General features: G+C 35.9%; 2 protein-coding genes across 2 annotated transcripts; both read left to right on the top strand.

The window, feature by feature from the left end:
- The first annotated feature begins 24,174 nt into the window (after nt 1-24,174).
- LOC139716098 (uncharacterized) lies at nt 24,175-32,047 on the top strand. Its single transcript, XM_071627655.1, has 3 exons — nt 24,175-24,516; nt 29,661-29,763; nt 31,034-32,047. Exons 1-3 carry the CDS (start codon nt 24,510-24,512, stop codon nt 31,515-31,517), a joined length of 594 nt encoding a protein of 197 aa, XP_071483756.1. The 5' UTR covers nt 24,175-24,509; the 3' UTR covers nt 31,518-32,047.
- A 5,100-nt stretch (nt 32,048-37,147) lies between these two features.
- On the top strand, nt 37,148-53,092 carry LOC139716099 (peptidyl-prolyl cis-trans isomerase E-like). Its single transcript, XM_071627656.1, has 10 exons — nt 37,148-37,187; nt 42,200-42,342; nt 43,262-43,288; nt 44,068-44,149; nt 45,952-46,079; nt 47,481-47,607; nt 49,329-49,408; nt 51,088-51,193; nt 51,904-51,979; nt 52,617-53,092. The coding sequence occupies exons 1-10, from the start codon at nt 37,148-37,150 to the stop codon at nt 52,750-52,752; spliced, it is 945 nt and encodes a 314-aa protein (XP_071483757.1). The 3' UTR covers nt 52,753-53,092.
- The last annotated feature ends 9,207 nt before the right edge of the window (nt 53,093-62,299 follow it).

Genomic DNA, 62,299 nt, shown 5'->3' on the forward strand with positions numbered 1-62,299 from the left:
GGAGGGAAGGGGCGGAGGTGAATGGCAAATATCCAAAGCACATATATGGATAATCCCCTAACTCTCTTAATCCTGTATTAGCAACATATTATAACGCTATTTCCAGCCATAAGGGGGAAATGCGGAATAAATGATAGTTTGGTGGAATTTTGATAAAAAGCATGAAAATATTCAAAAAATGCTTGAGAAAGATCCCGCTTAATTCATCAAACGCAAAGAGAAGATGGATAACCCGGAGAAGTGGTCCCCCCCCCCCTACTATGGAGTAGTCCTGAGGCTCCAGACCAATGATAATGCTTTGAAAAACATTGTCAAAACCTTAAGGGGAATTACAGAAAAATTCTCTTAATATGTATGTACATAATATATATTTTATATATAATGTCGGTATAGCATATCAAGGCTATGATAGGCCAGCCCCACACTCACCAATCAAACCTTATAGACACACTGTGGAATCTGCGGAAGCTGTGTTGGAGGTCCCCTCTCCCCCCCCCCCCCCAAGTACTCACGACTGGACCAGCTGTTGCAACTGAATATAGACTATCTAGCTATCATGCCAGATGGAAAATGAAGCCAATCATACAATCAAGCAAAAAAGAAACAAACTTACAAACATTAGCAGTGATCCGAGACCACTTTAAATTGACGCCGGCCCACCAAACTTCAGAAAGGTTAGAGTTTTCAAGCTCGATCGGCCAGCTAAGATTCGAAATGGACTTTTATTCCTCCTCTATTCTGATCCGCTGTATTTCTTTCTACTGAAATTTAAAATTCATTCTCTTTAGTGGCCAAATTTGGAGGGAGATCCTGTATCTGTAGTATATATATAATATATATATATATATATATATATATATATACATATATATATATTATATATATGTATATATATATATTATATATATATTATATATATACACACATTCATACATATTTATATTATATATATTTACATAATATATTACTACATCCGACCAGAATCTGCGAGCAGAGCAGGCGATGGGAGACAAGGCTGCGGTCGATTTGTCCGATGACAAGTATTATGACGTTCTTCACAGAGATACTAAGACTGATACTAGTCCCTATTATTCGGTGGTGAAGCCTGACAGTTGTGGCTTTCAAAACAGTGCTCCAATTCGGCATGAACCACTGTGTAGCAGTGAGGTGTACGGAGAACCAGCTTGACTCTTGATTATCATTGCATTGGTGATTTTTATTCTGCGAAGGCCTACTACACATTTTAAATCATACTTTGTTTACTTCCTATTACGATGTATAAGTATAATGTAACTGCATGCTGCATCAAATTTCAAAGAATATTCAAACAAGATTCAAAGAAAGAGAGATAAAACAAGACTGTTTAAATTACGAAAGCACACGGTCATGTTCACACGATATGTTTATAAACTAAAGATAAATGGCCTTGCAAATAATGTTGTTATGGTCTATACGAGCTGCTCCTACATTTTCTTTACTTCTTTCAACATGAAAAACGTGATAACCGGCGTAATAACAATGCCAAAACTACTGCTTATTTGTCAATATCCTAGCGTGAGAGTGTCGTCAAAAACGATTCATGTTTATCAAAAGATCTTGAGGGATGGAATAGTTTACCTTCAATCAAATTGTATAGGTATTGTGAATAGATGTTAATATGTGTAAACAAGTTTAGATATTTTTCTTTTATTTCCGTATCATATACTTTGGAGAATTCAGGGCTTTTTCCAAGTTCTATTATGTATCCGCGCATGTATGTAGGCCTATGTGTTTATAAGTATTTGCGATCTTTAATTCTTGTGTCATAGTTTGCTGCTTTGTATGCTGTACTTTAAAGGTTATGGTGAAAATACTATGAGGGATAAATCTTTCTGTTTGCCAATGGACTCTTCTTTTTCTTCCAGTCACTTATATTCTGTTGGTATATATTTTATATCTTGTCTTTTCCATTTTTTCTATAATGACGACTGCTAAATGAATCTAAATGTGAAATTGACCATTTAAGTTTAAAGGAGCAATAGACTGGATTCTAATTTCCTTGTTATGATAGTCGGAAATATTATCTTATACTAGTGTTACAGGCACACCTGAAATGTATGTCATTAAAGTGTTTGAACTATATGAATCAGTTTCTGTTTTCGTGGATACCCTGAGTATCATTCATAAAGTTATATTTTCTTGTTGAAAATTCGGCTTCAGTCTTGCTGTCTGAAGTCAAATAAATTGCTTTAGTGACTCATATGATTTGCAAATAAAAAACTCCATATATTAACATAAGATCGTGTATCCAACTCGTCACTAAAGATTGGCAAACATATGAGTTCAAGAACACATCAAACCTGGGCTAGCTTAGAATATTGAAGTATTGTATCATAGTGCTGTGACTTTGTGTACATGTTGAAATAATACGTTTGGTCATTGAAATTCATTGGAATACCAACGACGTATATTACAGAAATGATTTTTTTTTTTTAATCATAGTTAAACGTATTTATATACATTTGCACGGCAGGATTTTCCCCTTAAACAAAATAATGCATTCGCATTCATGCCTTACAGTGATACCACCTTTTGTATGACAATTTGCATATTAATCTATATTTTGTTCTATTTATTCTATATCTAAAGTTATTGGCATAAGAGATTCTTAAAATTCCTTAATTCATCTGAGTCTGACAATACAATTAACAGATTTCGGCCAGACATGTGCAAGAACAAGGCTCGAATATAATTATGCTGTATAAAATGTTGCATGCTAGACAACTCCGAATTTGCTATTAAAGTGTGTTAATGATATGCTTATCAAGAAAGATTGTTCTCCAAGTATAATGAGCTAACCCAATTTTCTGACAATATCATGGCGTAGAATAAAAAAATTCATTGTTGGTAAGACGTGTGCAAAAGAAGATTTATAATGACTGAAGGTTTAATTATTGCATGTGGCTGTTAGCCACTATGTTACTGGTACTACTGATATATTACTATCACTACTATTGATATGTTTAATCAGATTTCAACGTTTGCACGCAAGACCACCTTCGGAAGTCGCTTACAATATCACGAGTCCATATTATTAAATGATTATAACTTCCCTAATTTGTATAATCATCGATGTCAGCTGATGCTTAACTTTTCTTTCATCAGATGAATTTCTGTTTCGGTCCCTTGCAGGCATCATGAAAGGCTAACAAAACAACATACTCTAGGGAGGTATAGAGAGAATGAGAAAGAAAACAGAAAGAAAGAGAAAATGGACTTTCAGGAAGTATAAGCTACAGCGGTCAAGCATGCTTGTTGTTTTGCCTAATATAAGAATATTTCAAACCAGCGAATTAAGAGCAAAGAATGTTTTTTTAATGTCTTCTTTCACAAAACAATCGCCCTTTCAGTGACTGTTTTACATAATATGGTTTCCGCAAACCTCTTTTCCACATTTACATCATCATGCAAACTTTATCAACTTTCTCAAATAATAACACATAAAAGTAAATCATATTGTCTGTATATAGGTCCAATTTACACACTGATGTATAGCACATTATGAATATATATATATATATATATATATATATATATATATATAAATATATATTCATGACTCATATTCAGCACGATTTATACAGCCCATGAGCTCGGCTAATAGTCAAATAATTCCCATAAAGTCCGGTACTGGACAAATAAGGCCCATGGGTTCGACACTAATAAAATCTTTGGCTTGATGTACCCTCTGAACTTTTACTTTTGACATTTGATGGTAAGATATTATAGAAATACCGTTTGGATAATATCAGTATGATTATACTAGACATCTGAAGTCCTGAAATGAATAGGCCTAATGTCTCTTTCCTCTGTATCTTTTAAACTTACTTCTTCTTTGATTCTTCCTTCTATACTTTATGGACTTATGGACTTTTGGACAAGGGATATGAGGAAAATTCAGTTAAACTCTCAATTTAGAGACTTTATCTATTACAAAATAAGGATCTCTGTATGATTTGTAACACTGATTTTTATTCACACACCAATCCTTTGTGTCGCGAAGATAAAATTCTTACAATTCAGGTTGTATATGTTTTTTCTTTATTTAGAAAAGCCCATGCACAAATTTAATTACAATGATCTTTCAATGATATTATCTGAAAAAAAAAACAATTAAAAATGTTTATATTCATCGGGTCTAACTGATTCAGTTTACCAAAGCTTCAGAGAATTATTGATTATTAACTTTATAAAAGAGACAATTCAAGAATAAATCACTTCAAAGACATTCTGCTTGGTATTTACCAAGCATCCTCAATATCCTTTCCTCTCTTTATCTCTTTCCTCTCTCATCTCAATTTTTCTCATCTATGTTTCCTATTGTTCTTATTCTCTCCTCCTTTCTCTTTCTCCTTACCGTGCTTTTTAACTCTTTATGTGCCACGTTCGCACGTCCGGCTCAGTCGACGGCGTGCCAACTTCGCATACTCTGCTCAACAAACAAAGCCGCCAAAACCGATCAATGAATCGCTAATCCTGCGGTACAATCAAAACGTTTCTCACGCTTTTGTTCCTCTCACATACGGCTTGCCTTCTATGTGGTGATTGACTGTCAAGCAGTGCTCCCAACTAGATTTGAGTGTACATTCTAAGTTTCTGTCACTATTTTATGTGCGAAAGTCATGCCTTTACAGTAATGTAGCAACTGGTAATTTAAAAGAAAAAAAATAAAATATGATTGTTATACATTGTATATGGAAGCAAAGCTTGGCATTCCTCTTTAGCTTTGCTCATTATCATGTCCAGCTTAACAGAAATTTGTAGAAGTTATACAAATTGGAAAAACAGAATTCTTTCCCAAAGCATGACTACCTTCGTGTCTCAATATAACGTGGCACACAGGGGGTTTCCACCATGGCACATTAAGAGTTAAATTTAAACCATTTTTGGTATTACGTTTTGTAATGTGTTCAATGTTCAGACGTCTTAGTAATACAGGTATGATCTTCACCCCTTACTCTTTGTTTTTTCATAAAACTACTAAGTTTCAGAAGTATTTTTTTTTAAAGTAAACCTTTTTCTACATCATCAACAAAAATCCTAGAATGTTATTGCATTGCAAAAACAATTGTAATTCAGCAATGTTTGTTTCGTAATTGTAAAGACCAAAAAAAAAGTTAATTCAAATTGATAAGTCGATGAGTCTGCTTGAAGATTTTATGTGTATCTCGTGAATGTGCATTTTTCCTTCGTTGTCATTGATTTTGTGTATTCATGCTTATTATTTCAAATACATCAACTTTTTTCACTTGGCGCTAAATCGAATACGCACACACGATTTTGCATTCCCTCATACTTGTTTTTCATTTTCAAAACAAAAAAACAATACAGAACAAAAAGACAACAATAAGAAAATATTCCAAAGTGTACAAGACTTCTGATCAGTTCATTGGCATAGATAGTAAAGACTTGTAAAAGTCAGGCATTGTCTGTGCGGTAAAGTGTGAGGGCGTCTCTGTGTGTTTGCATTTCATTGTTGACTTCTATACATGCTTTCATAGGCCTAGTTTTGTTTCAAAGTGCCTCAACTAGCCAGAAATTTATCTTCTGACTTTTAAAATCAGATGTAAACAAAAGGAATTATGTATCGTCAGACATTAACTAACATTGGTTGGTATCAAATGTGACCATTACAATAGTCACGTGTGATCGAACGATACGCAAACACACATACACACACACACACACACAAAACGAGATCACTAACCTCGGTCCTTTCTAGTTAGGAAAATTAAACGAAACATAATTATCAATATATTTGACATCAAATATTTTTCGGGACTTCAGTGCTCTTCATCCCATTACCGCAAATAGCAAAATACACGGTTATACTGAACGCTGAGAAAAAATCATAACGAGGTGTGTATTTGTTTTTATCAAAACTGGAATCAGAGAATGCAAGCAACCTGTTCCTATTTTCCCCTCTTTTACCTACGTCACCTCTTGTCTGTTGCACAGGGTTTGGATGATATTCTACTCTTCTTGTTGATAATTCGCACCGATTTTTTTTTTTTTTTGCAACGCTGTAGGATAGTAGTAAACAATACACTTTTTGTCTCTGCACTGTTATGAAGCAAAAACACATTTGGTGCAAACTCTTTTTGTTCTAGTTATACAGAATACAGTAAAATATAAAATGCATTTGATATTAGATTTAAAAAATCAAAAAACGTGAATGAAAACACATCATTTAGGCCTGTTTGGGATGGGTGGATAGGGGAAGGGGGATTTGAAGATGACTCAAATTGATTTGGATGCACGTCAGGAGTTCGACAACCACGAGTCGTAAAGTCCACGAGTCATACAGTCCACAAGTCATACAGCCCACGCGTCATATAGCCCATGAGTCACACAGCTCATGAGTCATAAAGCCAATGAGCTCGGACATTAGGCAAATTGAAGGGGCCACGAGTCCGGCACTAGGCAAACAATACCCATGAGTTTGACACCAAGTAAAAAAAGGCCCACGAGACCGACACATCAACCCCCATTAATGTAATGTCTGTCTCGCGTTTTCTCTCTCTCTCTCTCTCTCTCTCTCTCTCTCCCTCTCTCTCTCTCTTGGGCCTTATTTGCCTCGTGGGCCGTATGACCCGTGTTGTCGGTATCGAGCAATGACCTTTATGATTTTACACACCCTATACTAGGTTGTGAACATGTTTTTGATTGTATAGATATAATTCACTGCTTTTGTCCTGAACAATTGTGCCTAAGTTACACCTAAAGCATGATTTCCAGAGAGTTAAATTTCAAAATTTACCCAAATTAAGGGGGGGGGGGAGAGACCCCAGTCAACAACATCCCACCATATTCCTCAATCCCCAAGTAAAATTGAGCTCATATAACCTCTCTAGTGAAACTTTCGTAAATAACGAACCTCCGGTTCAACTAAGCCTACAACAAAGTGACTACGGGATCGTAAATATCAGGCGAACTGCTATTGTTCCATCAACCTACTTCCTCCTTTTCTTTCTTGTGATAGGCTGGCTACTTTCAGCGTTATTGTGTCCACTAAATATATATTCGATGATCAAGGAGGTTAGCTCAGCTCCAGAGTGGACGAAGACCTAGCTGCAGTAAACTACACGCTTGTGCATGTAGACAACCGTTATCTGCATTTAAATTATCTGGATAGAAGGGCATGAGGCTTCTCATTTCGCTGACCCTCTTGTACCTAGCCGCAGCAAATGGTAAGGTTATACGTAGTATCTCTTGTACAGTACTTGTTAGCATGTTGTCTAGCGTATAACGTTTGCTGTACATTAAACAAAGAAGTCACTGTCATGCGGTATGTGGTCAAAGCGTCAATGCTTTACGATTTCAAACTGAATCAGATCTTTGCAAACTATGTTAAATGGTATTGAAATGTATGTGCAGTACTATTCCTCACGGACGTTCGCTGCTCTGGACATGGTAAACTTCCGCGGTGAATAAAAACTTGTTCCTCTGGGAAATTCCTAGTATAATTGGGTTCATATTAAAGCTTGAGTCATACTCTTTCAGGTAAGATACATGATTTGGATAGTTTCCTACTTTTTAAATTTTGCCTTGTTTTGGCTCAATTGTACATCGTTCAAAACTCTGACCCGTTTGTATTGTACTAAGGCGAACCTTTAATTTGTTGCACACTTTCACTGATTTTTGTTCATTGTTTTTCTTCACAAACACACAACCACGCAAACACGATTAAAAATCCTGATCATTCTGTTGGTGGGGGCAACTGATGGGTAACACCCTGACAACTCTTCTTTTTCCATCTCTCATATCTTCCTTATGCCATTATCAGGACACCCTATACAATTTATTGATCTATAGGTGGCGCTGTTCATCCTGTCGGTCTCGTGGGCCTTCTTTGCTTAGTGTCGGTCTCGTGAACCTCTTTTGCGTAATGTCGGTCTCGTGAGCCTTGTATGCATAGCGTCGGTCTCGTGGGCCTTTTAAGTGTAGTGTCGGTCTCGTGGGCTTTGTTTGCTTATTGTCGGTCTCATGAACCTTTTGTGCGTAGTGTCGGTCTCGTGAGCCGTATAACTCATGGGCTTATTTTACTTGATGTCGAACTCGTGGGCTTTATTTACTCAGTGTCGAACTCGTGGGCTGTATATCTGGTGGGCTGTATGACTTGTGAGCTGTATTACTTATGGCCTGTATGACGCTGTATAACTTGTGGGCTGTATGACTCGTGGGTGTCGGTCTCGTGACGTGCACCCAGATTTACGCCCATGATGGTAGATGTACACGGATATACTGAACGCTGGAGAGGGATTATACTATAGTTTGTGCCTATAAAAACAAACAAACAAAAGCCTAATTTGAAACAGAGCCTACAGGCGACTTGTTCCTATTTCCCCCTTTTAAAGGCATTTTTTACCATTTGTGACCGTGCACCACAAAAAGAACAAAAAAGTCGCACACAGTGATTTTGAGTGAGGACTAAAATAAGTGAAACGGCTCAACCTATAATCAATCTTGAGTTTTTCATATTTTCTGAAAGAGCAAGTCTTTTTCTATATTACGTTAAAGTTTGGGATCATAGAGCAAACAGAAACGTGTGTTTTCAGCAGTTTTTCTCGAAAACTTTTTGATGGAATAGTGTGTTTAGTTGTTTCTCATAGAACCTTCTTCCCATTTCTCAAAAACCCTGTCCATACACTTCACGTTCAATTCCAATAACTTTAAAGAGAATGACGTTACTGTGTTGAAAGTTGGTATTAATCACGTATAGAATGTGCTTATGAAGCATGTTTAATTTCAGCTTAATCTGATAATCCCTTTATTGTTGTTGCTTCAATGGTCAACATCCTGTTTTTTTGTTGCAACTGACTGACAAATTGCCCTACATCGACGTAAATAAGCACTGAATTGATCAGTGTGTTAGTAGTAGCCATGATAAAAAATCATAGGCGTACATACTCGAGCAGGATTCGAACCTACGACCTCCTGATCACCGGACAGGCGTCATCTCCACTAGACCACCGAGCTTTCGCCCGACAGCAAGTGTTGGTTCTACGTCGATGTAGGGCAATTTGTCAGTCAGTTGCAATGAAAACATCTCGACGGTAGAACATCATGAATTTGAATAACAAAGCAGTACCCGCTGCATGTTATAAGGATTAGTACCATTAGGAGAGTCCATTTGGATTGAGTTATATATCATTAGCTTAGAGTTTGCTCTTTCAGAATCTACTCTTAACTAAAGATCCATGTCTGGCGACTATTTGGTTGTTTTGTGATGCAGGGTCACATTTACAGATGAAACAAAAAAACCCAGCGTTAGTGCTTAAAACATCCACTGTAAAAATTTGAATCGGTAGAATCGATGTATTGGTAAATATACAAAATGTAAACACTAGTTATAATAAACATGTTTCAAGACTAAACCGTCTACAGTTACAGTTTAGTGAGAGAAATACAGATATCTTCTCATATTTTAGGCTTTATTACGAAAAATTAATATGATAGAATGTTTTGTGGTACAACAGACCTACACATATGCATTAAATGTAATATTTAGATTTTTTTTATCATTGTCTCCACAGGTAGACAAGAACTTCAGTTTCAACTTCCAGTTGCAAATGTTTAATGCAAAGGTTTAGATGATTTTACATTTGCTGATAATTCACACCGGGTAACAGTAAACAATAGTTTAACCTCTCCACAATCTGCATATTATTCAGGCAGGTTTAGAATGAGTGGATGAGGTGGGGTGGGGATGGGGATATGTGAACAATTCACATGACTTCGCACACCTTCATGAGATTGGAAACAGATTTTTGAATGCATAGATAGACTGTTTTTGTCCTCAAAATCGTTTCTAAGGTACAGATAAAACCTGATTTTCAGACGATTAAATACAAAGTTGATTCGATCCCTCAGTAAGATCGAGATCGTTTAATATCTGCTTCTACTCTTTTACTGTATAATGAAACTCTCATAGAGTGAAACTCTGATGTTTGTAGTTCAAGTTCGACAAACTCACTGTCGGAACGTTCGTAAAGTGAACTGCTATTTTTCTATTCACTTACTTCCTGCTTTCTCTTTGGAGAGCTGTTACTTTCAGCGTTATTCAAGCTTTCCACTTGATATTTCCTACTTGTTCGATGATAAAAAGGGGGTTGCATGCATGGCCCAAATCTCGGAGTGAATGAACGCCTAGCTGCAGCAAACTACACACTTGTGCAGACAACAACCGGTGACGGTTGTCTTCATTTAAAACATCTAGGTGGAAATAATGGACGTGATGTTTGTAATGACGCTGGCCCTCTTGCACCAAGTCACAGCAAATGGTAAGGTTACCTATAGTATACCTCTTCACGTGCTGCCGGGGCTAATAGCGTAACATGCTTACTTTAAATTTAACAGAGAGGTATCTGTACTATAGTTAAAGCGCCATTACTGCGATCACTCAAAATGGGAATGGACCAGCAAATGAAATGATGCACAGTGCTTGTAACGAGATTTGGTTACCACCTACAACGCTGGTGAAATAATTATGCCTGTACATGATGTATTCAAATTTTATGCATATTATGTTTGAGAATGGTAAAGTGATGATAACAGTTCTTACAGATATCTTGTAAAGCAGTACTTATAGTTTAGAAAAAGAAGGTTTCACAGTCTGAATATGCTGTCAAAGTTTTTGATGATATGCAAATATGAAGCTTTAAAAGATTGGGTTAAAAATCAATGCAAAATTTATTACAAGACATAAAATTGGCGAGTGAGTGACCGGATTATTACATTTATGTACTTACAATAAAGAGAGTGATGTTAAAGTAAATAATCAAGAAAAGTTTGTGTCATTGCTTAATTTGTTTATATATCTCTTGAAAGTAAAAGCATAATTCTAGAAACTTTTCCATGCTGAAGATTCTTCTTTACTCATTGGAACATAACCCTTATCTCGATCAGCAAAAAAAAAAAAAATATATGTATATATATATTTTTTTTTCTTAAACTGTCCCATAACTATGTACAATAATGTTTTTAATGCATGCCTCTTTTCTTTTTAGCAGAAATTTATATGCAACAAAGCTTTTCTTTCCACGAAGCTTTACTTTAATATACTCCCGTCATTATCTTTTCCATTGATACACCGTTATTTCATATTCATGTCTTTCAAACATCTGCGCATAATATCCGTTGTTAGAATTCAGTCTGAGTCGGACTGACTAACACAAAAATGAAATGTGGTTCCTTATTCCAAGAGTTCGTTATAGTACGCACGCACCTAAGTATCTTTTCATTAAAATTTTTTGATTAACGAATCTTTGGAATAACAAGCCTTTGGATTAGCGAGCCCTCGGACTAACGGACATTGGGAATAACGATCGATGTGTAATCGTTATGATAATGCCTCATATCGACAATTCTAGCTTTCCATCTCAAGTCATGAATATATGTATAAAAAGAAAATGAATGGATTTGAGAATGCAATAAACTCCTACTGCTTGTAATACCACCAATAGTTCTATACAACTAAGAATAATTCTTTTCGTGGATTAAGTTTTGCAGGAATGTTGTCAAAAACATATCTTCATTTCTCTTTCTCCTCTGGATAGGAGAATGGGCCTGCGATTTTCAGTCTTCTGACTGTGACATGAGGGACGACTGGAGAGGAGGATGTTGGAGTCGTGGTCTATGGCTTTCAACTAATGGTACGTTTTAGACCTGTACAAAGCGAATTCAGAGGAACTAAACATCACGCAGAGTTTATGATAAAATCATATGAATAGAAATGGCATTGATATCGTCAATGATAACGGCAATTGTATTGCCCTGCTGCTAAGCATTTAAATAGGATCACACGAGAAAAATCATGACACAAATTGTAATGGCCTGATTTATACAAAGATCACATTACTGTACAGTGTCGTATACTATTATTAGCAGTCATTTTGATTGTGTGTGTGTGTGTGTGTTTTGTGTTGTTTTTTTTTTCATTTCATTTCACACATGCATGTTCACATGCATGTTTTTTTTTCCATTTCCAATCAAACACAAGTAATACACTTTGACATGATTACATATATTGGAACATAATAATACATATTGGTTCTTAAAAGAACTTCATGGAAATGAAAATTGAGGGGATGCTAAAAAGCGAGCTTGTAGATTGCAGTCCCCTCACTTACGTTACATTACTACAATACATTAATTATATATGACTTTTAACACAATACAACGATACATGTACCGTACAAGCAAATCATTGAAAGTATACAGTTTTCATTCAATCAAATCGGATGGTTACATGAAGTGTACGCTTTCACATGTATACACATACACATACACATACACACACACCTACACATACACACACACACACATAGACATAGACATACACATACACATACACACACATACACAAAAGCACACACACATACAAACATACACATACGCACACACACGCACGTACACGCACATGTATGCATCCAAACACATTGTGCACACACAGAAGAGAGTATCGTACAGATGGGGAGGAGAGAGAGAGAGGGAGGGAGAGAGGGGGAGTAGAGAGAGCGAAGGGCAGGTCGCATTCTCGATGCAGGGTGAAGAAAAAAGAACAATTCCAAACAGTCAAACTAATCATGGGGTACATATGAGCTAATCAAATATTTCTTTAAATTACTAGAGAATGATTTCAAACTAATGGAATCTTTTATATTTTTCTCAAGGGAATTCCAAAATTTGGGGCCACTGTAAATAAACGTGGATTTTGTAAATAAAGTTCGGGTAAGGGGCAAATGATACTCATCTGTTTGACGAGTGGGGTATTTATGAATATTTTTATTCTTATTAAACATATTTTCAAAAACTAAAGGAAGTGAATTATTATACAAACTGTACATAAATTGACCAAGGTAATAATAATACAAATCCCTTACTTTCAAAACCTTATCCTCCGCAAATAATCCGTCAGTATGGGAATATTGGGAGGTATTACATAATACTCAAAGTACTCTTTTTTTTGTAACAAAAATAACCTATCCAAATAAGTTGAATGTGTATTTCCCCATACTATAATTCCATACGTTACATAAGGTAAAATTAACATTGAATATAACATTATAAACTTTTTAACAGGAAAACAAAACTTTACTTTATTAATTACACCTATGTTACTGGAAATTGTGCGGCATATACAATCTATATGCTCTTTCCAAGAAAGCTTACTGTCTACAGTTACACCAAGAAATCTGATGGAATAAACCTGTTTTATCACTTCATTTTCAAAAATTATATCATGTGGCAATTTATCAAAGGTACTACCAAACAACATCACATTTGTTTTCTGCAAATTAAGCGATAATCTATTTGCTCTTAGCCATTGCATTATCTTGTTCAATTCTATATTCATGATATCAACTAATGTATGAGGATTTGAATGAGAAAAGAAAAGATTAGAATTATCTGCAAATGATATAAAAGAAAGAACATTTGAAGATTTTGGAAAATCATTGATGTAGATAATAAAAAGTGACGGCCCTAGTATACTACTTTGTGGAACTCCACAATCAACTGAGCGCAAAGAAGATGTTTCATTGTTTATACAAACAAATTGTTTTCTATCTTTCAAATAGCTTCTGAACCACTCCAAGGCCTTCCCACGTATACCATAATGATTAAGTTTATAAAAAAGAATGTCGTGGTTAATCGTGTCGAAGGCCTTGGAGAGGTCCAGGAAGATTCCTGCAGTATGTTGAAACTCATCAATTGCTCGAGATACTTTTCAGTGAAAGATAATATTGCATGTGCCGTGCTATGTTTCTTGCGAAATCCAAATTGATATTTTGACAAAATGTCATTTCTATTTAAGAAATCTATAACTGGAGAATATATGTGACCCTGCACCTCAAAACAAAAAGTCGCCAGACATGAATTTTTTGTTAAGACAATATTCTGAAAGAGCAGACTTTAAGCTTTAAAATGATGTATAACTCAAATCAAATGGACTCTCATAACCTATCTAAATATTGGAAAGAAAACACAAACTCAGGAAAAGTGTGAACTGAGAAAAGAGGCTCTGAAGTACAGTGTCTATTCAAGCGCTTAATCTTTACCAAATCGTGCTGGCTGTGCGATGAATGGGACAAAAAACAGGAAGTAAACCACCTGAGTAACAACAATGAAGGGATTATTAGATTAAACTGAAATTATGCATGCCTCATAAACACATTCTGTACATAATTAATGCCAACTTTCACAGCAGTAGCACTATTCTTTCAAACGTTATTAGAGTTGAAAGTGAAGAGTGTGGGCAAGGTTTTTCAGAAATGAAAAAGGGATTCTAAAGACACACCTAATCACACTACTCTACCAAAAATGTTCGAGATAAACTGCTAAAAAGACACACTTTCCTGCCCGTTTTATGATACCAAATTTCAGCATAATGTAAAAGAAGACCCGCTCTTTCAGAAAATATGAAAAGTCAAGTTCGGCTAGGTTGACCCATTTCACTTATTTTCAGTCCTCACGCAAAATCAGTATGTGCGACTTTATGTTCGTTTTGAGGTGCACGGTCACATATTATCTTTTTAGATATTTTAGATATATTAGGCAAAAGTGAAATAGGTCTGTAATTATTCAATTCGTCCCTATTACCCTTTTTAAAAATTGAAACTATTTTTGATATTTTCATAACATCGTTGGTACCTGCCCTTGTGATATTGATAAATTGAAAATATGAAACAAAGGATCAGCAATATAAGTTATTATATTTTTAACAGTCAATATCATCATAACCAGAACTTCTTTTACAAGGTAAATTATGAACAATAATATCTAAAATATCATATACTGTTACAGGGGGAAAAAAGATTGAATTTTGATTACCTACGTCCAGGTAATCGTAAAATTCTTTAGTAGACAACGGAATATTTGCACAAAGATTCCGGCCAACAGTTGAAAAATGTGAATTAAATATTTCTGCTATCATACGTAAATCTTTTATTTCAAATCCATCATTCTTAATTTCAGAAATAACATTTCTTTCCTTATGCTTATTCAATTTTTCATTCATCAATTTCCAAGTATTACGCATATCATTTTTAAACAAATCTAATTTTCTCATATGATAATTCCTTTTTTCTTTACGCAATACCATAGTGAGAGTATTCTTATATGCAGTATACTTATCACGGGATTGCTGTGTTTTTTAGCCTTACTTACATAATACATGTACAAATTATTTTTACGATTAATTGAACGTAATAATGACTTTGACACCCATGGCAATCTTGGATCACGTTTATAACTACCCAACTTCTTTTTAACTAATGGAATATGTGTATCTAACAAAGTTACAATCTTATTTATAAAAATTTCATAAGCTACATTCGTATCTTGCACCACATATAAGTCAGACCAGTCAATTTCCATCAAAGATTCTTGAAACCGGGCTATATTCTGAGGTGTAAACTTACGCCTTCTTTCATAATTCTGAGCTATTTTAGTCTTTAATTGTAAGGATGTACACATAAATAAAAAGCATAATGATCAGATATATCCGTAAGTGTAATAGCAGAATCAGGAAGAGGGTTTTACATTACAAAAGATATTATCTATCAAAGTGGCAGATTGTTCTGTTTCACGGGTTGGTTTTGAAATCAAAGGTGAGAAATATGCAGAGAGCATAATATTACGAAATTCCTCGGGATAATAAAAATCATTACATTTACTTAAATCAATATTAAAATCACCCATCAAATAACATTCCTTATTCAAAACTGAAGATTCTTGTAGTAATTCATTAAAATAATCAAAAAATAATTTCATATTAGCGTCAGGGGGCCTGTATATTACGCCTAATAAAATATCTTTCCGATTAGGCACTTTGATTTCTATGAATAAGGATTCAACAAAACTTTCCATTCGACAGATATCTTTTCAAATGAAAAAAATCAAAGTTGGATTTAACATAGAAAGCAACACCCCCACCACTTCTATTGTATCTGTCATTTGAGTAGAAACATCATGCTATTGTAGGAAGAAGTTAGGCTCTGGACTTCTTCCAGTACATTTATGGAAACGGATACCAATAAAATGTTTATGTGAAATGAAATGTTGTAAATTGTTTGCATTTATTTGTAGTCTAGAGTATTAGTGCAACCATTTGTCTTACACTAATTATTAAACGGAACACAACTGAACCTTGTGTGAAGGCAGGAACTGATCAAGGAAATGTGATTTGATATCAGCTGTCACTTTAGACCAATGACTTCCGGTAATGAATACTGTGCGATAATTAAGTGTCATCAACATCACTGTTAAATAGTATCATTTGCTGGGGTGGTATAGAAAATGTGACAGAAAGAAAGGCCGTTAAACTTGCGTCTGTGGAAATGTGTTTCAATATCCTATTTCGAACATTTTAAAAACGAGCCTTCCTGTGTGTTAAACAAATAGATAGTAGCATTCATTTCCGTTTCAGTCATTGTCTATTTACTCTGCCACAATGAACTTGAAAGACTTACATATTGTATAAACTTAGATTTCTCACAAATGTTTAATATATGACAGGAATCTTTAACAAATTTTCTTCAGCAATTCAGAAAAACACGCACACATTTGAGTCAAATAGATCATTCTTACTAAGTAAAATTATACTATTTTATCTGACTGCCTTATTATGACGATTTATTACCATTGTCATCACTACCGTTATTTTCGCCATGATAATGTCATTTGTCACAGATTATTACTACGTAGATTACAATTGTTGGATTGGTAAACATGAAAAAATGGTACAAACCACAATACCACGTGACTTCAGCCCTGGACGATGGCAGCTCTCATTCAGATACTATTTAACAGGAGACGGACTCCTGAACGTCACAAGCAACTGTCATGGAAGCGTGCCTGTGATCCTTAAGAACACCGGAGGATATTTTGTGGAACAAATACTGGATCTGTTTTGTTCCTCCAGTTTTGAGGTTAGTCATCACAAGTAAAAATAAAGAAGAATGTTGGAAAATATCAGTAACATACATTGTATAAGGCTACATTATACTGATTGCATGGAGAGGAACTTAAAACAATATCAAGTTCAACCCACGCACACATACACACACACACACACACACATACACACCCGCACACGATTATGTGTGTGATATTAGGCATTTGTGCATGAAACCAACATCATTTTTTTTTGGTGTATGTGTATTGTGTGAAACACTTTACAGAAGCTTGCAATAAAAGCAGCTGCCGTTGTAGCCTTTACCAAGGCCCTTATGCTGCTGTCAGCACTGACAGTGTCGTGAGCAAAGAATTATGGAGCCAAAGCCGAGCACGTCAGATGAGATCTGCGATTCTGATTCTATGAGTATATGACCGGGGAAAAGCTGCAAAACCACTCATTACCCCTATTAAAAACTTCACATCAGTCAATGAACAATAACAGTAAGTCACGTTTAGTCGGCTGAGTTGTGATTTTTGCTATCGAACACTGGAAACAAAATTCGGTTACTTAAGAAGGGTACGTTACGAAATTTGATCAGATCTCAATTCGTTTTCAAATTGGTCCTTGAATCTAGTCATTTCCTGGGTCAGTGGTCGTGGTTCTCTCTATTTCCTCGACTAAAATGTTTTGCTCCTTTTGCATTCACCAAACCACCACGCGTACTGTTCCTTTGAAAAAGGCTATCAGCAGCAAGATTTTATTGAAGTATTTGTTTCTGTGAAATTTATTATCTTTACTGATGAGGAATATTTCTTCGGTACAGAGAAGCCTTATGTATCATCATAATCATTCTTACAACTCCCCCTCCCCCAGATTTCATTTATTGCTGTGAGACGAACAGGAAATTCAGGCGTAAGAATTGATGACATCATCGTGGAAAGACAATATGTTACAACATGTAAGTCTTGGTCGGTCTTGTATATTGACATACCATTCAGTGACAAAGAAGTACATTCAATGATATCATAATCTTTGAGTGTGATGTTCGTGTGTTGTACGTCTGTGTGTAAGTGCTCATGAGTGCATCATAGTTTTGTGAGTATTGTTTTTCATAGCCACAGATTTCTCGTCTGAAACGCACACATGCACAATGGGTATAAACTTAGACCCTGACCATACCCTTTACCATCACACCAACACCTTTCCCAACTCTCGAGCTTTCACAACTCTTTTTACCTGTACATCGCGCACATTTGCAGCTACTCCAGGGGAGAGCGCTACAGAAGACTACATATCTTCAGGCGGATCAGTCTCATCTTCCGTTTCCATGACGACGCCCTTGATGACGACGAATGCGTCGCTTGAGGAAGGAACTTCTACGATGGAAGGTGGTAGGCAATTATGCTACATTCGATTAAACTGTAGCGTATTTTGTTTTTCATTGCCGAAAGAGATCAAATGAGGTTTTAATAAATTTGACGATCATTGTTATAAATGTCATGCCAATGCACTGATAAAACGCCACAAGCAAGAAAAAAAAAGCACTTTTATGACTTAGACTTGTAGGTTCAATTAACGCCAATATAAAATGACATATTTAGTTGGAATCAATGATAGTTTAAGCAATATACATTTTAGTTAGAATTAATGTAGACTGACAAAACTGCAGTTTTATCTGAAAGTTTAAATAGATAAACAGCGATGCAATCACGGTTTCAATTTGAATTTATTTCGAATGACGTAATTAGTACTTTTAACACAAATGAATGTATTAGAAGAAAAGGTTTAAATTGGAAACAGTGGTAAATTTGTCGACTTGATTCTTTATTATAAAATTTAATAAGCAAACCATGGAACCTCTTTGGGTCTTACACGTAAACTCACTTCGGCATTACACGAAAGAAGTTACCGGGATGCTGACAGTGGTGGTAAGAAAGAAGAAGCAGCTTGACACTAAGATATTGCCATACGTTATTTTATTGTTCTTGTTTGAAATGAGTCGTTTTTACATACGGTCTTTATACAATCAAGTAACAGATGAGAGTCATGCATTTACTCCAGCTGGTCCTCGCCCGGTCATCATCTCTGTTGTGAGCATCGTTGTAGTGATAGCTGTCGTTGCCGTGTTAGCAATTGTTGTCCTGTTTCGCCGACGTCACAAGGGGTGAGTGTCATATTGGCGGGGGGGGGGGGGGGGAGGTGAATAGCAAGGTGCTCCCTAATATCCGAGTTACATACATGGATATCCCCCATAAGAGCGTTTGCAGATTATCAATGATTATCGTTCAATAAAATACTATTCAAAGGGCACTTTCCTCCGTCAGTCCTATCGGCAACATGTGTTATTGATGTACCGTGTGAATACATTGTAGCACGATAAGATGGTTATAGTTCAAACCTATACTAACCATTCAGACCTTGTATAGACAGAAAGAGGTGACATAAACAGACTCTTCCAGTCTTTTTGTTATGTACAGAAAGATCCCGCTTCAGTTATTCACCGCAAAGAGCAGGGTGTAGGCCTATTATGAAACCCAGTGAAATGGTCCGCCCCTGGAATGAATGGATCCTACACTGTCCTAAGGAAGAACAAGTGTAGTGCAGCTGAATATGGGCATTCCATCTTCTCAGATGGAAAATGAAACAAACAAACAAACAAACACACACACATACATTAGTAGTGACCCGAGACCACTTAAAATTGATGCCCTGCCACTATAAAACTTTTGAATCGGTAATTAAAGAAAATAAATATATATATGTAATATGTGCTATGTATGCTATATCACTAGACCCAGGCAGCATGACCAAGGAAAAGCTGACACAAGAAAGCTAGGCGATGTACCAACGGGCACGAGTGACGCCTACGAAACTCTCGCACAAAACAAGTCTGACGTTAAGACTCATCCGAAGACATCTAGGATCGATAAGACATCGAAGACTGAACAAAACCAGGGCATCAAGAATGGATCAGCAACAGAACAAAATCCAGACCAGCTCAATAAGCGAGCAGAGCAGGAGATGGGAGACGGATCTTCGGTGGACGATTTGTTCGATGACGACAATTATGACGTTCTTCGTAGCAATAGTAAGATCGGAAAAGCTCGTCATCATAATGCAGTGCGATGTCGCCATGGCAACGACGATTCGTCCGATGCTGATACTAGTCACTATTATTATGTAGTGATTCCTGACAACGGTAGCTTGCAAAACAGTACTCCAACCCGGCATGAACCACTGTGCAGCAGTGATGTGTACGGAGAACTAGCTTGACTCTTCCATTACCATTGCACATCTCCTCATTTCACATCATACTTTGATATCTACCTGTCACAATTAAACTTTAACTGCTTTGGCATTTTAGTAAAGAGACAAAGAGAATGCTCACTTAAATATTTTCAGGAACTAGAGATAAACAATCCTGCCAACCTTGAAATTTGATCTAACGAGCAGCTTCCAAATTTTCTCCAATTCTTTCAACCTGATTATCCCGCGTAATCACAATATCAAAACGAATGCTTTTATGTCAATATCCTAACACATGAATGTTGTGTTGATAAGCAATTCATTATTATTCAATGGTCTTGAGGTCACTCTGTAAAAGAAAAATAGATTCAACTTTCCACCTTTACCAGTGTCACACTGAGAGTCTCTTTACGTATGCAACTTTGCATCTCTTAGGCCAAAAAGGAGCAAAGGTATACCGTTAAAGAAACTTACTGTAGTGAAAATGTCATAATTGCATCCGTAAATGTGGTCCCAGTGGTAACACTAGTAAAACTGCTACGTTGAACCTAATTTTCTAGATTGTATGGAATAGTTTATCTCATAAGATAGAATTGTGACGGTCACTGAATATTTCTAAAATGTATAAACAATTATGAACAGTTTCTGTTTTCATATTTCTGTTATTTTTTATTGAATTCATGTAAGTAAAATTATTTGAAACTTTTCTTGAGTCATAGTTTGCTGGTTTTTATGCTGTATTTTGTCTATATATTTACGGGTAAAGTCACTAAAAGGAATTCACTTATGCATGATATTTATTTTTATTTTGGCTTGTCCTTATATTATCGTGCCAAAGACAGGACCAGTGCGCGTAGAAACGTGTGTTCATAACGTAAATGTAATTATTATTCTTATTATCATTACTATCATATTTATTACTATTATTTATTATTCTATTTGTGTAAACCGCATATATTGTGTATTTTTTTCTATATTGACAAGTGCTGAATTAATATAAAATTGAATTTAATCACATTATCATTGTATTGTATTGCCTTGTATGATATTGCATTGTATTGTATTGTATTGTATCCATTTTCTTTAACATTATGACGGAGAGAACTACGAACGCTCTTAGTAGTTTGTAAATAGACATAGCGCTTTATGACTCATAATTGTGATTTGCTCATCGTGTATCCAGATGGCCTTACAGATTAGCAAACATTTGTTTAAGGACGCACCAAATTAGGGCTATCTTATAGAGCATTGAAGAATCGTATAGTGCTGTGACTTTGTTACACACTGTATACATATTGTAATACGTGTGTTCATTGACATCATTTCAATGCCTACGACGTATACCACACAACAGATGTTTTGTAATTTGTCACGTTTTTCCAGCAAGCCCAAATCCATTTGCACAGCAGAATTTTCTCCTGAACTCACTTTGTGCACTTTTATTTCCTTCCATCTTATGTACAAGACCTATGTGTGAAATCTGTGAATACTTGACTCATGAATTGGCACAGAAACGTTTCAATTCAATTCAATTCATACATTTATTCAGTAATAAAAATCGTTTCGATACAAAATGTTTACAAAATGTAGCAGGTACAGTTCTGAGAAAGCCAGAGGCTTGTTAAAATAGAATGTACCCTTGAAAATAAATCATACACATATTGTTTCAACAAAATAATACATGTGAAATGGGCACATGTAATGTAAAAGTTGATTAACTACACTCTACAGATTAGATTGCAAAATAAAATGCATAATCTAATTTACCAATATTAAGTATCGCTGATATGTTCTGCTGTATTTTGTAAAGGCAACGCAGAAAATTACGTTGTTAACAACTAATGTTTACGTATATGTATGGCATCAACAATGTATACACATGTATATTTATCTACATGAACAATTATTATGCAGGAACCAATAAATCAAATCAAATTGCTTTAGAAAGGATTCAAATGCACTGATAGTCACATTAGAGATTTTCGTTCTATTCGTTCATTCGTTGTTCAAAACGCAACGTGTCTCGCTGTACACAATGCACATGTAATGCATAATTACTAAAAATTAAAACATTGTGTACGGAAGGACCTCAGTACATCTTAATACAGAAGTCTGGAGTAGTATATTGTCCAAGTGATACAATCTCTCGCATTGCAATTTGCATGTTACAAGTCTGCATGCTTTCATCTATATTATTTCTAAAGTTGTTCATTTAAGTGTCCGGCCTTAATTCCTCCGACTCTGACAATTACAATTACCAGATTGCAGTCTATATCAGATCTCTGCAAGAACAAAGATCGGATATACAGTATAGGCCTATAAATTAGTTCTCGACAGCTCTATATTTCCTTAGTGTGTGAATGGTTTTCATATTCAGAAATAGTGTGTACCATTTATGCGCTACTTTCCCTTTCTGACGTTATTATGGAGTGGAATTTCACTGTAAGTACGTGTGAAAAAAAAAACAATTCCAAGATGGTATTACTTAATGCATGTGAGATATTATATTGACATGCTACATTAGATTTCAATATTTGCACGGAAAGCCAATTTGAGATATCGCTAACAATATTATGAGCCCATATTAAATGATGACTATACTTCCCTAATTTGTGCAATACTAGATGTCAGTTGATGTTTAGATTTTCTGTCGTCGAATCAATTTCTGTTTCGATCCGTTCCAGGCATCACGAAAGCGTAACAAAGCAATATACTCAAAGGAAGGAGAGAGTTGTGTGTAGAGAGAGAGAGAGAGAGAGAGAGAGAGAAAGAGATAATGAACTTTCAGGAAGTACGACTACATCATTTTTGTTTTTGTACCTTATAAGAATAGTATAAAAAGGGATGAAGAGTGAAGAGGAATTCTTCACTCCTTTTTTTTTTCAAAATCTTTCGCAAACGATGGTCTTTTCAAGGACTTTATTACACATGAACGTGTTACCGCAGGCCTCTCATCCCCATTTCCTTCATCATGCAAACTTTCAAACACACACACAGACACATGAATAAGATGTGATGTATATATACATATATATATGATACATATATACATATGAATATATATATATATATATATATATATATGTGTGTGTGTGTGTGTGTGTGTGTGTCTATGTGTGTGTGAGTGTGTTAATTGTAATCTCCTCTGCATATCAAAGAGGTTTGGAAAATAAGACTCATACCCATAGATGATGGAATACAGAATTGGGTTCTTCCTATTATTTTTTTTTCCTGCACTACGCAAAAACCTCTGGAAAGCACACTGTACACTAGCGTAAAACACCCCAAAACAACAAAAGCAAAACAAAGAAAACAAACAAAAAAACTCACCATGATCCATTTTTACAGGGTACGAAAAGAACTGTGAAATTCATAGAAGGCATGCAGGAAGAAATACTTGACTGGTGCTATAATCTCATCGTCAATTTTACCCACGTATTGCAGGAATGGTAATGCTGACCTACAATAAGAACTCGTTTAACTGCAGACAAGCTGTAGACTCTATCTTAACCATCATGAACGCATTGCCATAGGGTTTTGGTTTTTTTTCATCAACTATTGTAAATTCAGCGACAGATTCACAAATACAACTTGTACAAATTTCGCCCACGGACTACTTTATTTGCGATGTGCCTACAAGGCAACAATAATCACGACAGAATCCGATCGAACACAAGAGTTTTTATCTGTCAAGAACCTATGCCAAGACTGATAACGGTTATTGATTGGTGATTGGGGCAGTTGACCATGCAATATTTGAAATTTTACCCGACAATAGGGATTCGGACTGGACATCTTGGCCATTATGTCATTATGTCTGCTCTTAAGCCTTCTAGTGAAACTCTCGTTAAGGGCCTGATAGGCCTATCAGGCGAACTGCTATTGTTTAATCCACCTACTTCCTTCTTTCTCAGTTTGCACAGGCTGTTACTTTCAGCGTTATTGTGTCCACTAAATATATCCTATACTTATTAAATGATTAACTGAGGATGGCCAGACTCTCAGAGTGGATGAACGCCTAGCCGCAGTGAGCTTCACATTACTTTGTGTAGACAACAGTAACATCGTCTGCATGTAGATATCTGGATGGAATATGAACTTGCGGCTTTTCATTACTAATCCTGGTCATCTTGCTAAGCCACTGCAGCCGGCGGTAAGGTTCCTGTACCTTTTTGCCTAGATTTTTTTTTTCATTTGAAGCAGCGCAGGACTGGTAATGACTGCTGTATACAGTCAACGCAGAAGTCTCTGTATCTGTAGTCAAAGAGCCACTACTCTACGACTCTGACGAGAAACGCGTCGCCCAAGAAGGGGCAACTCCGCGATGCAAGGTAATAAACGTAAAAGTTACTTCCTTTTAACTTTGCCCTAAATTTTTCAGTTTTGATAAATGCCATGTGATGTACTAAAGGAAAGTCACAGACAGACAGACAGACAAACACACACACATACACGCACACGTAAGCAACCCGTTAGAAGTTAGATTTTAAATCATAGAATGAACGCTGAGATGAATTACAATTTCGGCTGCAAAATACATTTTCAGTTAGATTGGAGTTATAAGAAACGATAGAGACAGACTAAGCTGAAATTAATGTACAGGGATGTTTCAGTTGAAATCAATTTCAAATCACGAAATAATGATGAAATATTACTTTCACTTTGCATTAGTTATGGCTTTTTTTAAGGACAAGTCCACCTTTATACACATGTGGATTGAGTGAATGCAGCAATATCAATAGAACACGTCAGCAAAAGTTTGAGAAAAATCGGACAATCCATTAAAAAGTTACGAATTTTTGAAAAGTTTCTGCTTAGTCACTGCTGGATGAAAAGACTACTACAGCTTCTGGTGTCACATGTGTACAACGACATAAAGAAAATATAAAGAAAATTCAAGATATTTTCACTTTTCTAGCAAAATAGATTAACACTTGATTTTCTTCTTTCAGAAGGCAAGGGGGAATAATATTACCCCTAACATACATTAGTGACGAGTTGAGGAAATGTGCACTTTTTTTTTCAAAAAGTGAAATTTGGTGAAATTCTCTTAATATTTTCTTTATTATCGTTGTACGCACATGACATCATGCACTGTAGTAGTTTTCTCATCCAGCAGTGACTGAGCAGAAACTGTAAAAATTCATAACTTTTGAACAGATTGTCCGATTTTCCCCAAACTTTCACTGATGAGTTCTACTAATATTACCGCTTTTACTCGATCCACATGTTTATCAAGGTGGCTTAAGTTTGAATGGAGAGCAGTATATTTGTTACTCTAATCTGTAGCAGTATCGAAGTGGCAAAACTTTGAGATCTATTTGGGTTTTTAAATAAATCGACCTCGATATTCTTGCAATAACAATTAAGCAGCATGATACCGAGATATTTCCATATTGCATATGAATTAATAAAAGACAAGTTCACATTTTATAAACACGTGAATTTAGTGAATGCAGTAATATTATTAGAATATATCAGTGAAAGCTTGAGGAATATCAGACAATCCGTTCAAAAGTTATGAATTTTTGAAGTTCCTGCGCAGTCACTGCTGCTGGATGCATGAGAAGACTACATTTACTACGATAGCAACTTCAACTTTCAACTTTATTTTCACCTCCATCAAAATGAACAAAGAACTTTATGTACATTGCGTATACACGGGATATTTGTGATACAGAACAAAACTTGAAAAGGTACATAAGAAAATTATGAAAGTGAAAAGTAGATGTGATTACATCTTTGTTAAATACATAAAGCGTATAATACAAGTCAACTAAGGATGAGGATGGAAGTGGAGGGTCCCACTAAGAAGCAAAGCTTGTACGATATGGGACCCTCAGAAAAATACACAAAACATCAATATAAAACACAATAAACGAACCGATGTCAACTGACATCAAAATGATTGGGAAGAGGAAAAAGAGAGAAAAGGAAAGGAAAAAGAAGAGGAAAAAAAGAGAGGAAAAAAAAAGGGAGAAAAAAGAGGGAACTACAGCATGTGCCATCGTGGACGCAAGCAATCTGGATTTCATAATGTAAAATAAGTGATAAAATACAAGCTGGATTGAATGTAATGCAAAACATTTTTTATACGTAGTTATGTTGGTAAGAATGCAGGAGAAAAAAAAAACACATCGTTATATTTAAAACACAGAGAGGGACATAGTTTAATAGGAGGACTTATGTAAAAAAAAAAAATGATGACTTGACTGAGATGATAAAGGGAAACTAACTCTGTTGGATGTTGTAAAGTTTCAATAAAAATGGTTTTAATTTATTCTTAAAGGAATTCAGAGATTGAGCAGTAGTAATGTTACTGGGAAGTGAATTCCAGTACTTTGGCCCGTCGTAAATAAATGTGTTTTGAGCCAACAAAGTTCTCAGTAATGGCAAATGGAAATCATTTGATCGCCGTGTTGGATAATTATGAATGGATTGATTTCTTTGAAACATTGTTTCAAATATATTTGGGAGATTATTTTTATTATAATTATACATAAATTGTCCTAGATTAAACAAATACAAATCATTAATTTTCAATATTTTATGCTCATAAAATAGTGGGTCAGTATGGGACAAAAATGCAGTATGACATATAACACGGAGTGATTTCTTTTGCAATAAAAGTAATTTATCTAAGAATGTTTTATATGTATTTCCCCACGCGAGAATACCGTAACTTAAATGTGGCAATATTAAGGATGAATATAATACGAGCAGGGACGACAAAGGAAAACAAAACTTAAGCTTATTAATTATACCAATATTACGTGAAACAATTTTACATATACTGTCAATATGAAATTTCCAGGACAGCTTATTGTCAACTGTTACTCCAAGAAATTTTATATGGGAGACATTTTCGAGTGGAGTACCATCTAAAACAATATCAAAAGGTAATGCCTCAGTAGAATTACTAAAGAGCATATATTTTGTTTTTTGAAGGTTAAGAGATAGCTTATTTGCTTTTATCCACTGGGCAACATTTTCTAATTCTAAATTTATTGTATTAACAAGGGTAAAAAGATTATTGTGTGAAAAAAATAGATTTGAGTCGTCTGCAAAAAGAATAAAAGAAAGAACATCTGATGATCTACAAAAATCATTTATGTAAACAGTAAACAACAGTGGACCTAATAAACTTCCCTGTGGCACCCCACATTTAATATTTAATATTTGTGAATTACAACCATTTAAAGAAACATATTGTTTCCTGTTCATGAGGTAGCTCCTGAACCACTCCAAGGCCTTCCCACGCACTCCATAATGGTGTAATTTGTTAAGTAAAATATCATGATTGATGGTGTCGAAGGCCTTGGAGAAGTCCAGGAACAAACCTATCAAATGAGAAGATTTATCGATAGCATGTGCCACTTTTTCTATAAAACTCAATAATGCATGTGTGGTGCTATGTTTCTCCCTAAATCCAAATTGAGAATTCGTAAATATATAATTAAATTTAAAGAAATTAATAGTTCTTTTATAAATAATTTTTTCAAGAATTTTTGACAATGCACTTAACAAAGAAATTGGTCGGTAATTATTTACATCTAATTTGTCACCTTTTTTAAACAAGGGGATGACTTTTGCTATTTTCATACTTTCGGGGAAGGTGCCATTAAAAAGGGATAGATTAAATATATGAGCTAAGGGATCCGCAATTGACGATATTACCCCCTTTAAAAGAAAATTGCTGATGTCATCGTGTCCAGCACTTTTTTTGGAACTGAAATCAGAGACAATATTAATTATCTCCTGAGTGTATGTTGGATTAAAAAATATTGAACTAGAATTTGGGGGACCCAAAAATTCGGAAAAATGTTTTGTGGAGGGAGGAATATTACTTGCCAGGCTTTCCCCAATTGAAGAAAAATGGTTATTCAAAACATCACAAATTTGTTGAGAATCTTCAAGAATTTCACCATCAAATCTAATTTTTGTAATATTTGACTTAACATTTGATATATTCATGGCTTGCTTTAAAACTTTCCATGTATTTTGCATATCATGCCTGTAAAATTGTAACTGATTAGTATAATATTTTTTCTTTTCTATTCGTATAATTTTCGTCAAAGTATTTTTGTAACTAGTGTATTTCAACTTTGATTGCTCAGTACGTTTCATTTTAAATCTGTAATATAAATTATTCTTTCTATTTATTGAACGCAGGAGCGATTTTGAAATCCATGGGAGCCTGGGTATTTTTTTGTAATTAGCTGATTTTTCTCTACGTTTTGGAATACAAATGTCCAAATGTTGGATAAAAATCTTCATAAAATATTCATAAGACAAATTAACATCATCTGTATCAAAGATACAGGACCAGTCTGCGGTGTCTAAGCTAGCACCTAGCCTGGCTATACTTTCATGAGTAATTCTTCGTTTAAATATATTGTTGTTTTTATTATTAACTGCTCCATTTAAAGAAAAACCAGTCGAGATGGGGAAATGATCGGTGATATCTGAGAGTACTACAAAAGAATCAGGAGGAGGAAGAATGTTACAAAAAATGTTATCAATTAAAGAAACAGATTCATTAACTATACGTGTGGGTTTAGATATTAAGGGTAAAAAAGAGGCAGACAAAAATATTTCCAAAAAATCTTGCGACATATTATTCTGTTTTAGCAAATCTATATTAAAATCACCCATTATAAAACAATTTTTGTTGATAAAAAGTGGGTTTTTAACCAAATCCGAAAAATAATCTAAAAATGATTTAGTATTCGCATTTGGTGGTCTATATACTACACCTATGATTATATTTTTGCTGCCTGGAACTGTGATTTCAATAAATAAAGACTCAAAAAAATCAGTCATACTGGTGAACTCATCGCGGACTACATAATCATAATTTTGTTTAACATATATGGCAACGCCTCCACCTACCCTATTTTGTCTGTTATTAACCACTAAATCGTACCCGTCGAGAGCGAAGGGAAGACTGGAGTCATGAGAGAGCCAGGTTTCGGTTAAACCTACCGCCGAGATATTATGCATGATGGGACTATTTAAAAATAACCTCAATTCTTCAAAATGCTTATTAATACTTCTGATATTAAAATGTAAAAGAGAAAAAGTAGTACTATCATATTCCTTGACAACATTGGTAAATTGGGATTGAGTAAGATATTCAGAAGACGGACTTTGCAATTGGTTCTCTGTGTCAAAATCATAGTCTAATTCTTGCGGCGATGAATTAAAACTGTCAGAAACATAATTATCAAAAAAATTGTCATTTTGATTGATATTTGATTCGTTTTGTTCAAAAGATAGCTTATGACGTCACTGCGCAGAAACTTAAAAAATTCTTCACTTTTGAACGGATTGTCAGATTTTTCTAAGACTGTCACTTACATGTTTTACTAATATTGCTGCATTCTGTCATTTCACATGTATACAAAGATGAACTTGTCCTTTAAACAACCACTGACAGTGATGCATAATTAAAATCGAAATCATCAATATTCAGGTTGTCCTGGTTACCCGGTTATCATCGCTGTGGTGAGCATCGTCTTCTTGATAGTCCTCGTTACCATGGTTGCATTTTGCCTGTTTCACCTACGTCGAAAGGGGTGAGTGTCATTTATAGGCTGCACCTAATCAGCTTCGGGGGGGGGGGGAGTTGAAAATAAAGTTTCTACATTAATAGCAAGATTATACATACATAGATATATTCCCCTTTTGGGGTAAGACCGTCCTCAGATTGTTCATTGAAGTCGCATTACATGATTTTAAAGGACACTTCAACTCTGTTAGTCTTATTGGCAACATTTTGTTGCTGTTGATAATGATGTACAATGTCAATAGCATGTTATATGATTTTATACGTCAAACTCATATATTTCATTCAAAACATCTAGACTGAAAGCAAAAATGAATAGATCTTATGATTTTTTTTTTTGTATAACGTACTCTCTAAAAACATTGAGTGAAAATTATTATTCACTCTTGAAGGAGTGAATACAAAAAAAGAGTAAGGAGTAAATTTAGAGTGAAATTGGAGTGAATTTTGAGTGAAAATGTTTTTTTTTTTCACTCGTTTTAGAGTGACCTCAGGGATCACTACAGAATCTACGAGTGATCCCTAAGGTGACTCCAAAATGAGAGAAAATGAACATTTAATTAAAAATACACTCCAATTTCCGTCTTAATTCACTCTTTGTATTCACTCCTTCAAGAATGAATATTTTCACTCGATTTTTTTTAGACAGTAATTTACGTAGGTTATGCATGTCAAAAATCCAGCTTCATTCATACATCTCAAAGAGCAGGGAACTCCATCTGATGAAAATTAATGGTCCCTCAGCCTGTGTGTCAAGGGATGTGTGTCTCTGTGTGTCTATGCAGTGGAGTTGACTCCAGAGACACACAGTCCCTTGACCACACAAGAGAGATAGCAAAATGCAGATCATGAGTCTGCACATGGAAAATATCCACACACTGTTATGATGCAATTCAAACGTCTCACAATCCAACCACTACCATGACTACTGCCCAAGATCCTGATGAAGGCCATGATAGACCGAACGATTGATCAAAAGGAAAAGTAGAGAGCAATTACATCAGTCTCAAACTTAATTTCTTACTCACACACACACACACACACACACACACGCACTTATGAAGAGCTTTCAACCAAAAGGTGCTAAATCTATTAAAAAATGATTGATTCAGCGCCTTTTGGAAGCGAGCTCGTAATATTTATAGTAATAATAGCCATAATAGTAGGCCTACTAGTAGTATAGTAGTGGCACTACTACTAATAATGATTATAATAATAATAATAATAATAATAATAATAATAATAATAATAATAATAATAAAAGCACATAATATCCCTAGATCCGAGAAGTATGACCAAGGAAAGGTTGCCACGATCAAACGAGGAGATGTACTTACGGACACTGGTGACGTGTACGAAACTGTCGCACAAACCGACACGCCTGACCTCAAGACTTGTTCGAATACGTCTGGGTATGAGGAGGTATCGCTGACTGTACAAAACCATGACAACGAGGAAGAATCAGCCACTGAACAACCTCCAGACCAGAATCTGGGAGAAGAGCTAGGGACGGGAGACACACCTCCGGTGGACAATTTGTTCGATGATAAGTATTACGACGTTCTTCATGTCGATACTGAGATCGGAAATGATAGTCATCGTGTTATAGGAGAGCCACGTCACAATGGTAATAACGATTCGTCGGATGTTGGTACAAGTGACTATTATTCACTGGTTATTCCCGCCAATGGTGGGTTAGAAAACAATGCTACAACCCAGCATGAACCAGTGTGTAGCAGTGATGTTTACGGAGAACCAGCTTGACTCTTCAATTACTATTATAATGTGATTTTCATTCTGCTAAGATTTCTCCACATTTCACATCATACGTTAAGAACTCCTTATCATAATCATAATTTATCCCCTTCTGCAAATTCTAGTACTAGTAAGACAAAGAGAATACTCACACTACGCTAACTTTTTGGAACTGGAGTCAAATGACGTAGCCAACATCGCTATTGCAAATATAATGTTCTTATTTTATCACGGGCAGCTTACACAATTTTTCTCCAGTTCTTTCATCCTAAAAAACGTGATAACCGACGTAACAACAATATCAGAAAATACGGCTAGTTGTCAACATCCTAACACAAAAAGAAATGTCGTTGATTTGGAACTCATTATTATCAAATGGTCTTGAGGTACACGCTAAAAGTAAATTAGTTAAGCTTTGCACATTAACATTTCCATTAAGCATTACCATATGCTCTGAAGAAATTAAGGTTTGTTTTCAAAGCGCTTTGAATGTCTTTCGTATATGTATAATGTATGATTATTATTTTGCTCTATTTAATTGCTACATTATGTATGCACAATTTGGTGGTTTTATGTTTTTCTTTGACTATACATAATATTGGTGAACTTGTCATATTGGGTTCATTTATTTATGTTTATCAATGCACTATAGTTTCACATCTAATCACTTATATTCTGTTTCATATATACGTATTGTATATATTGAATTGTCCATTTCTTTTGTTTATAATAATGACGAAAATTTAATGAATATCAATTCATAGTTAAACAAAATGTGGAGAAGACTGGATTTTACATTTTCTTGTCATGAATTTCAAACTATACAGAAATATCTTAAGTGCCGTACATCACTGTTACAGGTACACAAAGGTATATCATTCAAGTATTTGAGCGATCAGTTTCTTTTTTCAAGGATGCCATATATAGTTTCTTTCACTTCATATATACGTATTGTATATATTGAATTGTCCATTTCTTTTGTTTATAATAATGACGAAAATTTAATGAATATCAATTCATAGTTAAACAAAATGTGGAGAAGACTGGATTTTACATTTTCTTGTCATGAATTTCAAACTATACAGAAATATCTTAAGTGCCGTACATCACTGTTACAGGTACACAAAGGTATATCATTCAAGTATTTGAGCGATCAGTTTCTTTTTTCAAGGATACCATATATAGTTTCTTTCACTAAATAATGCTTTCTTATTGAAAGATCGGTATCAGTCTTGCAGTCTAACGTCAAGTATTACTTTTGTGACCCATTGCATTGCACATACAAACTATATATGTGTACAATAATATGATATTGTGTATCCAAATCGTCAAGCAGATTAGCAAACATGAGTTTAAAAAACACCAAACCAGGCTGGCCAAGAGTATTCATTTTAAGTTCCGTATATAATAAGTGCTGTGAATTTAAATCTTATGATAGTACGTTTGGTCATTGAAATCCATTTGAATGCCTACTGCGTTTGTCACAGAACAGATATCTTGTAATTTAGAACATTTTCTTTTAACAAGCCCATAAATGTTCAATTGAACATCAGAATATTCTCCTTCAACAAAATAATGAATACGACTTAGGCAAATTATGACGTATAAGTAGATTCATTGAGCGATTTAGACTACAAATCAAGTACATTGCCTGGAATTGTACTACATATTAGGGTCATGTTATGTAATGTACCTGGAGAATGATTTCAATTTCTTTTGTGCCATGTAATACAATGTACTGCAATTAGAACTTCTAATCGATGTGTTACTTTACATTGTCAGGGTTAGATGTAGTAAACACAGCACTGTATGATTTGTGTGGAAACTTAATATATGAAAGGAATGAATAACTGAATGAATGAATGAATGAAAAAGGAAAGAATGATTTCCCTTCTAACCTTTGATTCGTTGCTTAAAAATGCAACACATACGGAAGTATTTCAGGTTGTTTAACTTGATACATGATCACTAAAAATCAAATACGGAAGAACCTCAGACACCAGAAGATCTCGATACAGAAGTCTTGAGTAGTATAAGCCTAGTGATATACAACCCTTTGTTATATGACAATTTAACTCTGCATATACTTTTATGTATATTGTAAACGTTAGTCACATATGACAGACACAGTCATAAAGTTCCTTAAAGGACAAGTTCACCTTCATAAACATAAGGATTGAGAGAATGTAGCAATATTAGTAGAACACATCAGTGAAAGTTTGAGGAAAATCAGACAATCCGTTCAAAAGTTATGAATTTTTGAAGTTTTTGTGCAGTAACCGCTGGATGAGAAGACTACTGCAGTGTATGAATAACTTAGATGTCACATGCGTACAACAATATAAGGAAAATATAAAGAGAATTTCACAAAATTCCATCTTTTGAAAAAAATACACATTCCCCTGACTCGTTACCGACAAATGTTATGGGTAATATTATTCCCCCTGCCTTTAGAAAGAGGCAAGTCAAGAGCTCCTTTATTATGCGAGAAAAGTTAAAATATGTTGAATTTTCTTTTACATTTTCTTTATACTGTTGTACGCATAATGACTCACAAGCTGTAGTAGTCTCCTCATCTAGCGGTTCCAACACAAAAATTTTAAAAATTCATAACTTTTGCATCGATTGTCCAATTTTCGTCAAACTTTCAATGATGTGTTCTACTATTATTGTTGCATTCTCTCAATCCTTATGTTTATGAAGGTGAACTTGTCCTTTAATTCCTCCGTCTTTGACATTATACCATAATCAGACTGCAGTTAATACCTGCAAAAACAAAGCACTGATATACTGTATAAGATGCCGCATCCACGACAACTCCAAATTTGCTTAGTGTCGCATGTGTCAGTGAATTACATATTGAGGAATATTGTATGCAGATTTTGAACCCATTAAGAACACCTGTAAAATTGCGGGTTTGATTGTTTCGTGTTTGATATCAAGGCCTTTATCGCTATAATATGTTATACAATAAATCGGACTGAGTATTGGAAGATAACGCCACCTCCAGAATATGAGCCCATATTAATGATCATCAGAACTTCCCTAATTTGTACGATCCTAGATGTCAATTGATATTTAGATTGTCTTTCATCAAATGAATTTCTGTTTCGATCGCTTGACGGCATCACAAAAGCATAACAAAACAAAAACTCAAGTGAGGGCAAGAGAGAGAGAGAGAGAGAGAGAGAGAGAGAGAGAGAAAGTGGGAAAGAAGCAGTGAACTGATGGGGAGTTCTTGTTATGCTTGTTATTATGCCTTACAAGAATACACCAAAAGAATGAAAAGTTCTTCGCTCTCCTATTAAAGGGGTTTCTTTCGCAAAACAACAGTAATTTCATTCCCGATCTAGGAGTTTATAATATGAAAAAAAAAGAAAATTATTTTTTTTTTGTCTAGTTCTTTATGTATATTAAATGGCATCATCAACAGAGGAACAACAATCTGTGAATGATACTGCACTCATTACAGTAAAAAGAAATGTTTTAAGATATATTGTTAGAAGTATCACATATACATATTTTACATTCATTTTGAATTGTTTTTTGATTTAATTGATTAATTGATACAAAACATACGCAGTAAACCATATCAGCCAACAGATTAAATTGATGTTTACTTTACAATGATTCAAAATCACACTGAATTAAACACTGGAAACCGTGAGGTACAAGACAACTCATAAATATGTATTTGACTGCATGTACAAACTAAATTGATTTAATTAGTATGTATATTATGACATACGTAAAAATCGAGCATGAATCTGGTTTTCAACTTCCTTTTGATGTTTTACAACAGCAAAATAAAATCATTTTCATTATGATATGGAACAATAAAGAATAGAAAAGTCTCATTATCTTGATCCTAATACTTCCTATTCTGCACTAATTGTATAACGACAAAGAAATATCAAATAACATGAAAATGATGAAGGGAGAATAAATGAGTAGAAAATGCAAGTGTGGGAGAAAGAAGTGAGAAAGAGAGAAAGAAAAGAAAATGAGTGACAGATGAAGAAGGAGTGATGAATGAAAGCGCGAGAAGAGAGGAATAAAACAAGAAAAACAACCTCAAATTATACATTTTGCATATTTTTAAATTTCATATAATATATCTATAAGAATTTCTTTCTTTGTCAACATATCCGGTAGGAATTATCTCTATAGGTATAAAGCACTTATCAGTGGCGGATCCAGAGGGGGGCGCAACCGGCGCACGCCTCCCCCCTTTATTTTTCGTTAAAAAAAAGAAAAAAAAAGAAAAAAATTAAATGAAATCCGGAAGTGGCACCAGAAATATCAGTCACGCCCCCCCCCCCCCCCTTTACAGAATCCTGGACCCGCCCCTGCGTATGTGGGATATAGGCTTATTACACGTTTATATATATTATACATAAATGCATACCTGCAATTTTAAATTTTCTTAAGTACGCATGGTGTGATGCAGGGGCGGATCCAGGAATTCTGTAAAGGGGGGGGGGGGGCGTGACTAATATTTCTGGTGCCACTTCCGGGTTTCATTTCATTTTTTCTTTATTTCTTTTGTTTTTAACGAAAAATAAAGGGGGGCGTGCGCCGGTTGCGCCTCCTCCTCCTCCCCCCCCCCCCCCCCCCTCTGGATCCGCCACTGTACCCCGGCCTCTTCCTCATTATATTACGCCATCATGCAAACTTTTACAGAACAAATACATCACATTTTATATAGGAGCTATATACACTCACTGGTGTAGGCCTATCAGACATAAAAATGATTAGGCCTATACGGATTTTGTATTTATAGGACCTAACTGGATCCAGCTTTAGGCATGCAGTGTGTGGAAAATGTGTACAGTGTATTGAGTAATGTCAAAGCAAGCGATTGAATGGGATGGGCCTGTAGGCTCTAGCTGAAAACGTTAAGGAGACAAAAATCTAGCTTCTCCTCAATAATAGTACACGCACATGTAGTAATTATCGTCGTATATATGTCTCCGTAATACATGGATTCTTTATGGTCTATGCATTTAGAAGTAATAAAACTTCATGCCTATGGATACGTATGATTTGGGGCAAATATACTTAACGGAAGAAAGAAGTAGGTTCTTCTTCTTTTCCTGCAACGTGTAAAAGCCATTTCCAAAGAACATACTTGCGCACTGATACTGCTCAATAACCAGCATAACTAGGATCAATAACTCAGTTGCGAAGAGCATGGAGAGAGCTGTAGAGAACATCAAAAACAACAATAACGGAAATTTATCAGGAACTGTCCTAAAAGGATTTGTACTTTCTCAGTTATCACGGGTACATTGTCTCAGTTTTGCGATTTATGATAAAGTGAATTCAGAGACAGCATCACAAAATTATAATCATGATGCAAATTTCCCCACGCGCCATTTTTTTCTTTTTTACTTGTTTAATTCGTTTGCGATGTCCCTCTTGGACCACCATAATTTCGGCGGGATCCGATCGGATTGTCGAGTTTACCTTCAACTGACAAGACGTACGAACTCATCGTACGTACGTGTATCCACCACACGTATCGTATATGATCATACAGTACAGTAGCACACGTGCAGTACAGTGTGTTAACTCGTAGTCGATGATTCATGTAAAACTGTGTGAGCGGACACATGCGAAGACTGACGGAAAGGACAATGTCGACCACAACAAACTCCAAAAGAATTGCCTATGTCGGTGAGTTATGCTCTCGTTGTCAGCAGTGACTGTTACCATTTGGAATACCTCATCTAGGACTAGAATATAAATAAAACACGAAATAACAAAGTGTAGCTTGACAAAGTGGAGTAGTCTACCGGCTGCAGTCCCACCCTAAGAAATCGGCGTAAGGAATATTTTCCTCCCTGACTCGAGTCATATTATATCATAGATATGGTCTAATTTATTCGCATTGTTAGCACATTTGCCTTAGGCTTTACCTTTGAAATCAAGGGAATTTCGGAGAACTTCAATATGTGGACTGTCATGACGAATAGTTACATAGATTTTAATTCTAATTCATCCACATGTCTTTACTTTCCGTGTGTGTGTGTGTGTGTGTGTGTGTGTGGACATGTCATGAGTAATTAATTCAGATAGAATTATACTGATATTAGCAGCTGTGTAATGAATGAGGGGTTTTCAACCGGTTATTTTAGAATAGAATGGGGTGTGCGTCAGGGTGACCCATTATCACCTTATTTATTTTTAGTAGTTATTGAAATTTTGGCACATGCTTCGAGAAATGAGACTACTTTGAGAGGGATTGATCTTGGTGATTTTGAAGTAAAGCAGATACTGTATGCCGATGATCGATATGACAATTTTTATAAGAGATAAAGAGTCAGTTAGGTTACTACAAAACTTATTTCAGATTTTTTCGGAAGTCAGTGGTTTAAGGGTTAATATGGATAAAACGAAGGTTTTGATTATTGGTAAGGATGAAGAGAATGTAGCACAATTTCAGTTTGGAAGTATAGTTACAGAAATTAAGATTTTAGGGATTACATTTGCTTTAGAAAGGAAGAGAATGGAGGAAGTTAATTATAAAGAAATATTAAGTAAAATTAAAAGACTTTTAGGTTGGTGGAAGCAAAGAGATCTCACCATCATGGGGAAAATTCACTTACTTAAAACTTATGCTTTATCTAAATTGATTTATGTGGCGTCATCCTCTGTTGTTCCAAAATGGTTATTTGATGAAATTCAGAAAAGTTGCTTTGATTTTGTGTGGAAGGGCAAGGATCGTGTCAAACGAGCCATTATGTATCAGGATTACAAGGATGGTGGATTGAGAATGATGAATTTTGAATTGTGTGTGAAAACTCAGAGAGTGATGTGGGTAAAAAGACTTTTGTATGGAGAACGAAATATGAGTTGGAAAGTATACTTTGATCACAGTTTTAAAGCTGTAGGAGGTAGAATTTTATTTCTTTGCAATTATGAGACTAAAAAACTTTCACTTAAGGCACCATCGTTTTATTTAGAAATGTTAGCTGCCTGGGAAGACTTATATAACTGCAGAAGTTTTGAAGAAGGGAAAATTAATCCAATTATATTTAATAATAAAGATTTTTTATTGAGAGGGAAAATGATATTTAATGCAGATTTATATGAGCGGAAGGTTTATCACTTAGAACAATTATTTGATAAACAATCCATAAGACCAATTAGTTATTTTCAAAGTTTAGGTTTACAAAGTGAAAATATTGCTTATGTATGGAGTTTTTGTGAGTCCATTTTGAAAAGTGGGAAATATGATGGAATTTTATGCAATTGGTATGAAGTACCCTAGATGTCAGTGATTTTAATATACCTTTAAAGTTTTTTGGCCAAATTACAGATTTAAAAAAGATACAATCCAGGAAGATTTATTCACATTTCGTGTCTCTTTTAAAGCAGTCTTACTGTTTAGAAATTAGAGATGGACACCAAAAATTTGTTTTCGCTGATAAAAGTATGAGAGATATTTTTATAAGGCCCAGAAGTTCAACTCTAATTGGAGACTTAAGAGAATTTCAATATAAGTTATTACACGGGGCGATTTATACTAAGGAACAGCTCCTAAAATTTGGTTTTGTGGCTGATAATTTATGTTCCTTTTGTGGAAAAAGCTCTGAAACTTACTCGCATTTATTTTGGAACTGTGAAAAAGTTAAATCTTTATGGCATGATTTCATTGAGTACTTTCAGTTAGAAGAGTTACGTAATTTAGCTTGGCGGGATATACATATTGGTTTAGAAGGAACTTCTCACAGAATCAAACTGTACAACACTCTTATTCTTATAGTTAAACATATGTTATATAAAGCGAGGTCACAGTTAATAACACCGACATTGGTAGAATTAAAAAAGGCATTAATGACATGTCGAAAGGAAGAGAATGATATTGCCATAAGAAGAAATAAACCGGGTTTGCATTTGCTGAAATGGGAATGTTTAAAAAATTTTGTAAAGGATTAGTTTATTTATGCACCCGTACTTCTCCCCTTTTGTGTGTGTTTGATTACTGACTTCTTTTCTTTAGATATTTTTGAGTTCAGAGATAAGTATTGTGTATATAAAATATATATGCAGGTATGTGGATATGTATATTGTGTGTATGATATGTGTATGTGCATGCATGTATTGTGTGTATGCAGCATATGTCCTAAGCATAATTAGCATAATTATTATGTTCTGAATGCGAGCAGAAATAACTGTGTGTTGTGGTGAGTGAATGTGTGTGCAGGGGGTGTGGAAGTGTGTTTAAGTGGATGTGTGTGTGTGTGTGTGTGTGTGTGTGTGTGTTAAGCGGATGTGTGTGCAGGGTGGGTGTGTAAATGGGTGGGTGGATGAAAGGTGGATGAGATGAGAGGTGGATGAGAGGGAGTGTGTCTGTCTCGGGTAAGGAGGTGGATGTAGTGTAGAGGGTGGGGAGGTGGTTTAGAGATGAGAAGGATGTTTTTTTCTTTTTTTGGGGGGGGGTTTAAAGTTTAAAGTTATGAGTAGTTGAGGGTTGGGTATGGTGGAAAGGTGGGAATGAGGGTGGTTTATGTTGTTGTTGTTGTCATCGTTCTTTTGATATAATAGAAATTTCATTTCCTGTTTTTTTAGTGTTTGGCTAAATTGCTCACAAATGTATATATGAATTCTGCTTGTTTGTTTTGTAGTTAAAAAGGAATGATCGGATAATTCATTCTATTTCCTCTCTTCTGTTTGATATCTGCCTTAAAATGAATTGAATGATTATTCTTGTTTTATGGATTATGGATTATGTCTCATAACTGTAGGAATATCTACATGATTTATGACAGATGTTATGTAGAATGTGTGTAATTATTTTTGGAATTGTTATATTCTCAAAGGAAATGGAATTAATAAAAAGATCACTGAAAACAAAAAAATAGACTAGCGTCTAGACTGTAACGGTAGGTCTACACTATCTATCGAGCTATCTGGGCATTATCGTGATATAGTCCCCACCTAGATCCCCACCACAGTGCGCGTGCACCCGCGCGATTAGGGTTAGGTAGGGTTTTATTTAGTACGGACACGCAGTGGTGGGGACTATTTCACGATTATGCCGCTATCTGTAAAAATAGGGGCTCTAGAACCCCCTCTTACAGTTACTGATAAAACTGTCTACAACTGTAAACAGCACATGGTCAGGTAGCCCCGGAGACCGCGCGGCCAGGCGCGGTCCTGGCGGCTTCCCCGCAGTTTCGCTTATGTGAGAATAACGAATAGCTCCCCTATTCTGTGCGCTTGTGCAAGTGATTGTGAATTCTGTGAACATCGGTGAGCTGCTTATAAGACATCATTTTGTGCATCATAAGCAATGAAATGCATCAAACAGTCGCCGATGATAGTCATTTAGGTTTCATCGACCCATGTAAGTATTCCTAGTAGTTTCTGTTGAAAAATTAAGGAAATATAGCGCCGCAAAGGCACCCGTTTGTTCAACATGAAGATCTGAATGGGAGCACGGCGCAGCCGCCACACGCTGCGTGTGGCGGCTGTCGCAGTTAGTGGTCAGGGAGGTGAACTTTCCACCTCCCTGGTTGATGCGATTGGAATTTCAGAAAACAATATGTCTGCAGTTGATGTTTTGTTGTTCTTCCTATTCATCTAGAATTTACCTAGCCCACAACTGTTAACTGCAACCTCACAACTAACAATGGTAGTAGAAGTCAATTTCAATGTGTTGTAATTCCCATGGACAAAATCATGTTCTACACTCTTGGCCTCAACTCCTAACATCACAATATCAGTGCATGTCATGCAGAGCTCTAGAACTGTAAGGCTGCAGTGAAAAGAACACACATTTTGAAAAAATATTCCTACAGGGTTGGTAAAATCTTGATTGAAATGTCAAAATATCAGTTCAGGTATGTATGGTTTTTTTTTCACTTTTAGAGTTATGAAATCTACATGTATTTATGAAGAGTTCCTTCCCAATAGGTACTACAACTATAAATCGACTTTCACTCAAAAGGAGAAAAAAAAGCCCTGATTTTTATTTCACAGGCCTCTGAAGCCTTTTCATGCAGTGACTAATTTAGAATGTCCTACACGTTGTGTATGATTGATTCATAATAAACAGGATCAAGAAAATGTGCATTCATTTATAGAGCAGACAAATCAGTGCCTACACTGATATTTAATGAATTGATATTTTGGGGGATTTTATGGACTTGCTGCCTTTTGAAACGAAACTTTCATCACAGAGATATACTAGTACATTTTGCGTAACTACTCCTTTTGCATTCTTCTTGGATGATTTGTTATCCCTGTGCATTCTCTTTTGTTTATCTCTCCAAAGAATTTATATGCATGGAAATTAATATTTCTGAGCCAGTCATTGCATATTGTATGTGGGTAATCTGGGAAGTTTAATACACAGCTAAGAAAGCCAGCCTGCCTGGCATTTATTAGGTCAAAGTGCAATAAAGTTATTGACACTGGTTTCTGATTGGATCCTGCTGGATGTAGCACCTTTGAAACAAGGGTTGTTTTTCTTCACCTGATTTCCGTAATTTCTCACAAAACTTCCAATACTTTTAGAGTTTACTGTGTAAGACTAATAATGAAAGAGAAAGTCCTATTTCATGAATATAGATTTGAAGCATCTTTTGGAAAGGAACACTTTGTATCTATATAGTATTTACACCTTCAACTTACTGTATACATTGATTTGCCTTTTCTTTTTTCTCTGCTCTCCTCTCCAGGGGGCTTGGCTGAGGAGGTTGATGAGAAAACCCTTCATGCAGCATTCATCCCCTTTGGCGACATCATGGACATTCAGATCCCGCTGGACTACGAGTCTGAAAAACATCGTGGGTTCGCCTTTGTCGAGTTTGAGTTTGCCGAGGTACATGTGTATGTGAGGTAGCACATTTTTTGCAGGATGTGCTTGATACTTGTACAAACATATAAAATGACTGCACAGGAAACTTCCATCATAACAAAGTTCTCAAGACCAGCAGTATGTCTACCTTGGATATCGAAATTTTGTTGTAGCCTCACAAATAAAGTATAGAGGTAATGATCTGTGGATCTGATATGAATTTTTACTTGATTGTAATGAAATCTAGTTACAACCATATTTATTATAACTGGAGCACGCTGTATACCTTGCCGTAAAGTTAGCGTTCATAGTGATTGGCAGCGATTGGAGTATAAACTACTTGCACTATTTTAAATGGGGAAAGAGTGTAAAGCTCTATCTGCTGCTTTGTTACTGAGCTTGAGAGGGTTATCCAGTTGCCATGATGCCAAGCTCATGTTTTTGCCTAATGGATAATTGTCCAGTCTCTTATTGCAGTGATGAATGAATGAGAAATGGACTGTCTAAAATTATTCATTAATGTATGAGACTCTCACACATCTGTGTACAGGAGAAGAGCAGAGTGCGCAAACAGCGAACGTTTGGCACTATTAAAATTTAGAGTGAGAGATTATCCATTCATGTAATGTAATTTTGACTCTGCTGAAAGGCTGATAGTTACAGGGGACTGCCAGGCAAAGGAAAGAACTGTTTATGAGTCAGGTTCATAAAGTTTTTTTGTATTTATGTTCAATAGCTCAGAAGCTTCATGAAAAATCATAATGGAAATTAACAAGACTTTTTTTTCATTTTACAACTCTGTTGTGTCTTTAAAACGTCAAAGAATAAAACATGGAGCTTCCATTACTTTTGTGCTATTTAACCACTCACTGTCATGACTCCACAATCTTTCCCAGTATGATGCATAATGTCTTTCCTCCTGCCAATATTTCTGTTCTTACAGGACTGTGCAGCTGCAATTGATAACATGGTGAGTATGCTGCCATGGCAACGTATCATGCTCCTGAGATGTGACACACCTTTTGCCATTGTGCACTGGGTAAAACGAGGAGCAGCAAAAACATTTTCCTTCAGGGCAAGTCTCCCCAAAAATTTGTCCATTGAGCAAAGCAAAAAGATAAGTAAAATGTCCAGGCAGTGTAGAAAATGTGTAAACTACATTATTTTAGAACCGATTGTCATATTTTTCTCATACTTCCTCTTTCTACATTTTGCTTTGCTTAATGCACATGGTTCGGGGAAACTTACTCTTTAATCAGTATTGAAGAAAGAAAAATATACAAACAGCAGACATTTCTTTTTTAACACATAATTGCCTTACTCGCACTAACGAGACACTTCCTCATGTTAAGAGTAATATACAGTGGTAGAGCTTACACTAGGTGTGGTAAACAGCTGTTGATATCGGAGGCTCTTTAAGATTAACATTTGTCAATGTTTCATTCAACATTTGTCATGATACAAATTAGGTGGGTTTTTTTTATCTCTAAGGAGAGTTACAGAAACATTAGAATGAAAGAAAGAATTTTGCATACGTGTATGTACTATATTTGTAAATGTTTAGATACTTTTGATTCATGTTAAAAGGAGTTAGATTAAATGATTGAATCTATGAACATTTTCCCCCTAGCTGTTCCAGAACCTGTGCATCCCCAAGCATCTTTTTCAGCATTAAATGTTATGTAGCCAGATGTTTATGTGACTGAACATAGTTTGTTGCTAACTCTGAGTAACTGTACTTGTCCCCAGAATGATTCCGAGCTCTTTGGTCGCACCATCCGTGTGAACCTTGCCAAGCCCATGAAAATCAAGGAGGGATCGGGGAAACCGGGTAAGTGAGGCGCATCAAGTTTCATATTTTGTTTCCTGTTTCGTGGTAGTACCAGTCGAGATCTGTTGTGTCATTTTATGTCAGTATGAAGAGCTTGTGGTGCCAGCAATTGAGAGCCCTGGCTGAAGTACTGATTGTTTCATTTCTGGGTAGCTCTAACAGGAACTTAGCTAGCTCGAACAGAGTTCTAAGAATGGAGTAGCTGCTCTTGAGGTCGATGTTTTGGAGCAGATTGATAGTCCTTTGTCTGGATGACTCTCAAATGGTGACCCGGCAAACTCTTCTAGCAAATATGCCTCATCATGCAAACCCACACTTTCAAATAACACATGATCACTATGTGACAGTTCCTGCTGTTTTTTTCACTTGATTTATCATATCCAAGTGCTGACTGTCCCGATGATAGTGGTAGTTTTCCCATGACATGTGATTATAATGCGGATCAAGTGAATGCAGTTCTTATACTGAGGAACGTTGATCATTCCTTTCAAAAGTTATGAATTTTCACATTTTTGACTGATTTCATGTTCTAGCCTCTTAGAAGATTTGTTAAGTGGTCATTAGATATTATCGAGAAGTGATTTTATTTTTTGCGTTTTTTTTTTCTAAATTCCATTTGTATCTCTAATTATTTATTACATGTACAGCTGTACAACAGGAAATTTTGTAATCATTGAGTTATTGACTGTAACTTTGTAAGAACTTGATAACTTTTGAAGGGGTTGCTCAATTTCTCTATCAATTTTCAGTGATTTATTCTCCTATCAAATTTCTTTCTGCATTTGCTGAGTCCACTTCATAAGTTTTGAGTAGTTCCTGTTTACCAATCCCGCCAAGACTCGAGGAGAATTGGTGTAACTTTCCCTGGGATAATCTTGCTGATTTGGATGATGATGCACAAAGGAATTCACTTTAACAGAAATAATCAGACTCCATCATATTAACGTGAAGTAACTATGTAAATTGTAGCATGTGTGTCATAAATGGCAGGAAAAACAAATGAGGAAATGACTACCCATTTGCAGTCCAAAAGCTCTTTTGATAATGTTATAAAACTCAACTGTAATTGTACAATGAATTCTCTCAATTTTTTTTAGACCTTTTCTCTATTAAAAGCACTTCCTTTTTGCCAAGATTCTGGTAGAGCAGTTGCATAATTTCCACATTCAAAGGGGCAACCTATCAAAATACAATGAAACCTTGTTACAAAGAGGTGGGATATTGAAAAAAGAAAAGAAAAGAAAGAAAAATTCATAAGAAAACGATTTTTCAGGTGAAAAGCCTATGTTACGGCACAAATTGTCGCCCCTGCATAATTTGTTACCTGGCGACACACTTCCTTGAAACCTTGAAAACCGTGACTTTGTACATGGCTTGTTTGCATGGATGTAGCCCTTAAGTTATGTGTTGGTATTTCAATGACTATGTCCAGAATGATATTACCCCCCAAAATGTGCTTGAAGGGCGGGCGACAATTTGTGCCATCAGCCCTCTGCACAAATTGTCGCCAGACGACAAATTGTGCAGGGGTGACAATTTGTGCCATCACTACAGCTCCATGCACAATTTATTGCCTGTTTCAGGGGGCGACAATTTGTGCCGGGGCAACAAATTGTGTCACAAAAACCCTATATGTATTTATTTTTTTGGTACCCTGATATGTAGCGAGAAATTGTGTATAGCAACTAATTGTCTTGGGGTTTTTAATAGGTTGTCATTATAACGAGGTTCCCCTGCATCTCAATCTGTATTGCCTTATTCTTGCATCAATGCCAATCTTTCACGGTCTTACCTCATTGCAGTTTGGTCTGATGACAACTGGCTCAAGAAGTATGCAGGAGCAACTCTGAAGAACGAGGAGGGAGGCGTGGTCGGAGGGGACGATGGTGACGCCACGGCAACCAAGAGACCAGCTGAAAAGTCCGATGAGGTAATGATGTGAAGAAATTTCAGTCGCATAAAGTCATGTGATTTGTGATGCAGGTCTGAAATTCATTTCCCAAACACAACTTTAGAGTTTAATGATTTCCGTATGCAAAGTGGGTAACAGACCAAGACGGACAAATAATCAGAAGTATCCCTGCTGAATCATAATTTCATCATGTAACCAAGCATATTTATTTATTTTTTTTTTATTTTTTTTTTTTTTGGGCATGACACAAGGCACTAATGTTGTTATGAACAGAGTTAAGAGTATTAACAAAATTTTGCTATAATGAAGTAACGATTCAGACCCCCAAATTCTTAGCCCTAAGGTCTGAGACGTGCAAATTTCCCTTTGATTGTAGCAAAATTTGCAATGAAAGAGAACTGCTTGTCCCGAAGACCTCGTAATAATGAGAATCGGCTGTATTAAAAGGCATCATATTTCCTATGAAAGGGCATATGAATACAATTGGTTTTTCTTAGGACTCTTACACATCGCTTTACAATGATTTTAATTTTGGTGGTATTTTGATGATGGCAATAGATTTGTACTGTACTGTATGCTGTATTCCTACTCTATCACAGTATTCTTCCTAAATCTACATTGTATGAAGTTTCAAGACTTAAGTTTCTGTTCCCGTATTTTATTGCCTCCTTCTCTTGGCTCACATCTTGAACATGACACTGATATGTTAAGTCATGCCTTACAGGAATGGGATGTAGTATTCATTTACAGCTATTATGGGTTGCTGTACCTCAAGAGACGAGAAGTTAATTGACAGGGCAGACTAAGAGAGAATGGAGGATGTAAACTTGTGCTCATTTTGTTTAATTCTAAACATGCCCAGGCACTTAGCTGTAACTTGCCAAAGTCTTTCATCGCCATTTAGTTAAATACCATCCAAATTGATTTTGGTTGTATCAACATTGTAAGTCAACCACCTCTTTCAGGCATAATAGTTTGCCTCAGTCCAACAGGAAAGCTACAGTGACGCAAGAATTTAGGGGAATGAGGTACTGTATACGCCATATATTTCGTGAGTCTAAACTTTCATGAATCGAGAATTCCCAACAATTTTGCAAGTGGTTTAAATAAATTCACGATTATGGACTCCTGTACTGAATGGAGAAGTGTACACACGTACGTCACATTCACATCGGGATCGGAGTCAATATTTTTGCGTATCTTTGATTTAGCAAATAGCACCTGACTCGCAAAATTCACAAAAATAAAAACATCGCAAAATATTTGGCGTATACAGTAATCTCTGCTGATGGGCAGTTAGTTTGCAAACATCTGTGCCAATCGGCTAAAACTAGCACTTCATAATAGTAGATATGCCAGTTGGCAAACAGAACAAAGCACACTAACTTGACAGTACATTTGAAACATTTGTATCTGCAGGCCACAGAACCGGCACCCAAGAAGTCAAGAGCCAACCCACAGGTGTTCTTTGACATCAAGATCGGCAGCAAGCCGGCAGGAAGGATCACGGCTCAGCTTCGTGCCGATGTAGCTCCCATGACAGTAGGTCAGTTGACTCTGAAGATCTTATGCCAGAACACTGGACTCAATGTCACTGGGTCATCTACTAAATTCCAAGCAATACAAAGATAGATATAATTTGCCTTGTGTATCAGTACATCAAACTATGGTTTTCTGCCCTGGCATGGGTATATCCACATCTATATAATATGTATCTCTATAGGTATAATATCTGTATTATGAAAATGGAGAAATGAAGAGAAATAATGATAATGAATCGTCTTTCCTTGTTTGGATTTATCAAATATCAATTTCAATTTGTCCTCCACTGTTGTGTCTCCCTCTTTTTTGTCCCCGCCGAACGAGTTCGAGCAGGGGACTATGAAACGGGCTCCGTACGTGTGTGTGTCCGTGTGTCCGTGTGTCCGTCCGTCCGTGTGTCCGTCCGTGTGTGCGTCCGTGTGTGATCAAAATGTTCAAAATGCTACTCCTTCGCCATTTCTAACCCGATTTTGATTCTGTTTGCTTTATATGATGGCACTACATGGGAGCTTTGAAACTTCTATACAGAATTTCAGTTGTGACCTTTGACCTTGACCTTTGACCTATATTGTACATTTTGCTTCAAAATGCTACTCCTTCGCCATTTCTAACCCGATTTTGATTCCGTTTGCTTTATATGATTGCACTAGGTGAGGGCTTCAAAACTTCTACACAGAATTTTGACCTTTGACTTCTTTGACCTTTGACCTTGATTTTTGACCTATATTGTAAATTGCCTACAAAATGCTACTCCTTCACCATTTCTAACCCGATTTTGATTCCGTTTGCTTTATGTGATGGCACTAGGTGAGGGCTTCAAAACTTCTACACAGAATTTTGACCTTTGACTTCTTTGACCTTTGACCTTGATTTTTTAAACTATATTGTACATTGGCTACAAAATGCTACTCCTTCGCCATTTCTAACCCGATTTCGATTCCGTTTGCTTTATGTGATGGCACTAGGTGAGGGCTTCAAAACTTCTACATAGAATTTTGACCTTTGACTTCTTTGACCTTTGACCTTCATCTTTTTACCTATATTGTACATTTTGCTACTAAATGCTACTTCCGGCGGGGACATATATTACGCACCGCGTAATTTCTACTTTTCCTTGTTCTCTCTATGATATGTATGAATTATGCATTTTTGTTTTGTTTTCCAAATTGTCTGTAATGTATAATCCTGCTCACTGTCATCAGAGTAGAATTTGAGATGTTTACAAATATTTGATCAAGTAAAGCAATGCGTACCGTTTTGTTTGACTGTGGGAATCAAATGTTTACTATAAATAGGTAGTATACTTTGGCAAGCGAATATCTTTTGAGAGAAACTGTAAGGCTTTAGCATAGATCTAAGGTATATGCAGAAGTACCCACATGTCAGTAGTATGAATTTTTAAAGAGCCTGAAGTAACTATTAAAAGTAATACGAGACAGTGTGATTGTTGCAAGTGAAACTACTCGTAAAGTTCTACAGTTTTCATCTATAGTCAATTGATAGTGTGACAGTTATCAATGTTATGGACTCTATGCCATTAGAGCACTGTATAATGGTCTCTTGAAACTTGTGTTGCCTCTGTATATTCAAAGTGGCATGTATGTATTTTACTATTCAAAGAAATGTAATGTCAATATGCTGTAATTCTTGGAACTGGCATGTTTCGTTTGCGTGACAGTAATCCAATCCCGATGATGTTTGTTCTTTCCTTTTCTTTAATCACAGAGAACTTCCGATGTCTGTGCACCCACGAGAAAGGGTACGGCTACAAGGGGAGCATCTTTCACAGAATCATCCCGCAGTTTGTATCCTTTTATTAACCGCCTGACTGTCCCAAAGTGTCTTGGTATATCTGGGCTCACGTGGTACATTTGAGGCGAGCACAGTGATATATTAGCAAGAGACAGAGATTGGAACGCATGTACAAGAATGTATTGTTCAAAACATTTGAGACGAGCACAGTGATATATTAGCAAAAGACAGAGATTGGAACGCATGTACAAGAATGTATTGTTCAAAACATCTGTGGAATTTCACTTGTAGAAAGGACAACATCTTGATTAAACGAAACATTGAAAACTTTAATGTTTGAAGAGATTATCAGATTTCCAGCATGTTTCACTAGTCTTTAGTAGAATTCGCAATTCCATGTAGAGTATACGTGTACTTATTGTAATAGGGAAACATTCCCTTTAAATTTTGCACAACACACACACACACGCACACACATGATGCGCAGTGTTGGTTCCATGTGTCCGCATACCTGACTGCTGCTAGAGTATGTAAGTGACTTGCAGCAAGCGTGCTAAGGGGCCGTTTCAATGGTCAAGTCCCGCAGTCATTAGACACGCGACGTGTAGATAAGATGAACGCATCAGTCCCATTGTGAGCTCAATGGTTATGGTTTCGGATGCTGAACCATGGCAAAATGCCCTACAAGTACAAATCAAAACCATGCGCTGCCTCAAGTGTGTGAAAGCCGAGGTTGTGCATTGTGCTTGAAAGGCCCTTGTGATGTTTACTTATCTGTACATGTAGTACCTTTCCTGTGAAATGCCAGTCCATAATGACTTCTATTGTGAATAGATCTTCACATTGCAAATTCAGCAATTTGATCAAAAGAATGTATCAAACGTTTTTTAATAGTCTTTCAATTTTTCATTTTGCTCTGCACTCACTGATGTCCACCCCTGGGAAGACTGTCTTCATTGCCATTCGTGGTTTCATCACCATGAAAACCAGAAATCATTATCGTATCATTGATTTGGCACCTTTGGATTTCACAGCATGTCATTAATTGGTGAGAGGATATCAGAAGCTGACTGAAGTCATTAAATCTGTGCAAAATCAAGAAAATCAACAAAAACTTACTGTGAACTTTAATCATCAAAATTTTGTTGCTGATTCAAGAATCAGTTATTAAGTACGTATAGCAATTAAGATGCCTTTGAAAAGTATGCAACTGGAAAAAAAAAATGTATACAGCAATTGAACAAGAAAAGAGTTGAAATGAACAATATATTCTTGTGTGTGTGTTTGTTTTTTTTGTACTCTTATTGATGAAAAATTAACGACGAACAGTAAACTTTATATCAAGAGGAAAATCATCTAGGCAAACAAATGTAGTTTCTTGGACCTGATTGGTTAAATGCAATGGACATCTTTTCCCTATACAGTGTTGTTTCCACTATGAGGTACAGGTGCATATATGTGTATGTTTAGCAATGGGTCAAACATTAAAAAAAAAAATGGTTTTGTGTTGGAGACTGATTTTTTTTGAAAAAAATTGATTCTTATATGTCAACCAAACAAAGCACATTGTTACAAAATCTTCACACAACTTTTCTGAGAGCACAGTCTCACATGTACATAACAGTTTTTGCTGCTACTGCTGACTTTTACAGGATACATTGTAGTTTTCAAGTCGTTTGTGACATTTAAAAAAAAATGGTTAAAAAAAGCCTTGACCTAAAGCCTATACCAGATGTGTCAAGGCGGCGACTTCACCAATCACAATGGGACTGGCGGGAAGTCCATCTACGGCAAGAAGTTTGCTGATGAGAACTTTGTCCTGAAGCACACTGGACCAGGTGAGTCAAATGAAATAATTTGTGTTAAGCAAACTACCGGTACACTCAATATTATGTTTAACTTTGTTAGATAGAGGAAATTCAACATATTTTGACTTTTGTAGTATAAAAGAGTGCTTGACTTATGCCGCTTTCAGAAAGCAGGGCAATGATATTATGCTTACCGTATGCCAGTATCAAATGGAGGACATGTGTGCTTTTCATAAAAAGAATTAGATTTTGTGGAATTCTCTTTATATTTTCTTTCGTATTGTTTTCTGTATATGACCTCACAAAATGATGACGTTTTCTCATCCAGCGATGGTGGGCTTTTCAACTTTTCAAGGGATTGTCAGATTTTCCTCAAACTTTCATTGATGCATTCTATTGATATTGCTAGATTCACTCATAACCACATGCATGATATTTGGATTTCATTCCCCTCTTGTGTGAAAACCACTCCTGAATCTGTAATTGCTCCCAACTCTTAGCTGTATTACAAGTCTATGCACCAATTTATAGTTACTCCCCCTCAATCCCCCCTCAGAGTGCACTTTCAACAATATTGAACAAATAAGGAAAGAAAGAAGAAGTTTCACCTGACCATGTAAATGATGATTGAACCATGAGCAGACTACGGTGGTCTTTACCTGGTCATGATATTTACTGAGAAATGCTGACAAACATTAAAACATATCATTGCTTGTGTCTGGGTTTTTTGTTCCCCCAAGGTACGCTGTCGATGGCTAACTCTGGACCAAACACCAATGGATCTCAGTTCTTCCTCACCACAGAGAAAACGGAATGGTAAATGTACCTGAGGAGTCCACCCCATCAAAGTGATGTTATGGCTGAATGTTTTATTACAGTCTTATGATTTCATTTTCTTGTTTCACCTTGGGCCCCTTTCATAAAACTTGTCATCGGTGACAACTGCCACATTTCTATTGACAAATTTTCTCTCAGCCAATCAGATGCAAGGAATCCAGTAGCTTGTCATATCTATGACAACTTGTCACTGATGACAAGTTTTATGAAACGGGGCCCCTGATCATAGTTTTCTTCATCTCTTCTTTTTCTAAAAACAATATGTCTACTTTGCTTGATGGTTATAATTGGGACCAATATTGGTTGTTTTGTCTCTTTTATTCTGATGTCATTTCAGGGGCTTTAGTCATGAGATATAATTTGTTTTTAAGGATCACCTATTATTTCAGATATGGTGGTTCTGCTGCTGGCATATTTCACTAAAATGTATCTGAAATAAGAGCTAATGTCACCCTTAATTTCATGAACACATTCTCCCAAACAATATAATTACTACTAGGAGTTTACAAAATTCATTGATTACACACAACGTTTGTTCTTTGATAGCAGACCTATATATATGTGATGCAATACTTTATTTCACCATCAATTACTTTGTTGCAATTTGATTGTCCAGGCTGGATGGCAAACATGTGGTCTTTGGTCAAGTCATCGAGGGGATGAACGTCGTGAGGGACATGGAGGCAGTCGGAACAAAGTCCGGCAAGCCGCGGGAGACCGTCACCATCACGAACTGCGGGGAGCTAGTATGATGGACCCCGGCTTGAGGCCCTGCCCGCCGGGTTCGTGGGCAAACTCCCTGGCTCCTGTAGAGGGAAGAAACTTTTGGCTACTGTGCTTGTCTCAAGTATGTAGACAAGAGGGCACAATCACTGGAGGAGATGGAAACGTTGCAGGACAAAAGGAAGGATCGTCCATACCCAAGTTTGCTCTCGGCTGCAGTGGTGGTGACAATTGTGATGTTGACTGTGAAGTCTGCGATGGAATAGGAGACACAGCAGGAATATGGATGATGACACGTGCTCTGCACCAGTCAATCTTGTGCTTCATCACTTTCACCTGCTCTGACCTTTGCTCGCCCCTCAACCTTTGGTGAAACAAACAAGTATTAGAATGGGCACCTGTTTCATACAGCTTGCCATGCACTCGTCCTTTACAGTGATACATTGAGTGCATCTTTGCCATGATGTTTACAGTGCTGCTTGATGCTATCAGGTGAAAAATTCATCCTCTACAAAGTGGAAAACCATATGGCTGAAGGCAGGAGGATTGAAAGTTTCTTGAGATACATGTCTCTCTCTTTCTCTCTCATCTGCCTTAGAATAAATTGGGATTCGATATTTTTTGACATTCAAAAAATATTTTGTAGGAAGCCAGACCAATGCACATTAAAGTAAATCAATCTCAATTAACCCCAATCGGCCTTGCCGAGCGAGCCCAACCAGGCCAGAATAATTTGGTCGGGCTTGATGGAGTAGATTTGATCAGCAGTGGGAACCCACCATTATGCAAGCTCAGAACTACCATCCACTTGAAGTTACTGTGAAGTGCAGAAAGTAACAACTGTAAAAGTGGATATATATTTGAGTGACTAATTTTTCACGCTCAGCTGAGTAAGAAGAGTTTCGCATGGGTTTATTTCTGTGGAATCAAGACATCAAGTACTGGAACACATGGCAAACAAAAGTACTTAAGATCTCAACCGTTGATCACGCAATCGCCACGAAAATTGGCACATGAATTACCTGTGGCGCTATCTACCACACTTTACTAAAAGAAATGGAAATTCTCATTATATCAATTAATTATGCTAATATATGCATAAAATCATACATTTTGCTGTAAATCAGAAAGTAAAGTTCCTGGAATCCTAATTTTTGGTGATAACATTCTTTGTAGCATTCCTAACAATGTACTAAAAAAAAAATTGTATTAATCTTGATTTTTACTGTATCTAAATTGTTTTATGAATTTCTTTTGTATTTCTTCATTTTTCAACCTTTTGTTTTATAATTCTTTTTCTGCAAAATTTATGGCAAAACCTTTTTCAAGCATAATTTTTCTAAAATTAATTGATTTCAGCCTATGAAAGTGAAAATAATCTTTTAGGCCTTAAGCCTTTTTAGGGTTAAATTGTTGAATGCCAATATTTTCTCCACTCTGTGATTGAGGCTGTACCTGTTAATCCCAAACAAATAGTGGTCGATTCAATTCCCTTATGACAGATCATGTAATGTAACGTCTGACAAACAATGCCTTCATTTGTGATAGACTTGAAATCATTTATTGCAAATGCATTCTGCATCCAGAGGGAAAAAAAAAATCCTACCCTTTCATTCTCATTTTCCTGCCCTATAGTTACCTGTACATGTATGTTTTCATTATTGAGGAATAATCAATGTACAGGATACCTCAAAACTGTTCTGCTGTATACAACTTTGTAGTTGACTGCTGTACTAGATTTTTTTTCCCCTGTTGACCCAGTGGTGAGAGTATATTAAATCATTATTTTCCTATTGACTACATTTCAATACTGTACTTTAAGTTTATATGCATTGTTTATTAGCTTTGTGTTAATTTTCTGATGGTGGGGGGGGGGGGGAGGATTTTGTTGCTAGGCTGCAGCCCAGCCTTGTGTGAGTGAGTGTGTGTGGGTGTGTGTATGCGCACGCACACTTGTCTGGTTACATGTACATGTATGGTTATACAGTCCGCCTTGCCTCAGTTGAATCTGTGAGGATTGAAGAAATAGATTCGACTTCTAGAGAGAAAATTTGACTTATGAGGGAATTAAATCAATAGAATACTGCGAAACATGATATATTCACAGCATGAATTTTTCGCGAATTGGAGCCGCCGGCTTTTGCGGAATGAAATTTTTGCGAACTGCCACTGGCATTCAATGCATATAGTGAAGACAAGAACTTTTGCATGCATTTTAATTTCGCAAATCTTGGCGCTCGCGAAATTCACAAAATTAAAATGCATGCGGACATTCCTCGTTTTACAGTATGAACAGGACTTGGAAACACCTTCAACTTAAGCAATTATTCAACTTATTAAATGCAAGGTTGACTTTGAGCAAGATTGACTGTACTTGAGGTGTAGAGTGTTGATAGAGATGTAATGGTTCCCCCAACCAGGGAATTATTTCATTCCTCGTTTTACAGTATGAACAGGACTTGGAAACACCTTCAACTTAAGCAATTATTCAACTTATTAAATGCAAGGTTGACTTTGAGCAAGATTGACTGTACTTGAGGTGTAGAGTGTTGATAGAGATGTAATGGTTCCCCCAACCAGGGAATTATTAAAGTGCATTTTAATAGGTGCACTGTACTTTATTTGTCCAATGCCTACTGTGGTTAATGAGTTTGCATCTGTTTGTGCAGCATCCTTATACGTGGCTGTATCCATGGCAGCCAACATATTCCCATCAATAGGAAAACAAGTATAATAATACATGGGATCATCATTATAGCAAAGGACCCAAAATCCATGAAATGTGCCAGGTTTTTCGCTAAGTGTACAAGAGCAAAGAAATGTACTGTATAAGCTGTTACTTTCGCAAGGATTTAATTTTCCTCAATTTGTTAATCACTGTTGGAAAACGAATTTAGCAACATGCAAAAATTTTGCCATGCGCTAGGATAATAATGCATTTACTTTAACCATGTGTCAATGCAGGAAAACAACATCTTGCAAAATGTCTGTGAGATCATTCGCCAAATTATCTGCACGAAAATAATAGCATACATTCAGTTAAGAGTTGCGACCTGCAAAACCAACTTTTTATGAGAGGGTTTTGTTATATCTGACCTCTTTAAACAAGGTTCTGCTGTACAAGTATCATCTTTTTGGAAGACAATAAATGTGTTATTTTGTGCAGGTGTGTGGATGACAGTCTCCAATGACAGAGAAAGTGATGGGGGGGGGGGCATTCACTAAATGAAACTGAAGTGTATACTACTACAAATGTACAATTGTAGTAAATTCTAGTGTCATCAAGTGCCCCCCCCCCCCCACATACACACTACAGCAAAGTGGGCAGCACACACCAGACCTTGAATGCTCACATTTAATAGCTCACTTGAGCCATTTTGCTTTAGTACAGTTGTAGGTGAACTATTATGTAAGTGAGGACAAAATTGAATGATGAACCACGACAAAATAAAGGTTTGTTTTTATGCTTGTATTTTCTTTTGCACTTTCTGTTTAAGCAAGAAATCTTTAAATTATACACATACAGACAAAACGCAATGTTACAGTGCTGTAGATGACACCCACTATACATAAATAATTACAGGATGCTCATGTGAACACAAAATATGTAAACATTCATTTCACATAGACTGATACAAAAAATTACACTTACTCAAAGAAAACTTGATGCTGCTTTACTTATTTTCAAACAAGGAAAAAAGAGAGAGAGAAAAAAAGACATTGTCTACACATTTTTCTTTGGTGGCTGTTGCTGATTGAAATACAGAAAAAACTGAAACTTTTCATGATCACCTAATTATTTCATCAGACAGGTAATGTAGTTGATATAACATGACCACGGACAATTCTGGATATCATCAACCTGTTGAAGACAAGTCCTGAGTATACTCGGACAGGTGTCTACGGAAATGTGTGTTGTTGCAAAATCAGCCCGTCCTCAACGGGTAAAAAAAAAAACAATCACATTTTGAGATTGTGTTGAATTGAAGTTCTGAAGTACATTGTATCAATAACAAATTTCTAACAAACATAGACACAGCTGTTTGTAAAGGGGAAAAATTCAAGTACATGTATCTCTGAGTCAGTTAATTTGCGAAGACCATTTGAAACAAAAAATAGTTGATCCCCATGAAACTTGTCAGTAAAAGGTATGTAGGGCAAGACATAAAATTACCCACCCTCGGCTGTTTAGGTTATTTCAATGACATTACCAGATTTGTAAATATGATACCTTTCCTCTAGACTGTGAAGTAGAATTTTAAGAGACACTTTCCTTGTGCTTCCATTCCAAAATTTCAAATCATTACATCGGAAATTTGGGAGACCAATGATGTTTCCCATACATTGTCACAAGCTAGAAAGATGGAATGTATTCTATCTACACCATAATTCGCAACAGTTCATTAAAGCCTGCATAATAATATAAAGTTCCTCTTACAAATGATGCTATGTACACACATTTCTTGGAAGCTCCTCTTTGAGTAATCTTGTCTGATAAATTACAGACTTAAAAAAAAAAAAAAAGCCATACAGACATGACAGATTGACGAGGAAAACATGCGCAAATTTTTGATATGTCAGCCTGCGGTGAAGGTAAAACGTCAACCCTACAATAAAACAAAAATTAAACCACCCCGGCTAAGAAAAGAGAATGAAGTGAGGAGAAATCTACATATGGCATCTTTGTTTGTACCTGTCTTGTACTGGCTCCTAGGAAATGCATACCGTACACACCATTATATTTCATAAATCATGACTTGCAGAATGATCTCATGGATGGTTGAAATCGCAAATGAAAGCAGGGGGTCAGAATTAGGAAAGAGTGTATTGTACCATCCTTTGTCGGGAGTAATCTACATTGCAAGCAATTTCATCTTTTGAGAGAAAAAAAAAAACATAACCTACATTTCTGTCACTAATATTTGGTGAATGCTTAGTTTCACAAACATCAGTCAACTCATACAATTTATGATAAAAACACTGAAATATATGGTGTATACCATGATCAGATTTTCGACTTACATATCAAGAAACTCTGGCTAGAGTGAGGCTCACTGTGTTAATATGCAAAATTCTCTGTAAGATTTTAGTTGCTGTTTCCCCATTTTTTTAATAACAAAACAATGTTTACATGAGTATCTATTAAGAAATGTTACTTTGAATTTTCATGGAGGCTCACTGTTTAATATGCAAAATTCTCTGTAAGATTTTAGTTGCTGTTTCCCCTTTTTTTTATAACAAAACAATGTTTACAGGAGTATCTATTAGAAATGTCACTTTGAATTTTCATGGAATAACATACCAGGTATTGACACTTGTTGTCCTTTCTGTCGGGGGGGGGGGGGGGGGGGGGGGGGTGAATCTAGTAAATAAAGGGAAGTAAATGTTCTATTGCTCAGTGACTTCCATTACTTTACATGATGGCAATACTGAAGGCAGAAACACTTGTATGTACAATCAATCACCAATCTGCATTGTATGAGCACAGGGAGAAAAAAAACCCACAAAAAACAACACAAAATCTACAACATGTAAATATTTTGGTACATTCCCACCACCCTTAACCCTCTAGTATAACCCTATGAAATATATAAGTAGTAGGTAAGACATTGAAATGATATTCTCAGTGGCATTTTTCTTGCTCACATGCAGTTGTAAATACATAAACTAATACAAAGTATTAAGTATTCCGTAGAATGAAAAAATTACAGACATTCAATTATTAAGACTTCCCTTGTGTACCCACACAGAATGAAGTCTCTGTGTACTTTCTAACAATATTTCAAAACCTGTCCACACATTTTTCATGACTAGGCTGACAATTCCTCTGAAAATTTTAAAGAAGTCTGCGCATTAGCAAGTGCACAGTGATGATAAACATTTCATATTGTCGACTGAAAAATACAAAAAACGATTTGGTCATTCAGATTGTGAATACAACAACCGGCATCAATTCCACAAAAATACAGTTTAAAAAGGCATCATTACTTGATTACATTGTCATTACTTGATTACATTGAGCATGACAATTTGTTGGTGGATCATGTATGACTACAAGGGACAAATAATATATGATGACCATTTCCTTTTCGGAGGGGGGGGGGGGGGGGGGGTGGTGGTGGTGGGGGGGGGTGGTGGGGGCAATATCTATATATTTGAGCTGAAGAACCATGGTGTTATCATATTAAAGCAAACCAAATGTTTACTTTGGAGTAAATATTTGGAGTATGCAAATATAAATCTACAGAGATGGTACCTGCAAAATTACCTTGTTATGAGATGGTTTTGTTATATCCCACCCCTTAATATCAAGGTTCTACTGTTTAAATATTGCTCTCTTGGAAATAACGAAAACATTTCAATCACACAATCTACAGTGTACATGCATTACTTTTTTTGTGTCAGATTTCATTGATACTTAAACCATTCTATTTGCTCGATTTCAGTCTACTCATTAAAGACAACTTGAACTTTGAGTGAACCTGCATGTTAAGTTGCACAATTCAGCACACAGTGTACCGGTATACCAATAGTTGTATCACTAAAGTCCATACTTGAACATGACAACAAGACAGTATGATTCCCTGTCTTTGTGAAGGATTGGGCCAAATCCTAAAAGAAGCAAGACATGATCTGTAACTGCTGATGCAGGATCTTCCGTTCTTTGTTACCTACTCTCTCAACAATTAGTTGTGATCAGTCACGACGGTCTATAAAGTTTTATAGTTACAATACAAGTGACTACTGCACCACCAACTTTTATTTGATATTCATTTCTTACATAGAAACCCCCACAAAATAATATAGGCATGTTTACTAGACTTTAGTGCTTGAAGCCGTACTTGAAGAGTTGGCCAAATGCTGCCACTGAGGGCAGCATTCACGACTGGCCATCTTGACACATGATTTCAGGATTTCCAAATCTGTTTCACTTCATACTTGTCTTCAACATCTTTATGTTGAAAATGCCTTATAGTAGGGGAACAGACTTCTCAGCTCATTACTAAAACTGAAGTCTACTTTCATTAGATAGTAAGCATTTGTATGTGGACATTTTTCTTTAATTATCTGACAGTTTCACAAACACTTCTGAATTATCAAACACATATTGAGCACTAATTTGTACCTTGTGTGAACTAGCATTTTACAGTTCTTTTGATATGCTGTGAGCATATAAAACTAGCAGAACTCATGGATCCATATCATACACAATTTTGACAATGCTTGCATAGGATGGTAGTGGTACGTTATCCATTGACATATAAAAGATTTCTTCTCTCTTTTTCTGGTTTGGTTAAATTTGCCATAAACCTCTGACCTTAATCTGGTATTGCCTCATGTTTATTTATTGTAACAGATTACTGACTACATAAACAACATCACCAACCCAATAACGACAAAAAGATACACACACAAACCACCACGAGAAAGAAAAAAAAAACATAATTCATGCTGTGATGTCATTAACAAGACAAAAAGGACACAATACAGAACTACAAATCAGCTCTCTGCGGTCAATAAATAAGTTTAAATAGAATATACTACAAAATACACAGACATTCATTCTGACCCAGTATATACACAAATAATTGTCTCTGGCACTTTAAGAATGTGCCCGGGCTTAAAAAGAGAGAGAGAGAGAAAAAAAAAGGAAGGGAAAAGATGGCCATTAGTGTAGAACAAGGAGGTGGGCTTCCTCCAGAGGTTCTAAACAATCTTCCAGAATGGATTTTCTGTCTTCCTCTAAGGGCAAGCTGCATGGTATCTCATTCACAAAAAGAAACAACAAAATACCTGTACCTTGGTCCCTTAATTGCTCAGGAGAAAAATAGCAGGAATGTGATCTACAGGTGATATCTCACTGTCTGAAAACACAAGATAACAGCCCCAAAATCATGTTTATCCATTCAAATTAAACTTCATGCTTTCAATTGTACATCATATACCTTTGCTTCATAAAGTACATACAATGTATATGTCAACTTCCTTCAAGCAAGTGACCCAAAAATTTCATTAGTTGTTAAAAAATTGCATCCATTATCATCATCCAAAAATGTACATGACTACTACTTGTATAAATTAACATGAAAATGTGTTTCATGCTCTTACTTTTTTCACACAAACATTTGCGCAGTACAAAACAGTTCTTTCTTTTTTGTATGAAATTCAAGTTGAAAAAGACAAAGAAAACACATGAAACGTTTTGGTATCTATGAAAAATACATGTAGCTACAATCTTTTTGAGAAGACTTTACTATCGCCACCAATAGCCCATTTCCAAGTTCAAGTTCAAGTTCAGTGCTGGCCTCTATCCCCATCCAACCTCTATCATCCTCTCTGACCTCCAACATCTGGACCAGAGAAGCCACAGCCAAATCATCATCATTTACACTGTATTTACATCCCACTGACCCGCTTACAGACCCACTCAAAATACTAATGTCAAAATATTACAATGACACCCTTGTAACAAGACTAGCAGTTAGCCAACTTTGTATTTCAGTCAGTGGAAGTGCAAAAGACTACTCATAGGCCTTATGTTATACATCATCCAAGTTACTGTAACTGCAATCTCCAAAGCTGGCCTGACCTCTTCAAGGACAGTTGGGATCATTCAGCAAATGTGTCAGACCAACTATTCTTTTTTTTGCAACTATTTAATATAATGTGGTTGATGTGCTGATTGTACACCCTTGTTGACCTATTTCACATGAAAAAAATTCCTAAGAAACAAAGAAGCCTCAATATAATATAGGTCTTAAAGCTGTGATAGAGTGTGTATTATAATTACATGTACAAACTATCATATTACAAACTGACATATAAACCAAGGCATACCATGCGTAGCATGGGAAATATAAAACTTGTATTGCTCACGAGTGCATGAAATCTCTCTACTTTGTGAATACCAAGGCCAACAGAAAAACACAAAACTATAAAACAAAAACAAAACTGTAGAATATCTACATGTACTTGTACCTTCACGAAAAATCCATGACAAGTGAACGTCATGCAGTGCTAGAAATTCTGTGATATGGCTGCAAGTGATAGCAACCTCCTTACGTTTGGTTCTCATTCAGAACTGCTATCAGTGCTATCATGGCAAGCCCAACAAGACCATCGTCTCTCTAAGGGTTCATTTTGGAGATTCTGAAGGGGGAGGAGTTACTTTGACCCTTGATGGGAAAATGGAAAAAAAAAAATCAGGCTACCAGAAGGGAGAGACGCTTACCTAAACTCAATTTGAGACAATAATTTTAGAATTTAAATATTCTATTTGCACTCAGAAAATCACTCGATGTCACATATGCCTGCAGAAAGGTATTATGATGTCACGGCCATCATAATACACAACTCCCACATGTACACAATCTTTACTACATTTTCTTGTTCGATTACATTATAAATCAAAGCAAAGAAATTATATCCTCCGATTCAAACTGTTTTAGGTTTTCAATAAGTTGAGGGGTCGTTGTTAATAAGTTTAGGGGTCATTGTTGATAAATCATCATGTAAAAGAATAATTTCATATTCTTATTCTTCAGCACAAACCAGTTGAAAAGTTTCATCATCATA

Source organism: Diadema antillarum, unplaced genomic scaffold, assembly GCF_040938485.1.
Source record: "Diadema antillarum isolate AM-2024a unplaced genomic scaffold, OU_Dant_1.0 scf00000061, whole genome shotgun sequence".
NCBI classification, from domain to species: domain Eukaryota; kingdom Metazoa; phylum Echinodermata; class Echinoidea; order Diadematoida; family Diadematidae; genus Diadema; species Diadema antillarum.

What these genes read in the sequence shown, in the direction of transcription:
- LOC139716098 (XM_071627655.1), top strand. An exon ending in TTTCACCTACGTCGAAAGGG is followed by an intron (nt 29,764 to 31,033) that starts GTGAGTGTCATT and finishes TAATATCCCTAG; the next exon opens with ATCCGAGAAGTATGACCAAG.
- LOC139716099 (XM_071627656.1), top strand. Translation starts at nt 37,148, where the DNA reads ATGTCGACCACAACAAACTCCAAAAGAATTGCCTATGTCG. An exon ending in GGAGGGATCGGGGAAACCGG is followed by an intron (nt 44,150 to 45,951) that starts GTAAGTGAGGCG and finishes ACCTCATTGCAG; the next exon opens with TTTGGTCTGATGACAACTGG. An exon ending in CCTGAAGCACACTGGACCAG is followed by an intron (nt 51,194 to 51,903) that starts GTGAGTCAAATG and finishes TGTTCCCCCAAG; the next exon opens with GTACGCTGTCGATGGCTAAC.